Source organism: Anopheles stephensi, unplaced genomic scaffold (genome assembly GCF_013141755.1).
Source record: "Anopheles stephensi strain Indian unplaced genomic scaffold, UCI_ANSTEP_V1.0 ucontig2, whole genome shotgun sequence".
In the NCBI taxonomy this organism is placed as follows: Eukaryota; Metazoa; Arthropoda; class Insecta; order Diptera; family Culicidae; genus Anopheles; species Anopheles stephensi.
The window spans coordinates 31,668-103,756 of NW_023405124.1; the positions used below are offsets into that span (position 1 = coordinate 31,668).

The 72,089-nt window shown below is 43.3% G+C and overlaps 1 protein-coding gene and 1 long non-coding RNA gene across 2 annotated transcripts; both read right to left on the bottom strand.

Moving 5' to 3' along the window:
- Positions 1–22,856: 22,856 nt before the first annotated feature.
- Positions 22,857–27,722, bottom strand: LOC118515883 (protein G12-like). Its single transcript, XM_036062072.1, has 3 exons — positions 26,537–27,722; positions 23,534–23,706; positions 22,857–23,216 (listed from the first exon to the last, which is right to left on the bottom strand). The coding sequence occupies exons 1-3, from the start codon at positions 26,979–26,981 to the stop codon at positions 23,109–23,111; spliced, it is 726 nt and encodes a 241-aa protein (XP_035917965.1). The 5' UTR covers positions 26,982–27,722; the 3' UTR covers positions 22,857–23,108.
- A 9,015-nt stretch (positions 27,723–36,737) lies between these two features.
- On the bottom strand, positions 36,738–43,053 carry LOC118515885. Its single transcript, XR_004907496.1, has 2 exons — positions 42,920–43,053; positions 36,738–37,689 (listed from the first exon to the last, which is right to left on the bottom strand). It is a non-coding gene; the product is annotated as an uncharacterized LOC118515885 (long non-coding RNA).
- Between the last annotated feature and the right edge of the window lie 29,036 nt (positions 43,054–72,089).

Consider the following 72,089-nt stretch of genomic DNA (forward strand, 5'->3'; position numbering starts at 1 on the left):
TCACACACACACATACAAAATGGCCCAAACACATAGACAAAAAAAGGAAGCATTCCCCCCTGTAAACGAATGCTATCCCCCCCGGTTACGGTTTGGTCAGGGAAAAGTTGAGAAGCAGTTTACGCTAGACTGCGCCGGCGGCTGAAACGGGCTGCAACTGTATACGGAAGTCATAGTTCATTTAATTAATTGCTACTTTTGGTCATGATTTATGCACCTCTCGTTCTTGTGCCCTTCTCCTTCAGATTTTCCCCATTTTTCTCGCGAGGGTAAGATGTCCCCGCTGCCCATAACCGGATCCGGATGAATCCGATTCAATAACTGCCCGTTTGGGTTCATGATCCGTGGCGAAAGGCGGAAGTGCTTTTCTTGGGGTGGCTTTTGGAAAGGTTTTTCTTTCTGTTTTGTGTGCTCGACTTCGGAGGGCAAAAGGTCCTTCCTTAGATGGTCCTGTGTGTGAAAGTGCATGTTGTAATAGGCCGTTAAGAACAATCCGATGCTGCTGCTGCTGCAAGGGCGTGCAGTGTGCCGAAAGCCTTAATGAGTTTTCGCTTTGGCATTTATCCCAAGGTTTCGGAAGAATGTTCAAAAATATTCCTTTCGCCGCTTCCGGTGGTTTGGGGGTAGTGTTATGTTGACTGGAAATAATTTACCACATAATGGACACATTGTAGCAATGGGTAAGTGGGCTGCTGGACGTTTTCAATGGATCGTCTTAATTGGTGAGAATGATTTTGCGAAGCAAATTTTCCTCTCGAACGCGTTGAAATAAAAGGCCATGAATTTCGGGCCAATTGTTGGAGGGAGATAGTTGGAGTGGAGTGAAGCGAATCGCTTTCAGTAGTTGTATCACATGATTCATATAGCGATATGTTGTCGGTCAGCTTCAAGTTGAGTTCAAGTTCTTCAAGTTTTTGTTAAGTTGTAATGTTTCCAATACAGTCCTTAGCACAGCTATACGAACTGGTTTTGTATAATAAAAAAACTTGAATTTCTTTTAAAACCTGAATAAAAAAGAGTTTTGATGTAAATTAATTTATGATTTTTTTAAAAATACGAACATAGAATACAAAAAAGTCAACTCGATGGAGGCGCCTAGTCGCTCACACAAGTACCGTGTGGGCTGGGCATACTTTATGTTTACGGGCGCAAACTAAACACGCATAAGTAGCAAAATAAAAATCTTCTTCCTTCCACACCCCCTTTCACACCCACAAGTGTCCCCCCTAACATGTGTTCCGGAAGGTGTAAATAAGCTAACTTCAATGACAAATCTCGTACACCTTAGAACCAATTTTAGCACAGCGCTAGCACCATTCACTCTCACTCTCTCTCTCTCTCTCTCTCTTCGTACGCATACACCTGTCAGTTGTAAAGTTTTTCGGTATTGACACAGCGTACCAACCAAACGGCACCGTTACATAGGTGGATCACAAAACCACCAAAGTGGAAAACCTTGTAAAAAGTCGCTGCAAATTGCTACTTTGAGCGCGCCATTTTCGTTGTCAGCTCGGATCTGAGTGCAGTGCCGTCGCTCGGAATTGGGAAATTTCTTTCATCCAAAAAAAAAGAACACAATACGATAGGAGTGAGGAGCCTGTTTTATGCTTTATTTTTTGCATTCTTACCATCTACCGTGGGGTTTTTATTCGGTGAGCTTTTCACTTTACACTGTCACAGAAGGATATTTACTTCTTTACGCGCCGTGGTACCGTTGCCGGATGTCGGTCTCTTCACTGAGGTTGCATCAACCGCAAGCTATAAACTGTATTCGCCCGTCTGCCGTGTTCTCCTTAACCGGCAAGTTGGCGTTTTCTTTGGCTCTTACCGTAAGGTTCGAACGGCACTCACCATGACTACCGAAACATAAATTACTTCCCGGTGAAATTTTTTTTCGTGTTCGCGACGGATCATAATTCGCATTTATTACCGCTAGCCTAGCGGACCTGTTCGTCTTTTGCGGAATCGTCGAGGCTGATGTTACCACGGAGATGGTGACGAACAGCGTCACTTCATCCTTTCAAATCATACTTTAACATGTTTCAATGGAAACTTAATAAAATTAAATGTTGGCATACTTTTTCCATTCCTTCTTACGGACTTGTCCTCCGCGATGAAATTTCCACGTTGACGCTTCGTTTTGATTTTGGCCATGTTTTCCGGTGCATCAAAAAACTGTGCTCAAAAATTAATTTGAATATGTAAATATGATAGACCGTAACAGGGGGGGTGCGAAAATCTACAGCCATCGAAACTCCACTGGTTTATTTCCACTGCTCTGGCGGAATGTTAATGTCAAAGACGGCGTTAATAAAATACCTGCTCCATCCTCTGCGCCCTCTGTCGAAACTAACGCACGACTGCCATGATCCGTATGCATCTCCAGTCGCATCCGTTCCATCGCGGTGTGTGCCGCACTTAGGTTTGGCCTCGGAAAATGTAAAAGATTCAATTTCTTTCCGGTTCGTCGTTTGAGCGGCACTGTGCTTCCCGGCGAAATCCTCCATATCCCGGTCCTGAAAAAAGGAAGCGCCCCCCGGAAACGGAACAGAAACACGTTTCCTGCTTCTTATCTACATCCTACTCCGACACATGATCTCGTGTGCTGTTCATTTCCATTTCGTGTTTTTATTTATTTATTTTTCCGTGTGTGTGTGTGTAAGTGTGTGTACTTCCCTTTTTCTTCCCTGCCCAACCTCCTTCACCTTGCTTGGCCACCCAGTAGCAGAGCAAGCGGAAAAGCATTTTCTCGTTCCTGGGCGCGTTTTAATGCTAGTACTGCTTTTTTTCGTGTTGCTAAATGTCGAATTTTATGCTCATGTGTTTATTTATGTTTATGCTCATTGTGCCCCCGTTGGTTCGACGGTGTTTGAAAGGCGGGGGAACGGGTCCGGATTTCTTAAGGGCATTGTTTATTCGGGACAGCTGGAACATGTAGCCACAAGGAAGCAAGCCGGAGCGAGAGAGAGAGAGAGAGAGATAGAGAGAGAGAGATAGAGAGAGAGGGTGAGCCGAACAACTTCTTATTCCCATTGCTCCATTTCGGAATCAACCATGCTGATCGGTAGCAATGGAATCAGTTTTAGGGTTTTTGCAAATAGAGAAAATAGGGAAATGTACTGCTACCGCCACAACACACCCATCGGCTCACATTCGATATGCTTTGGTTTCGGAATTATGCTGCAAGCGTAAAGCCCATTCGGTGAAGGTAAAATATGTCTTCCACCGTGCGCCCAGTCGGAACCGATGGTGGTGGAGCGAGTGATGGAGGGCGGTTTGAAACGAATGGATGCATTTTGTGGTTGCGCTTAGCGAGCGCAATGTATGCTGAATATGTTTCGCATATTTTTCATGGTTTGTGGTAGGTATGGTTTTGATTGTTTTTTTGTCTACACTGTGTGTGGTTTTTTTCTGTTTGCGCGTTTTCAGTTTGTCGCTCGTCTTAGATTAGGAGCGCTAGAGGATGCAAACATTTAAATTTTTTAAATACATGTTTGGAGAAGAAAGAAGGAAATTAAAAACTAAAATAAATAGAAAATATAACATATTAAGTGGAAAGTAATAGAGCTTGAATCGGATTAAAATACAACGCATGTGTTAAAGCTTGTAGCAAATATTGTAAAGCCTTGATTGGATGTGTTTGTGATTATTATATTTGACCTTATTGCCCCTAAAGCAGTAGTTTGAAAATCGAATGAAACAGTGGCCTTATTTCTTGTCGTCCACCACTGTATATTACCCTCCAATAGCACGATTTACTCCCGAGTTTAAAACAAATAAAAAAAAACTGACCATAAAAGAAGTCAAGCGCCTGCAATAACTGAAATGAATAGTAAAGCGCTTTAAGGGTTTTGCATCCCGGATCTCTTGATCTTGAAAATTTGGGTTTTTTGTTTATTTTTAATTTTTCCATGAATATTTGGCTAATTTTGATTTCTGTTATTGATATAACTACTTGATTGGTTGATTTTTGTTTTGCTTTTATGTTTTACTCAATTTATTTTTAATCTTACTTGTTTGCTCGAGTATATCTTTCTGGAAATTTGGTTTCTACTTGATTAATGCTTCAAACATTAATTTGTCAAATTAATACAAAAAAGCTTAAAAATTATTCATCCTCTACGAAAACCATGCACAATTGAACATATCAGCTCGGTAAATAACAAATCTTCCCAGCTATAGTGACTTTCACTCGCTTCTCCTATTTGTGTGCGTTAACTGCCCAATTCACTTACCCTTGTTCGTATACACAAAGGAGGAAAAGCAGATAAACCCCACCACATACCCCACCACCCCAATCACATACGTAATGCTCACCCTTCGATTGCTCGAATCGGATCAATGGTAAGCATCGGAATCTACTTTCCCGTTCGTTATGCTTCTATGCAAATGTGAGTAGCCATTTCGGGCTAGCAGCAGCAGCAGCAGCAGCAGCAGCAACAGCAACAGCCCATAATAGACCTTTATGAAAGTTTGTACAGTGTAGCCGATGGAAGAAAATTGGCGCACAACTTCCACTAGCGACCAAGCACTGGCCGACTGTTTGACGCAAGGTGCGTTGATGTTTGTTGCTCTTTGCCGGGACCGTACGTGTTGCCGCCACTGGCAGAGGCCTATTTGATTAGAGATAAATGGATATTGCACGGTTTCAGCGTCTCGGTTTTGTCGGTGCTGATGGGTTGATACGATGATGCGATACCGCTTCGACGGAACCATTTGCACGACGGGTTCGATTTCCTAGATGCTTTCGCCGAAATCAATAGTGTGGCGGTAGTGGGTTAGTTGGTTTGAGCTGGATAAAACCCCGTTCGCACCTATGGGGTAGTACAGCGGGAAGAGGAAAACTCTCTCCCTACACGAGAAGAATAAAACACACACACATACAGAAAAGGAAGGAGAACGACAAAATACAAAAGCGGGAGAAGGAGATATAAAAACGTACACGTCGTTCCGGTGGGGTTGAAGGAGCCACTTTGCACTGCACGGTCCTGGCATCGGCCATATGTTTTGAATAATTCATGCCTTCCAAGTGATGTAATTCTTTCGCCTTTTTTGTTCACTAGCATCCTATTGCTTCTTCATCCGGGCCGTGCAGTTCCGCTCGACTATCTGTCGGGCTGTCCGATGGGATAGAGATCGGTTTTCGATGGGATCCTTTCCTGTTTTCTGCTTCCGATCTGGTCCCGCGACTCTCCCTCTACACGCTTGACCTGGTGCGAACGCGGGGTGCAGACGTTCGCGGTAGTTTGCACATCAGTGCGCTCTTTTAGCACTTTGGCCGAAGCACGGTAGTAAAGAAATGGAATTTGTATACGATAAAATGGCACGTTCGTGAGGGGACTGCATAAAGGAAAAAAATGTATTTGCGACTCGATTGGTGGTCGTCGAGTGTTTGAGAGTTTCCAAGCGGAGTAGTATTTATCGGTGATCTTAGCTGGGTTGATGCGGCGTTTGTGAGTGGTTTTTGTAAGCGTCTTCTATCGATGGAAAGCTAGGCAAAGTTTTTCATAGTATCCAAAAATAATTCTATATTGAAAAATTGAAGTAATCCTATGTTATTCTCATTATATTCTGCACAGTGACTGACTGTTGTTCATCACAGTATATTCTCTGCTCGGTGATAAAGGAAGCTTGTCACTAGATATTTCATTTCATAATCCGGTGGTCCAGTGGCCGAGGTGACAGCAGGACCAGCCTTCACGCGGCAGGATCGGGGTTGAAATCCCGTCCAAACCGCCTTCCCTTACGAAGGACTGAGTTCCTTACTACGGGTAAAATCAAGTCACAGAAAGCCAGAAATGGCAGGCCAAGACCTTCTGAGGTTGTTTTGCCAAGGAAGAAGATGATAATCTTAATCCTCCTATTGAGAGATCGTTACTAGCGTCTAAAATAAATGAAACAAATCTTTTTTAAGTTTAAAATGGTTTTAATGTTTACCTTCCCGGTCTATTACCCATAATTTCGGGATGTTTTTTATGAGACAAACAATGCATCATTTTTAAATTAATACACTTTGTCACGTTCAATAAACGAATCCGCTCCAATCACGGCCATCGTCCCTTCCTTCTACAGCTCAAGAACGCAACCTAACAGCAATAACTTACGATATCCTTAAACAGGATAAATAGCTCAACGAGTCCTCTGCTTGTGCTTGGGTGATAAAATTTTAATACCACTTCCCTAGCTCTGCAGCCAATCAGCAGAGCAGAGAAATCGAAAGCCGACGGATTTTCACTTTAATTTAATTTCCTTTATCACTGTGCTGCTTCCCCGCCGCACCCTTTTAGCGTACTAGTCCCCTCGAGGAAAAATGACAACGGCGCAAAGCTGATAGAATGGACACAAACACACACTCGGAAACTGGCAAACTGGCCATCAAATGGCAGGCCGGTTCTGGCCGGAGGCTTTGCGAAAAATCTTTTATTCCATCTATTATCGGCCATTTGATCTTAATTAAGAATTAAATGGGAATAAATTTATCTTTCACTTCCGGGGCTGAAGGCAAAACGCCGAAGCTCCACCAGCTAGTGGAAATACATTCGTTTAATTGTTTTTTGTTGCTTGTGTGTGCCCGCCGCGGGGAGAGGACCGCTAGTGGCCACCACAAGACTAGCCGTAAAAACAGTTTCCCGTGCCTTGCTGCTGTTTATTTTAGCATTTAGTTGGCGCACTGTTGCATTGGTTTCGCTTTCGATTCGGGAAGGAAAGGCCCAAAAACCCCTCGCCATGTGGCTTGCCCGGCTTGATAATTGGCCCGGCGGAAGGCGCGCGTGCCTTGACCGTATCAGGGAAATTAGAATTTATTTATGAACGTACCTCCTGCATATAAATCGCCCCATCGGGCTCACTGTTGCACGAGGTGAGGAGAGACAATTCTTGGGCCCCTCTACCTTGGGCTACTCGACAAGAGACGACCCTTAACGGCCGTGTGCTCATAAAAACGCATCGGAAGCTAATGCTGTGGCCTCATAAAATCTGTGGCTGTGGCCACATTTAGCATCAGTACCTCCCCACGACTTGAAGCGTAGTGATTGAGAAGCAACACTTACTTTTGCTGTCTGCTGGGAGATCTGCGGGGAATGTCTACCCAATGGGACCGAGTGGTGGAAGGGAGCGAACATTGTGGAGCACTGTTACTAATCGAAGTAACGGCAAAGTACCCGGGCTTCTCGTGCATAGTAAGCAGACTTTTGATTTCCATTGGGAAGCGAAATTAATTGAATATTTAATCGTGACGCGATGTAACCGTCCATCTCGGGGAAAGGTGTCCTGCACGCTGCAAGGGGTCACATTTCAATTAGTTAATGGGTTTTGGTGAAGATGGAGGGTTGGGAAGAGCTCGGAGATGGAATGTAGTATAATTCTACCGTTGGCCGGAAATATTCTCCGTGAGCCTTTCGTTGCAAGATCTTCACGTTTCTGGTCGGGTTGTAACTTTTCCACCACAAGACGTGATTGAAGCTGTCAGGCTGGTCAAAATCGTAAGGATAGTCAAGGATAGTGAGAGCGAGAGGGCTTGGGAATAGAATTACCTCACTCCCTGGAGGGAGAGGCAAAACTTGAGCAGCACTCATATGGGGTGAAATATTAATGATCAACTTTCGAAGGCGTTACCGTGCATTCCGGAAATGATTCCGTTCACGGGAAGCAATTTCCATCCGCAAAATATCAATCCGGCAGGATTTGTCCTGCCAGCCACGCACCGGTCTCTGGTGTCCAGAAGTTGGGGCACGAGACGAGTCTTGACGAAAGTTTCGCTTAATGGCAACACGGTGCGTGTTCGCGAACAATGGGCCTGGTTTTTAGCTGGCAGAGTTGCGGTCTCGTCGCGTTTGGGACCGGTCCTTGCGGTATTAAAACTAAGTCACTAATTCATCTCCGGGGGTCCATTTTCTTGACGGTGCTGTGATGTTGGTGGCCTCGTGTTATTGCGCATAACGTACCACAAGCGGTGCAAAGTTCTTCCAGACATAGAACCGGAACAATAACTTTCGGGAGTCAGCTTCTCGATAGCGAGTACCGGAGCTGGGTCGGCCACCGAGCACCGAGTCGGTTTTGGTGGGTTGTGTTTTGGGATGCGGTTAGTAGTAGTTGCCAGTCGACGGCTTCATCTCACCAGCCAGTATCAGTGAAGTTGTGGACATAAATTTCAACTCCAAATTCATTGCCACCCGTTGACAGATGGCTGGAGCACAGGCTGGATGCACCGTGGAAAGACACGATGCTAGACATTTTTGGAGACAGCCACTATCCGCTGCACGTTCCCAAGAGCAGCTGAGTTCCTTCAAGAGCCCGAAAACTAGCCTAGAGGCAGAGAGAAAACAATAACGTATGCTGCCAGACACGTAGCTTCACCAGGCCGGCGTTGAGCGAAATCTCTTAGAATTGATTCCTCTTTCGAGACACAAACACTCTGGTTCGCTGCGTCGGAACAAAAGAATAAATATAAAATGGTGACAAGAGGCAAACAACGGAGTCGTGAAAAACGCCGAACGACCATTAGTACTAATTAAGTCGAAGCATGTCGACATGTTTTTATCGCCTGTCTGCACTGTTCTAGGCATATCGGCGTATCGCCAGCAGCATTCGGTCGGGAGGGGTGACGGACCGGAACCGGCGCAAAGTCCATATAAACGTGGAACAAACAAACAAAAGCTTACCCGAAGAGCGGGAGGTTCGGAGGTTTTTAGATGCAACTCGAAGGGACAAGGGACGTCCAAAAGGGGGTAGTGATTAAAGGCAAAACGCAAACCTCCGAGCATAAACATCCGTCCCGAGCTTTTCTCGGCACACACACACACACACACACACACAGAGTACAACACAGTCAGTCCCGGGCGTGGTAGCCGGGCACACAAACTCTACAACATTCCACCACATGGCTTTAAGCTTGTTTCTGTTGTTTGGCATGTTTTCAAATTGCTGCCGCCGGTTATTTGCGCCCACGAGCGTGTGTGGCTGTGTCTGGCTGTGCGTGCGTATGATCCACTTCCTTTTTCCCGGCGGAACACTTTTTCCGTTCGAACAGAAACCATCCACAGCAACACACAACTAGTGAACGGGAACGATACAGGACGATAAAAATCTCATAACCACCCTCGGCACCCCCCAAAAACGCAGCACACGGTCGCCCGTACCGCCGGGCCGAACGATTGATCCTGGGTCGTTCGTTCGCATTCGGTGAACCAAACTGGTGAGCCGATTCGGTTTGTTTCGGGATGCAAAGCTGTGAGTGGGAAAATTTCACTGTTTGTATAGATTAGTATAACGAGAGTTTGTCGTCGCGATTTCAATTTCATCATATGCCATTTGCTAAAGCTGTGCCGCGCTCCGTATGGATTTCAGCTCGTGCGCTGCTAGTGCCGGCTGTCGGGTGCAGTGAGACGTCCGAGGATTGGCAGTGCAATAAACATGATGATAATTTTTCAATTTTCCGAGACGTACGCTCGTTTCGGAATGCGGAATGTGCGGAAGGATTCGAAATGTTGTCATTTAGCAGCTGTGCGAGTAATGGAGCTCTCGTCGGATGTCTTTATGGGAGCTGTTCTGCTGTGTACTGGTAATGGTAATAATATTTTTTATATTATTTTATTCCTATTTTTCATATTTGAATATTTTTCATATTTAATATTAATTACTCTTACATTTATACAAATTATATTTGCTAATTTAAAGCTTTGAGATAATTTATGTTGTTGTCGTCTCTGACTGTTAGTTTCTCTACTAAATAAGCTTCTTCTTATTCTTTTTGGCTTAAAGACCTCTTTGGACCAGCCAGCCATTTTGGGATTACTTGACCTATTGATTCTACGTAGTTGGAAAATCGGTCCCCTTTCACTACGGAGGGACGGTCTCGGATGTGTTTTGAACTTCGGTTCTGGCTTGCGAAGACCTGCGCGCTGTCGCTACATCCTTCCACATGCTAGCTCCGGCTTACAGTAAACGAATAAAAACTACCATCAAATGTGTCGCCGTTAAACGTACTCTCGCCATCTCCTTAGCCCGATGCGAAGGATTCATCAAGAAATGCACATCATGCACAGCGGTCGGCGCAGTCTACGAGCGTTCCCTATAATTGAATCTATCCACTATCTTCCCAAAAAATCGTCTCCGACAAACTTTGACCCCCCTACTATCGACTTCAAATTACACGCTGTGGGATATTGTTTTACCAATTGCCATCATGCTTACCGTGCTGGGCGAAGTGCTTTGTCGATGGATACAAATTGTCAAACGTTGTGAGAACTGTCCCGAAGATCGGTGGTTTCGGTTACGAAACGAACGGTCCAGCAGTTGGCTTTGCAACCTGAGAGATATCTCTTCGTTTTCGGCAGTCGTTACGTGCCTGGAAAGTGAAACAGAAATTTTAAGAACATTCGCGTGCGCGAGATTCACCTTCTCGGCTTGGAGTTGAGAGCAACGTCCTTCTTCCCTGGTCCTTTCTGCAGGCACAGGAGGTCACGCATATGTGCTGCAGTTTCTATTTGGGAGAATATCAAGTAAAATGGGTGCTATCAGTTGCAAAGCCCCACATCCGATTACGAGCTGGAAGGAAGGGCTTTTTTTTGTACCAATCCTTGAGAATAGAACGTTGCCTGTTCCAAGACACAGTGGAAAAACCTTAATTTTCACTTTCATTTTCTTCAATACGAAGTGAAAATCAAATAAAAACAATTTCCAACTACTAAAACATACAAGACAGACAGAGGGGAAAAAATTCCGAACTGGAGAAAGTCCCGCTTGCTTCGTGATCTCGCGGTGTATCAGTAGCCGGCAGACGTATAATTCAATTCCAAGCGTAAATCTTGCCTAGAATAGACGATACAAAGCGGGCCGATGTCTTCCCGCTCTTAGACACCGAAAATTCAATGTTGTCCTCGCGGCACGAAATTGACTGCCAAAAGTGACAATCACTCAAAGGCGACGTTGGGGCGTGTTTTTCGTTTCGCCGAGCAGATCCTGAGCCTCTACTGGTATCCTGATAAGCGGAGTATAGTGTTCGGGTGAAGAAAGCAGGATCTATTTCAGCATCAGGAGGGTGGTCTTAAGCTGTTTCTGTACGGGCGAGATGAATTTCGTGATCGGTGATACTTTACAGGAAAAAGGAAACACCGAGTTGTCGCCGGAATTCGACTTCCTCCACCTTTTCTTAGGGCTTTCTTGATAAACAAGTGACTCGTACCGGTACACGAGTGCGCCCACATCGACGACGACAGCCGGTTTGAACGGTTTCGATTGTTGAAGATTTGAACCTAAGGTAAGGAAATTAAATTTCCGCTGCAATGGAAACGACAGCAAGCGGTTGGTTGGGATCAGGCCTGTTACGGTTACGTCGGATGAACCTGAATTGAATATCCGAGACTGCTGAGCAGTCGATCTGTTGAAACCTAGCCCAGCCAACGATGATTTAAAGTAGTGCATTATTTGTCCAAAAAGAAAAACAAATAAATGCACATTTCATGCCGCAAAACAAGGACAGTGAAGGATAAAATATGTAATGCTGCAGAAATTAAACAAACTTCGCTCTCTTTCTGTCTGTGGTTTTGGAGAAGTCTTTTTTTTTGTCGCGCGTTTGTCGCCCATTTGTGGTTTTGCGATGCGTCCGTATGAAAACGTGCGCTCGTAAGATTTATTTCCCATTTTCAACCTCCACCACCCCTTTTCCCACTCACCCACAAGTGTTGCACATTATGCTGAGTAAACACCAATGCCAGACCCCGTCTCCTGTGCATGATGATACAGAAACATGTCGAAATGTAAATCCTTCTGCACGAGTTAAATCCTGTACCGCCTGTGTGCCCGTACGTACTGCATGGTGTGGGAGCATTTGTTGGCGACTGTTGTGGACTTTTCATCTGCACTGCTTGCCGACCAGGCTTCGGATCCGAGGGGCTCCCGGGGTTTTCGATGGGTGGGTTTTTCGGTGGGTGGGTTTTTCGAGATTCAAATATTTATTCCTGCTGTTTCTGCTGATAACGTTTCATAATTACAACGTGAATTTGGGTGCTGAAAGTGAGTGTCTGAGTGTGTGTGAGTGTGTGTGTGTATTACCGGAAAGTCGCAGTAAGGGGTTGATCTGCGGTGATGTAAAATTTACCGGCAACTACTACTACTACTATTTGGCAACTAGCACGCACGCATGGTATGGGTTGCACAGTGGGAAAGTGCTGAGCAAATAAGAGGACATTTTATTTTTATGTGTAAAAGCATGTATTTTCATAAATTATATTTTTATTTCCGTTGAAAAAAATGTGAATACTCTAATTATATTTGGTCTTTGAAACACAAAATAAGTAAAAATAAATTATTAGACTCTTTTAGACAAGTATTCGCATAGGAGTGAATTTAATTTTATTCAGTTGAAAAAACACTTTAAATTTTATCCAGTATGCTCACCGCTTGTCCCACCGTGCCGCGTTGCAACGCACCGAGCGTAGATGATAATCGGTTTTTAAAATCTCGTCAGCGGAGGTCGTTTTTCCACCCTTTCGTGCTGGGCGCTGTTTACATACGCACTGGCAACGCAGAGGGAAAAGGATTACCAAGTTTATGTTGATTCATTGTATTATCCGCACTCGATGTTGCATGTAATTTAACCGATCCGTCCCGTGTTCCCATCCCAGTTCAGCTCTGCGCTCATCAAGGCAGGCAAGTAACACACCGAAAACGTTACACATTCCACGCTGTTCTAATCGATGTGAAGTGCGCGAGGAAACATTTGCTTACAATAGTGACGATCCTTTTCCGGGCGGACCAGTGCAGCCAGAGAATGCTATGTCAGCCTCAGCCCGAATAGCTAGAGTGCAATTTGGAGTGCAAAAAGAGTTAGGTGTGCAGCGTTTTTGGTTGACTTTTACATTAATTTCCAATTTTTAACGACGGAAACTGGTATTTTAAAGTGGTCACTGGTACGACCTAGCAGCTACTCGCTGTAAAAGGGTGGCTGTAAAATATCAGTCCAGGGACGGGTTCGTGACTGTCTAGGTGTGGGTGAACAATTTAGAAGCTAATTTAAAAACTTTGATCGTTTATTTGCATGCAGTTGGTGATGGGTTTGGCGGAGAACAACTGGATGGGAGGGTGGTCCTTGCCTGATGTTACTGGTCCGGCTATTCATCGCTGTTCGTTCGAATCAGACCGGAGCGAGAATGCGAGGGTGTGTCTTCGTTTGGACAGGAAGGTTATTAAAAATTAAATTGAGGAAATTACGACCGACAACAGCACAGCGTTCGGTGTGGTCGTTTGCAACGTGGCAGCTCCAAGCGGCCGGTAGGGTGGAATGAATCACCGCCAGATACAGTCAACAGCACGGAGCGAAGGTGAACTGATGTCGTCGCGGCACGATGGTAAAAGGGCACGTGACAAGAATCCTTTGGACACTCAGCAGGGATTAACATCCGAACCGTTGTAATTAATTGTTTTCCCGCTTGCGCTGTTTGAGCCTGTGCGAGTAGGGGAAGATAGTTCGAAAGGATGAAACACCCCGAGCAAGCGGTGATTTGCATTTGCATACGAATTGCATCAACAAAACCCAAGGAATGGGACTTTTTCTTGAGAAATTACTTGGAATCGACTGAAAATGGCGTGCCCGTTGATCAGGTCCCTGAAGGATCTCGCTTGCTGCTTGCTTGCCACCTAGCTTCCCTAGCAACGCTGATCGAAAGGAACAGCTTAGATTAATTCGAGGAAGTCGTTTCGGGCTTCGGCCACCGACTGACTCGAAGCGTCAACGGGCTCGACAGTCGCAATTAATCAGTGCAGCGGCCGGTGTAGTGTACGGTTGATGTATTGGGATAATTTCCTGGGCGCCTGTCCAGCAAATGCACACAAGCCTGTCCAACTTCCGACAGGAGCATATTTGTGCGGGTGTTTAAGTGGCGAGGATCTGGAAATGGAGATGATTGTGTAGCTTCATTTCTCGCTTCCAACCGGAGGTGATAAAAATTTGTCAATGTGATGCCGTGCTGCTGTGTGCTGAGGATTAATGTGTGAGTTTGCTCATTACTGGTGGAAAACGGGAAGGGGGGATGGAGGTTAGGGATGATTTGAAAACTACAGGTATCCATTAATTGTGGCAATGTTTAATGGGGTGGTTGTTGCTTTAAAACATCGAAAGATTTATTTCGTTTGTACTATGGTGCTACTACGTACAAGTAAGACATGTGAGGGACCAGCATGTCTTGCAGAGATTGTCAAACAGTCTAGCATAAAATAAATTGATTTAAAGTAATTTTTTACTTATAAAACAAGAGTCTAAATGGTAAAAATAATAAGCAAATTTGACATAACATACGGCCAAAACAATGTAACCATTTTTAACCAAAGTAGTTTTAAAAATGTCGAGTAGCTCTTCTTACATTAGCTCTTGATAAATGTTTCGAAACTTATTTTGACTAATTAAATGAATTTGCATAATTTTTTTATACTTTTTTTATTTAAGGTAAAATATCTATCAAATGTTCATTGTGTTTGTTGATATAAGGTTAAGTGTATAAGGTGGTACAAAAGCCTCGAAAAATCTCTCAGGGCTGAAGAGTCACTGCTAAGCACCGAGTGGTGGTCTGGATGGGATTTGATCCCCGGGGCTTGGCGCTAGATTACCGGCACCGCTTTTGCCTCAGCCACCAGATTGCTCCTAATACTGTGTAATGACTACAGAAAAAATAATATAATGATTCTGCAAACATTATTACAACCTGGTTTTAAATCTGTCGGATTTTAGATTTATTACGCTAGGCAGACAAAATATCATAATGATTAATTAGAAAAAAATATGTTTATATATGAGTATAAAGGAAATTATGATGATGATTTAAGAGTCCTTATCTTCAAGTTCTTCCTTTTTTAAAGTGCGGTTTTCTTTGCGTTTAAACAGAAAGTTTGCCTACCATGGTCAGTCATCTCGAGAAGCAAGAACAATCGTCATAATCTCTTCCATTCATTGGCCGTTAAAAGAATGAAACATAAATCTTCCAATTGAAATAAACGAAACACGCGTTTTCGGTTGTTTGTTTTTCCTTTTGTTTTCTTTTGTTGTGCTCGGTGCGATTCGCAACAATAAACGGTATTCAATTATTGAATCTTCATCTTGGAAATATCCAATAACTGTTAACCTTTTCCGTTGATCGGATCGGCTGATTGTTAAATCCCCTGTTCCCAACCAGCTCGCGGGAGGAAGCGTACAGCAATCCTGCAGGCCACCAATATCATGAAAATGTCATCGAAACTGCACCCGCACTGCATGCCAGACACTCACCGAAAACATGAATATTCAAGGCACACACAGATAACCATTTTGTGAAGAGCAGCAAACAAAAACAGGAGCGCCGTAAAACATAAAAAAACAAGAAAAACAAATCCATTTTGACAGAAAAGAGGAGCGAAATGTGGCGAGTAAAAAAGAAAAACAAGAAAGAAATATATGTAAATAGTCGATGGCAAACTGGGTCCGACCGGGAAGGAAAAACATAAACAGTATTAAAATTCGAAACAACAGAGAAAATTGTGCCACCCGGTGGGTGGTGGAAAATGAAGCGCTTTTTTGCTGCTGTTTCGGCGTTGCCCGGTCCCAAATCCGCTTCCGGGATTCTGTACGGGCAACCTACGGGGTTCACCGTGATCGGGCAGGGCAATTTGTAATTAAAAACACTCGAGAGTTTAATAAATTTTCCCAACGGGCACTCACATGGGTGGCGTAGTGTCGGTGGTCGGTGGTGGAAATACTTGTATATGCATCGGTGGAAATGCATTTTCTCGTCCTTCAACAGACCGAACATTATCAACCTTTTAAAGCGAGCTGGATGTTTTTGTTTCGCTCATTGTATGCCGTGATTCTTTTCCTTTTTAAGTGCTGTGCTCAATGACACTGATGCTCAAAATAGACACGGTGATGACGATCACATGCTCTGATTACCATGATGTTATTGATCATGTTCTGTGTAGCGCTGTGTATAATGTTTTTCGTGCGCACAGAGGGTTTTTATTCATTTTGGTGAATTATAAGCATGCGTGAGATTTAATGTCTGTTTAACATGTCAATATTTTATTTGGTTGCGTCATGTTGCAATTTTTCTGGAAGGATGTGGATGAATATTTCAGGTTTTTCTCTCATTAAAATGAAGAAAAATTAAGTGAAATGATATGGTAAACAAATATAAATTAATTATCTATCATATAAATGATAGTTCTGGGAATATTTCTGAACGTTTTTGGGACAAATATTGAATCAATTTCTAGGAATTAAACCGATTTACTAAAAATGGAATTGAAAACACTTCTGTTTGAATCAAAAGACCGATAATACGTTGCATTGAATCATCGCTTCATCCACAGTTCGATACCTTTAACAGTGGCACCGATCCCAAAGGAATCTCCCATGTTACCCATAAGCCTCATCTACCAAAACCAACCCTCTGGAAGCTGTGGAATGCAAGAAAAAGTGGACTGCCGATGCAAAAAGCCACCGCAGCCAGCCACATCATCCCCCGGCTGAATGATGACACCTGTGGGAAATGTATTTATGTGTCTCCGTAGTGACGTTGTCGCATAAATTAAAATCGCTGTGTGCTCCTCCGCAAAAGCGCATCATCACCGAACCCGTGCTTCCTTCCGGCTGGCTGTCCATCGTACGGCTGCAGTGGCTGCCAGCACACGGACCATCATGGTTGGGAGCGTGAAATTGAATTCACAACATTTAGCATGGAAATGCAATCCGCCGCTGTGCTCGTGTGTGTGTGTGTGTGGGTACAGTTAAGCAACGGGGCCGGAGTCTGCTGAAGAATAACGAGCATCCATCGGGGGATGGATTTTCGATGACGGATGTAGTGACATTCGCTCCGATACGGAACGTTGCACCCATAAATGATGAGATCGTGTGCATCGCGTCGGTCGGCGGTTCGGTTGAATTCTTCCAGCGTGGTAGAGGAGAAGTTAAAGTAGGAAATGGTTTTTGGGCCGATGTGAGTATTGTTGTTGTTAAAAGTGGCGCTTAGGGTTGGTAGGAAAGGATTAGTTACTTCGTCAGAAAATGGTGCATTTAGATCACTTGGATGGGTTTTGAAAAGGGGGCCCCCGTTTCGATGAGAGATTAATGGAACATTTTAAGAGGGAAAAACATGGAAAATTTAACATTATATTTGAATAATGTAGAATTTGGTTTAACGTAAGGCTGACTACTTTACTACGGGTAGAATTAAGTCACAGAAAGCCAGAAATGGCAGGTCGAGACCTCTCGAGGTTGTAGTGCCAAGGAAAAAAAAAGAATTTGGTTGAGCAGTTAATTTTATGATCTTACTAAGAATAGAGTTACAGACACTGTAACGACGAACTCAGTGCTGTGGATCTAATTAGACTATCCGGAGTCCGGCATGTAAGCCTTGTCCTAAGAATGGCATCGGAAGACCTTGTCTTCAAAGGGTTTTCAGCGTTTTCTGAGCCTTCTGAACTCAGAAGGACTGATGGCATTAATGAGTCTGTAGTTATCAGTCAAGTAAACGGCACTAGACCAGTTGATATGTTAGTAATCAAAAAATACACAAAGGAAGTATTGGAGAGGTTCGAACTGTTCGCGCCTAAATGGGGTCAATATTCAACACAAAGAATATGTTGATGATTGCTTAGCGTCAAGATCAGATTTGAAGAGGTATTAGATTTAGGATTCTGCGTACGGGGAGGTGATCTCCATGGGTTTTGAACCCCGGTCCTGCCGTCCCGCGGCTCTATAACCTCGGTCGGTTTCCAAGATATAATACTAGACCATAACATTAAAATGAATTGACTCTCTTAAACAGATTACTGGCCATAGCAATTGAATATGCTTTAATTCAAGAAATGTAGGCTTTAGACCACTATGAACTCAAAAAAATAAGATACAAGCGTATCACGCCCCTTTTGCTCCGTTAAAAAAAATGGCCTCTACACAAGCGAAAAACGAGATCCGCTATAAAAAAAAAATTCAACGTTGAATCGCCGATGATAATTTCACTTCAAATAAAAAATTTTTGAAGGCCCTAAATACGACACATCCTCGCAAAACAAGCTCAAGAAACTCCAACAAAACCAATCCCTTCGTTAAAACGATCGGCAAGAACTGGGCAAAAATATGTTTTCCCTACTTGCTACCCAGGTTCCTTCCCTTCCCCTGGGGAGCTCAAATTACGAGCGAATGGTCCCGATTTCATCGAATATCATACCCCCCCCCCCCCCACCCGGACAAAACTCAATTCCTCCGTAATACTTCGATAACGAATTCCGGCAAGGCCAGGTTTCACTTTGATCGCACTTTGGAAACTGCCTCCGCTAATGCCACTTTCCTTTCCCAACCCACCAACGTTCGCTTCCAAGTTTGGCTAAAAGTTAGCGAAGGAGCAAAACATAAATTTGATATGCATTTTGGGGCAAGTTTGGTTGCCCGGTTCCTAACGTCTAAGCCAATTTTTATCTAGCGCCACGCTTTCCGTTTTCCCGGAGTGAAGGGATTTGTTCGGCCAACTCACCTGCCGGCAAGATGGGACAGGCAGTTTTTCAGCAGCTTGTTTTAGAGCGTTCGGGCAAAGTGGCCGTATGGCCAAAGTGGAAAAGAAATAAATAAAAAGGGGAAAAAAGGTAGGTGACCCAATTTACGACGCAAAGTAGCTCTGCTTAAGGAAAGGTTTCCCTGCGTGCTGGGACGCTCGCCCGGCCGTTGGTTGTACTGGTTGAAATCATTAGTTGAGGTAGCGTCTCATACGGGAAGCTGTTGGCGTATGCCGTGAGGAATGTGGGGCTGAGTGTGTGTTCCCTTTCCTCACATACTAAATCTTCTCCAGTTTCAAAAGGAAAAGCACACAAACTTCTTCCGCAGTATATCCTTCCGTCGTTAAGGGAAAAGATAGAAGATTCCGTTGCGTTGTTTTTTCTCTCCTATTTTCGGGATGAAAGTTATTTTAATTTCTTCTCCAGTGAGGTTGGTTCCACCTTCACGGCGCTCCGGTTTGGTAGCGTCCATTATAATTGAAATTTATAAGGGTACAACTGATAACAGGAAGGTTTCGGAGCGGGCGTTGAAATACGACGATGACCGTCACTGTTTGTCGTGATCCGGCGGTAGAAATGGCATAAACATACCGATAAAGTGAAATAAGGCCCGGCTGATTGCTATCGTTTGATGTATATTCTTTCATCGAGCAGGAAGAATTAGGCCGGATGACGATGTATTAACACACTTTCGGGATGATTAATATTCGCTCGATGACCTCGATGACAGGGAAGTGTACAGGGGAAAACATTTTCATCTCATCGTTTCGGGTCGATTTTTTTTTGTGTGAGTGAGCAAGAAGATGGGACATTAGGTTAAAGAGTTTCCCTCGATTAGAACAGTTTACAATGGGCTGTTGTGTTGCTGTTACAACATTAATGTGTCCAATTTTCTCTACCAGCAACGTATGGAAGTGATTGATTTTCATCATCGCAGAGTTTTTGTTCACATCTGGCACAATTCTCCTACACGAAAACTGTTCCATTTTCGAATTTGTATCACTTCCAATGTGTTTTGAATCCTTTTTTTTTGCTGTAGCCTGCCCAGTGCCTAGGAAAAAAACTATGGGCTAGTTTTTGTTCGACACGATGATATTTCAGTCGAAACCTCGACCCTAGTGTTTGGCGCTTCCACAACCGTAAAGTTTGCTTGATGGGAGTTAAATTGAGTAAATGATGTTTCCATCAAGTAGTACGTTTACCTACCTATATTATACTTATATTTTTCATGATTCTTCTTTGGTTAGAGAAGCAGCATTTTTGCACACTTTTTGCTGTCTCACTGTGTTGGGTTTGATGGAGAAAGAGTTCTGTCCGAATTATTGAAAGAAGCTGTTTTGTTTGTTGATTTTTAGCCTGATTTTTCCCATGTTTTTCTTCTTCTGTAGATAACTTTCAAATTCATTTTAAACACCTTGTATTTGCTGTCAATTTTAGTGTTTACTGTAGAGAACATTGGAAATATACAATTTTGAACAAATGAATGATTTTTTCTGATAGAAATAGATCTCTCTGTTTATTTAAAAAACAATCCGTATGGCAAGGCAATATAAGTTTCTTGCAACGTCATCAAATATCTACATCGCACTTTCGTCTTTTAAATGTTCTTCCAGGTCCAAAACTTCTCGCAGTGTCCTGTGCCTTCGAGCCGTTTAATTATACCACGAGTCACCATCAAGTTAATATTGTTGTTTGGCAAACACACTAGAATTCACATTAAATACCGTCCGGCGCTATCCCGATGTACGGTGCGATGCGCCGGCTTTTAGACCCAACCGTTGACGACAACATCCAGCAGGGGGCTACAGGATCACAGCGCCAGAATGATCTGTTTTTATCGCTGTAGCATAATTTTCATTAGGTAAAACCGGTTTGCCTGCAGTCAATGTTTAATTTACGGTGCCGAGCAGATGTGTCCACTGTTTCGGGCTGCTGCTGTTTGGGGCGAAAAATTGAATCGTACCCGAAACAGTCCGAAAAGTCGTTGGAAACAGTTCTTGTTTAATTTTCCGTTCACTATTGACAGTTGAATTTTGAAAGTTTATTAAATCCGAAGACAAACGCTAGCTGGGTGGCATTGGTTCTTGAGCATTATTCTGATTTCGAAGAAGAGATCACTTATGTTAAACATCTCTTCCTGGAAGTTTAACACTGCCTGTCTGTCAGATCATTTGTAAGGGAATAATAAATCGAATAAAGCACTCGCTGAGCTCACGTGGGAAAGTACTTCCCTCGTTTCTCGGTTTCTAGCGCGGTGAGGCTTTAAAGCTCATTTGGCTAAGGACTCCCCGGTGGAGCTCCCATGTGGGCGGACGGCAGAAAGTGCCGAGACCCGTACCGTTGACTCATATACCATTATATAGACTTAACAAGCTTGCTTGCCGGATTAACTCGGGAAGGGTAAACTAAGCTCACAGCTTGTGTCTCACGGGTCGGGTCCCAGCAGGAAAATCGCCCCTTTTCTATAATGAAAGGGTTGATAGAAAGCAAAAGAGAGGGGGCGATTATTCTCGGTTTGCAGCAAAGCACTTGAGAATAATGGAGATTCCCGTCCCCTGTCTAACGCCACCACCGGAGGTGAGGGGGGGAGGGATCGGGGAAAGCTTTTCCTGGTGGAAAACTGGCGATCTGGCTTTTTTTTGTGAGCTGTTGCTTCCTTTCTTACGCTTCTTCCAACTAATTCCTGCTGAAGATGCGTCCGTGCGAAACAAGTTTAGCGTGAAATATTACGTGGAAGAGCGCAAAGGGTTAATAGTATGAAGTTGGTAGTTTCCAGAGTTAGTTAGGTGAGGTTCTTTTTTTTCATCCTTCTTCGTTTGCACCCCTCACCGTGGCGAGATTTGTTTACTGTTCCGCACCTAGTGGGGAAGGAAGGAAAATCATCCGTGGGGTTGCACAAAAAGCAGTTTATATTTTTGCCACCTTGCCACGCGGAAACACGCGGGTATGTGTTTGCCGAACGTAAACAGTTTAACTGGGGCTGGCTGGAACTTAGTAGCGAGCGTGCCCGAAGCACACGCAAACAGAGGACATCTGCCAGCGTTCGCGTTAACACGCGCTTTTGATCAAGTTTTAACCGGATTTAGGGCGGGTTGAACAATGAGCGGCGGGCGAAGTTTGCTTACCGCGCGTGTCGTGTAAGGAAGACGAATGTTCTGTTTTTTATTTGCTGTTCCATGTACTTCGGGAACCCTTTTCGGTAGAATGATTTCGTTTTTGCTATAAAAGATCCTTTTTTCTGAGTAGGCTGTAAGATCTTTCATAAATCATTTCAGAAACTCAATAATGTGTGGTACTCGCAAACTTTTAAATTAAAATCGCAAATTACTTAACAAATCGGAGATGAATAAACTTCCTTTTGAAGTGTAAACAGTAATTATTTATCCGTGTGCTTAAAAGACATATCAGAGAGGCCCTTTGTATATTGTCTAAGAGATTCTCGGTCAGACTTGAAGGCTCTACGATTATACTATTAATATTTTTAATAAATAGTGTGGGCTTGGTTGCTTCTTTAATAAATCTCAAATTGTGTGAAATCTTGCAAGACTTAGTAGCAAGGGTAGATCATAGTGTAAGCAAACTAAGCACATACTTTAGGCCCCGAGCTCCTGACAACCCCTTCATATCGACAGAGGCTTACCTTCTGATAAGTAAGCTGTTCGATTCTGAGAGCCTGGATTATTAGGAGGCCTCGATTTCATGACTCCTGATAAAGAGTCTCGTCTATTATCGCCGCTTTGCCTTCGATTCCTTGAGACAGACCTCAGCAGACTTAATGTGGTAGGCTCCAAAAGGCTTGATCCACCAGTGCTTGATCTGCTCATTAATTTAAATAAATCTTGCCAAATTCTTATCAGATAAACTTTACAGCTTGATAACTCTTCAATGTATCGAAGCTTATCAAACAATGCAAAAGAAGAAAAAAAACTCAAATTTTGAGTGGAGATGACTTTGGGCTAATGTAAAACACCAGGAGTGACGGATGCATTAGGAATGTTCTATTAGCTTCGAATGAAGTCAACCACCCGTTGTGTGGAAGTCGAGTTCAGTTCAGCTGCACTACTCTGGTCGTTATATGTTATGAGAATGCCACCGGACAACTAGGCGACCATCGAATATTTCTAGCTCTTCTTCACGGACAAAAGGTAGTTGGTAAGGAAAAATTTAGATATTGTCGATGTTTGTCATCAGAAAAGTTAGGTCACATACTCGAGGAATAATAAACTTGTACCAGAAACGATCAGGAGTTGGGTTAAAAATAGCGAATCCACAAATCTTTCGGCGTGTAAATATTCTTCTTCACGCATGCTCTAGTGTTTCTTGTTCGGTAATTCACAGTAATATCATGTTAGCAATCGTTTACACACAATTTTATTTACCACACAACGTATCGATTCATAGAATACCCTTACCGAGGAACACATGTTTCAGTTTTTATTATGCTGAACACAACGCACACTGAAATATAAATGTGTATCGTGTCCAGGTTGCGTTCGTTAGCTGTATTTTTCCCTCCCCTTATTTATATCGAAACTAAAAAAAGAGAAGAAGAAGAAAGGATCCACCCCCAAGGGAAAGCCCCACACTGGGAAGAATTAGAAACTACTGAAACTGAAATACTTCTGCACGAGCTGTATCCATCCGGGAATATCGAATCCGTGCCGCTGCAGTCTCCAGAGAAGTATCCGCAGCTGCTGTGAAGACTGGCCAAGAAGCAAGAAAACAGAAAAAAGAAAAATGCCATCAAAATCTATCACAAATATGAAGGTATTTTTGTAACGGGGCACACCACAAAAAGGTAACAAAAGGGGTTCTATTTCAAGCATCGGAACTTCGAATCCCCTTTCGGTGTGCGTGTGCCTCCTGGGCTTGGTGCATTAGATGCTTGGCCCTAAATCCGGCACAGCGTCCGGCAAGGGAAGGAGTGCAGTGGGGGTGACAATTTCGTTGATTGAATGATCGTAAAAAGGGATGGAAAAGTAGCGGGGTGGGGATGGGTGAACGGTTCGCCAAAACCTACCTGCAGTGTGTTGAGTACGTTCTCAAACTCGCCGCTACCGATCTGCTCGAAGAAGAAGGAAAAGTCATTGCTCGTTTCCAGCTTGTCGAAGAAAAGCAGGATTATTTCGTCCTGCGGCAGCAGCGCCAATATGTCATCGACTAATCCATTCAATCCTCTGGTGGTGAGATTTACTGCAATCGACACAATTGGAGAGTGAAAAGGGGGGAAACATATGGGTGAAAATGGTAAACTAGGTTTGGTGTTTGGTTTTTTTCTCCTTCGTTTCTTTCGACTCGGGTCTTGTTGCCGAGTTTTCCAACCGATCCCTATTGTGGGCACAATGGCACACGCTGGAATCAACTTTTACTTCGATTGGGATTCGGTAAATGGTTCGATTCGGTTGGTTCGGCGCTACTCGAAACCGAACCGCCGTGCCGTTGTGTTCTGCCGCTTGTTAGCGGGAACACTGCTCGATGGCTAACAGTAATTGATTAATAATTTAATTTGCTACACTTGCAAAACCGCTTGCAATTGCCGACCGCCGGTGCATACGTTCGGTTGACCATTTTGTCATACGCTTCATGAAGTGGCGATGGAGGTTTCTGATTTGCTGGAGGGATTGCATTACGTCTTGCTGCCTGGCAAATCCTGGCCATTCAGCCGTTTGCAATGACCGAAAGCAAAAGCTTCATTAGCTTTTGCCTGGCAGGCTTTGACGGTCGGATGTGGGCGACCGAACGCCGAAAACGCAATCGTCACAACTTTCATCAGCGTCACCAAATACAATCAACCAAATTGTCATCAACCGGCAGCCAGGGGCGTGGTGGTGGTGGTGGTTTTCCCCGATCAACACGAGCCGGACGATCGTTGTGGTTTTATGTTTATGACAATCAAGCTCAGGTCCTGCAGCGCGTACAGCGTATTCTATGGGGGATATTCAGTACTTGTACAGTGTGCTTCACGACAACTGTATATGCATTTTACTAGTTACCTTCGAGATACTTATTTTAGCCTGTAATTTGACGATTTCCTATTAGGTTCTTCACATATCACTTAAAGAAAGCAGTCATAGAGACCTGCGTCAGAATTTTACTATTCAGCTACGGGTATTTTGAAGGCAAGGAAGCCAGAAAAAAGGAAGGCTAAGATCTCTAAAGCTTCTAGAGTCTGGTGATGAGTTCTGTGGAATGCACTCACGCTCCCACTCCGCATCCGGCAAATTTATCTCCGATTCCGAAGAAATTAAATCGTCGGTTCCACCTGGAACCGTTTGGAACCGTCAGAAAGGTTTGGAACGGTCAGAACTGTCCGGATCCGTCGGCACTGGCTCGATGGTTCGATTCGATGGTTCAAACGCTTCAAAAGGTTCCGTCAGATCGAATGGTTCCGACGGTTCTGACAGTTTCGGCGTTTCCGACAGTTCCAGCGGTTCCTTCGGTTCCAAACAATTCGTTTGTACCTACCTTCCAGAACCGCCCGGAACCATACCCATCACTTCGAAATTTTCTCCATCGCTTGTAGAGTCCCAGAAGTTACAAAACAGAAAACTTTTCCATCAATTCCACTCAAATGCTATTTCTGTGACACACACTGTGTTCCCATCCTTCACTGTTTTGTTGCCATGTTTCATATAATCGTAATTGTAGGGCACAAAACTCAAGAACGCGCCCGTAACGTATTATACTCCCACTCCAAAGTACAAGTACAGCCCTGACCAGAGCCGTTAGACACCAAACAGAGCTGCTGAAGCGTATTGTGGTTAGAGGCCGCCAGCGAAGAAAGCGGTGGCCTGTACTGAGACGAAGCTTTTCCCATTTGCAAGCCCATATGCAACAGCGACCCATTACATGCAGGTTGTGCCCGAAAGGTGATCACGGGGACACAATCATCGGCCCCAGTGTGCAAGTGCAGGATTAAATCGTAAATAATTTAATTGAATATTATTCCATTTCGACTCCGACGGGTCGGCTTTTCATAAAGCGAACCAGGTCGTCCGTCCGTCCTTCCTGGCGGAACCAACCTTTCCGGACGTTTGATTCGATTTCCGACGGTTGCCGCAGGAAGCCGACGAAATGCTAACGACGGAAGTGTCAAATGAAGACGCGCATTTACGTACGTTTGCTCCCTGATTGAATCGCCTTGCCGGCCCGGGTTTTGTGTGCAAACCGAACGCACACCGGGACAACGCATTCGCGAGCGCCCAGCGTCAACTCTCTGGTCCACACGAAACAAGATTATCGTCTTCGGGATGGGCGAACGGCGTCATTGCAATTGTACGTATGCACTTCCGGTGGGTGCGAGACTTTGAAGACGGCGTGAAATCAATTTAAATTGAAATCTGCTCCGCATCGGCCGTGTACCGGTTGCGTCTGCGGTTGCTTGCCCACCCGCTGCTGGGCAGGCAACGTAAAATGGCACTTTCATGGGTGATTGAATAATGAAGTTACTTCTGCTGACTGGCCCGTTGGGCAGTGCAGACGCTCTCCCAGTTCTCTTGCTCCCGATGTAAGCAAAGTACTGGGGCAAGTCTTCATACGTCTGGACATATGGTGGTTAACAGTAGTGTAGCAACTTCTTCATGAAGTTATCCGGCGCTATGTCCAGAAGGTGGACGGTTTATTTTCCCAGCCACTGGTGGGCTTTATCGTCCATAATCGCCAGGAAAGTTGCACAAAGCATTTTCGCTTTTTCAAAAGGCATCTAAATTACAAAGGCTTCTTTATCACACAATCCAACGCAATTCGAAGTTACATGATTGTTATCGGTTTTGCAATAAGATAATTGGAATTGGCGATGAATCTCAAACGAGGACATATTTGCCTTGCCCAAGTACTCGTACTATTGTAGGATAATGTTTAATCGGATGCATAATTGGAAAGCTTTCCCGGAATCGTTCAACCGAACGATTCGTTTAATCCTTCTGTGGAGGCTGGTAAGAAAATCAGCTCAATAGTTGCTGTCTGTGGTGTATGATTTCTGGTGAGATACTTGTTCCATTTCATACGGGGCAGCGCTACTCACACATCCTGACGCTTTCGTCCGGCTCGGCAAAGATGTCGTCCGCATCGAACCGCTTGTTCAGCTCGGTCCACACCTTCTCCACGCTGAACCCGATGCTGTCCAGATAGCGTCGGAAGCTGCGCACCTCTCCCAGATTCACAATGTCCAGCCGGATCTGTGTGTAGTCCTCGGTGGACACGTAGTCGAAGGCACTCTCCACCTCGACGTCGTAGTGATAGTAGTACTGCATTAAGCGCTGCACATCCTCGAACGGTACCAGATCGATAAAGTCCATCAGGTCCTGCTGCAGCTGGTGGCTCGGTTCCTCCTCGATGTGCCGGATGTGGTAGCCAAATATTTGGCCTAGTTCCGCCATCACCATCAATGCTATCAGTGGCCACACCGGCACCGTACTGGCCGGTACTACTGTCCTTCCGATCGTACGTTCACTCGCGACACAAACCATCGTTATTATCGTGCGGAAAGAGCTCTAGGCTTTGTAGTTTAAGGCAACGAACCGAGGAAAAAACCCGAACCCGAAAGACTCTAAAACAACAACTGGGCACTGTGAGGATTTGAGCGATTTAATAAACCACTTCCGTAAGGCACCGTGGTGGTGCCTGAGCACCGAAACAAACGCTAGCACGGGAACGCACCGGGGCTCGAAAAATAAGCTTTCGATTCTGAAGAAGATAATAGTGTCCTTCTCCCTTAACGTGGGAAGAACTTCTCACCCGAGAGTTATCCCTTTCCTTTTTTTTTTTCGTCGCTGAGTTGTGCCGGCTGTTTGCCAGGCCAGCATAAACACCAATTAAAAGCACCGCTTAGCACCGGGCACCCAACTTTCCACCGTCGGACGACGACGACGACTTATCGGACGTGGTGTCCCAACCGTGGGCCGAAATCAGCACATGAAATAGATTCATTTTCACGGTGCCACCAGCCGTGTTGTTTCGGCTAGAAACGGCCTCTATAATCACTAATCGAGATAACTTTGTTTGCGCTGGCTGAAGTGAAAATTGTGCCTTCGTTCCGATCCCCAGCTTCCCAGATCTTTGGCAGTTTTATTTGGCCTCTGTTTGATCACTTTCAATCTCCGGTCGGAGGAAAAACGATCGTCGACACGTCGCTTTCTTCTGGCTGGCACACACGGACACACTCGGACGGGTCGCGACTCGCGAGATGAAGCGTCGGAACGCAACTAAGCGATAAGCGTCCGGGGGTCTCATCGGCCATACCAAGCCATCGGGAGGATGGCTGGGGGTGTGCCGGGGTGCGTCAAGTGCGTTTCGTTGATTGGCTCTCTAAATTGAATCAACTGACCGTTTTGGGTGATTTGGGTAAATAAGCCGTTTGAAACTGCGACCTGCTGCGAACCTGCTGGCTGGCTCGCCGGCCAAGCGTTTGTGCCGTCGTTTGTTTGATTCGATTATCCAATTTACGATAAGAATCGGGCCGTCGTTTTTTCGCTTTACGCGAAGGTTGTCTTCCGTGGCTTGGGTGTCTTCGGTGATGGGTACGCTCTTTTTTTATGGTGCGCCATTTTGCTGAAGGCCGACCGGTAGTCCGGTGATAACGCGTTTTAGGTGCGTGTGTGTTTTTTTTTGTTCGTCCCTTTGTTTAGGAGCTCATTATGGCTCGTCTGAAAGCAGGCGGAAAATGTTGTTATGACTCATAAAGTGAATAGCTTTAAAAGCCGTTTTTATTTTAATTATAATATTGCTATAAATTTCGCACTAACGATATATTCCATTAATCGGCGAGTGCCCTCCAACGTTGAGCATTGACGATAATCGAACTAATGTTTAATCCGCCATTTGGTGTATCATTCAATTAAGGTAAGAGCGAGAAGTTGATGGCATCATTGTCTTTGCAAATCAGAAAATGTTTCAAAAGGTGTTTTAATTGAAAATAAATGCAAGTGGACAATCGAAAGAAGCTGAAGTCATTCATCGATAGATTTTAATATTATCTTTACCCGTTGCCTTAACTGTAGACCTGTAATAACAAGGTGTTAAAGAGTTATAGACCTACACATCTTTCAGATATCAAATTGTAGTTTGACATACCAGGATTCGTTTCAGACTGAATTGAACGCAAAGCTGGAAACATCCTGAGCAACTTGAGTCCTTGCATCGTTCACAGCATGTTGGTCAAAAGAAAGGCGAAACCAGTTGATACTTCTAGTAAGCTAGTATTCAGTAAACTTGCTAGAAAACTGAGGCTTTATTTACTTCAATCATTAAGCAACTATATCTGATACTATTGTCACTTACTCAGAGGATGGTTAGAGTCTGTGAGTTAATAACAAATTAATAAAACGGCAAAAGTCTTCTAAGATGCTTTAGACAACATCTCCTGACATGGATATCATAGAAGTAATCGAATAGTTTTAGGTCTATACTTCTTAATTTGAACGTGATTCTCCTGAGGTCCTAGATTCCCGCTTGGTTTGGAACATTACTGTTTGCATTTATTGTTACGTTTATATTATTTGTTTCCTTGATAAAACGGTCTCTTGAGTGCCTCAAACCCGTGAAAGAAGGATTGAAGCGATGAATCTAAACGTGTTGCTCTCCAGCCGATGTCACAAGCTAAGCACCAAATTCCAATAACTCTCCCTTCCTAATTAAAATTACGCTCATAAGCTAAAGGCTCGTTTCAAATAAAGGGTCAAATCTCATTAAATACGCTCACTCCGCTATTCGGCCTGTTGCTTGAGTGTCCCCCGTTCTAGGGATTTCTTTCCATTTTCCACTAATTAATTCTATCCCCCACTGCAAACCGTTACGAACCACCGCCAGATACTCGTGTGACAGTACCGCCCAACACGACAGTCAACTTTCAGGGACAAAACTGCCAGCTTCATCGTCCGACACCCAACGCCAAAGATATGGATATTGAAAGGAAATTGAATTTTCTCCCAATGCAACCGCAATAATCATAACGTCATAATTGAGTGTATCATCCAGCAGCCTGCGGGGCAAACGGATTTAAGGGTAAGGATTCGGCAAAAGATGGGCGCATGGGGCACTGGCACACACACACACAAAACAACTGAATGCGAAGCATTCTCAGGGCCATGTCCATTCCATTTGCAGCGAGATACATGCAAAATCCTGTTGTCATAAGTTTTGAGTTCGGGTGGGGGACCCACCCGAATAGCGTTGAAGTTATTTTAATCCTAAAATGCGTACTCGGGCGAAGGGAGCAATGTGGAAACAGGATCAGCTTATTTCCTTACCCAGTGTTTGGTGAGGCTGGATCGGTTAATGCTACGATTCTTTCCTCGCAAGCCGTCAGGCTCAGATGTTGGGCTGTTGGCGTTGAATCGTGTGGTCAAACCGGTGTTCGGTTGTGCCGTTATTCCGAACGAGCATAAAACCCATATGCAGCTGCCATAACCTTTAGCCCAGCGCTTGTAGCAGGTTCCGGGAGTGGTAATATGAGCCCGATTCGTTCGCCTTATGATTATCGCTATTAATAATTTCTAGCCTATAGAAGCGATGTTTTCGTGCCCGTACACATTCGGTTCTGTGTATGTGAGACTTGGTTTTTATTCGAAGAATTTCCCCATACTACGACGGGTGGCACATTTCCGGTACGGGGGTATAAGACAGCCCAGCTAGGGAAAAGTTCATTAAAAATCCCTTTTTAGACGATGATTTTGCCTGTTTTTCCCCGCTGCGGTTCACTTGTGTGCAGCTCGTGCTAATGGGCTGAGGCAGGAAAACGATGCGTCGGATGGCGGGAAACTTTGGAACTGTTGAAAATCGGGGGCCAGTCTTCTTCCGACAGGACAGAATCTCCGCCTCGGAACCGAAAGAAAGAAAGTCCGAACGATCACATGCAGACTTTTTCAAACTCCGTCCCTTACTTTCGCCGTAGTTCTCTTGGCCGAAGCAAGACCCTTAGACGGGAGTTCCCGGTTCTCGGCCCTTGCATTTGGCATTAGTGCTTGTGAGTCTTAGTTCTCGTTAGCATATCGCTTAGGCAACCACCCCCAAAAGCCTTAGGTGTGCGGTGGAGGCAAAAAGTTTAGCAAATGAAATTTTCCACCCCATGATGCCGAGAGGTGTATGTGTATCGGAAAATGGACGAAACAGGGAACCAAAAGTTACCGTGCGTCCTAGCTTCTTCATTATTATCTGTGTGTGTGTGTGGCTGCAAAATGGTTCCTTAACAATACGCTGCCTCACAACTGGGAAAGATCTGGAAGGCAGTAGCGAGCATGTCGAGCAGGATTTGTTTTCTTTCCATTTGCTGGCGCGCGTGTGTGTGTCGGCTGTATCGAAGGTACTTTTCTCCACTTTGGAAAGATCGAATTTTCGAAGATAAAATTTTGAAAATGATATTAGCCGAATGGGGTAAACCGGCTTTTGAGAGAGCCCAGGAAAATTGACGCATCATATGGCAGATAGGCATATTTGGCGGCGTAGTACGGATGTGATTAGGAGGGGCAGCCGGTGGGAAGTGGGCTTGTTGGCTTTCTTTACCAATCTGCGACAACCGACATGTTTTTCACTTTGGAACCTAATGGCACACATGGCAGTGTTGAAGTGTGTTGTTCTAGGTTTTATTTTTTTGTGTGTGGTAGAAAAGGGATGAAAATTAGTGGCAGAATTGGTTGAAAGTGATATCATGTGTTTGGTGTTAAAATTAATTGAACATGGTTGGGAATGGTGTTGGCGAAGGTTCTTGGTTCTACGTCTATAATCAAGTGAAGGAAGCTTGAAATGGCAGACTCAGAGATTTTTGAGGGTAAAATACTATAAGAAGAAGCAAGCAGAAGAAGAGGCACTTATCAAGTATATTTGATACAAATAAATGATTAAATGATTTTTTTCTTAATTTGTGGACCTTTTTTAAATAAATATTCATTATTTTACATCATTAAAATATTAGGAGCAGGACATGGCTTTGGTTTCTTTGTTTTGAATGTATGTACAATTCATGTAAAGGGTTTCACAGTAAGTGCGACAGTTGCCTCCAAAAAAAAGAGAATAAAATGAGAAAAATAAATCTTTACTGGTTTAGATGTGTGGAGAAAGCAGCTTACTTTTATATTTATTTAAATTATTAAAAACATCCGCCTTCGGCATCGATTAAGGGAAACAGATCGCTGTCCTAGAACAGATATTATTTATAAGACTCGTTCCACTATGTTGTTGCTGGAAACCTTACAATTGGTCACGTCTATGCCAATTAATTCTGATGTGCCTTAGAAAGTCCCAACATTCAACCATTCAAAAAGCAATGCGTTAAAACATAAATAAATAAAAAGATGTTCAAATTTTCTTATAATCAACAACTTTGCAAACCACACAAAAAAGAGTTTCTCTCGCTCTCTTTCCAATGTAAAAGTACATTTAAATCACAAATTGAATATTGCGCTTGTAGCACTGCGCTGAAAAAAAAGTGTCCGTACACGAGCCAAATTCCGGTTGAACTTTTCCAATTTGTATCATTTTTGAAAGGTACGCGCATAAAGCGCATGGAATCATATTTCTTCCATCATCGTATCATAAATTCCACGACCGATTCCGTCTCGCATCAGTCGTCCCCAACGTCCGGGGAACCCTTGCAAGCGTTCCGAAAAAAAAAGTTTTTTTCCCTATCTTGTACTGTTACTGGGTCCCCAAGAGATTGTTACGCACTCCCATAAGAAAAAAAATGTTGGTTACCTTTACGGTACTGACTTTCGGTTCCGATCTTTCGAAAAAGGTTAATGAAGATGCGGCGTTACCTTTGGCCGGAATTGGCAGGTTTTGGTTTTATTCTTTGTGATTTTTTTTCTCTCTCGTTCCTCCCATGCCGACTTATACATTTAGCGTATTTTTCTTGCCCCAAACGGGTAAGCCGTGAGGGTGGCTTTTATCGACGATTTCTTTATACCATTGGCAACATTTGTTGCTGTGTTTGTTTTTTTTTTTTGCGCCCGCGCGTGGAAAAAATTTCCAATGCAGACCCTGCTGAACGAATCGACGGCGCAACAAGCCGTAAAGTGCTCGAAGTGTTTGAACCGTTTTTGTACCGAGTGTGTGTTTTTTTTTCTTCTTGGTTTTGCCAATGTTTTCCATCATGTTGGTGGAAAAATTTCCATCAAGAAGAAGCTCGTCTTTGCCTTCGCTGGTGTGCGCTAAAAGTACGCGCCAAACGGCGTATGGAAAGTGATAGCAATAAGGAAATATGATTTTGTTTTACGCATTTTTTCGATTGTATTTCCACACTGCGGTTTTCCGCGTTTTTTGCCAAATAAAAGCACCACAAACCCTTGATAGACACACCCCTTCAAGGAGGTCGTTGGGTTTTACTAAAAGCAACCAAGGATAAGCGATGACGTTGGTGTGTCGGTGTAGCAATACATATGGCAATGGTGACTTGACGTTGACATTTTCCTCCGCGCTTTGATGTGGAAAAGCGGCATAAAAGCTAACTAATGAACATTGTGCGGATGTTGATGGGTGCATTTGTGGGCAAATTGGGGGTTGGGTTTGGCTTGATGGGTCGAATTACGCTGCGAATTAGATTGATAGTGGGGATGGGCAATATTGAAGCGAGTCTTAACGTTTGCTATGTGTAGCGAGGACAAGAGAACAGCTGAAGACGCACTTAGAGACGTGTGAGCAATATGTTTTGGTATTAACCAAAATGCATACTTCGTATATACTTTGTATTAAGCTTATCACGTGTTTGAGAAATTATTAAGATAGATCTGTTCAATAATGTATTGAACTCAGTTTCATCTCTTCTTCAGTGTTTTTGTGCTAGGATAATGGGCTATATAATTCCTCACATTTTCTTGGGAATTATGGATTTTGTTCTCAAGAGTGTCTTGTGACTCTATTCCAGCTGTCGGTTGTTGCTCTAGATTTCTTAACTTTAAATTTTGTGGCTCGGCTCACTTCAGAACTACTGGATCACTTATCGTCTGGATCTGTCTACCGAATGTCCCGGCCATGCTCTGAGTACAATCGATCTTGACAGTGTTGAAAGACTTAACGGGCTGGGCTGTCAGGTATGACAGTACTAGTATCTAATTCGCTGCACAATAGTTAGATCATAGAATAGCTTGTAGAGATATTCATTGTCCTGTCACTTATGCGAAATTCTTCATCTCCACGAGAAGTCAGCCACGAGGATGTTAATCGTTTTAGACACATTTGGTGTCTTACAGGTGCATTTGAGTATTTTTAATGCATTAAAGTTCCATACAGTTCCAGCTTTATCCATCTCCACAAAAGTTGCAAGTCCAGAAGTTTTCAGTTAAATTTTAAAAGACTTTAATATTGACCTATTGGTTATTTATTGTTCAATTATGGTTATTGCTAAGAGAATATACTTGGCTACTATAAAATATAGTCTGATCTGTTCACAAATCTGTCCATGGTTTACAATACAAAATAATATAATAATTTGTGCTCATTTCTGCTTATGAATATAGACCAATGGTTTAGTTTGAAAAGCTCTCGTCAACGCATGATGAATATATTCAGCCCAATTCAAAGCGCGTGGTTTAAATTAAACATAAACAAACTCTTTACTAAAATAAACCGTCGGCCAGATTTGATGAGCAAAAATGTACCCAAAAGCGTCATTTCAAAATCGGAGCAATGTTCTTCCGCACGCCACAACAACGCACGCCTTGTGATGCAAAGCAAGGGGTCTTAGTTTATTCTTGAGAGTTTATTGTTTAGCCTAATGCCATCGGACCCAACACTAATGCTTTCCAAGCGCTGACTATAAGCGCTTTCCCGCAGCACTCCGGCAAGGGTGGTACATAATTTGAATATTGTCGAGCAAATTGTTTTCCTTTTTGGTCCCCCGCATTCCAACCCAGCTTCCCATTGGGGGATGCTTATGCAGGCCGGCCATCATCGAACGCGTTCCACCGTTCCGTGATAACTTTATCGACAAGCGGCCAGACCGGAACCACAAAACCAGCCCCAACCGAACCAAGCGAAACATCCGAATGGAACCGAAAAAGATCAGCTCTCTTTCTTCTGGGACACTCTCCGGGTTTGGGTGTTGTTGTTTGTTTTGTCCGCTTCTTTGGGTCTGTTTTTTTTGTGGAAACCGTTTTCCGTTTTTCGCGTGGATAACGGGAACAATCAGCAAACTGAATCCTGGGCGTGCTGTGGGTGACTAGAAAATATAATTTCTGCCCGTACAATAACTGCTGTGTGACTGCCAACGGAGAAGAGTGGTATTTATCAGGCACGGTCGGCTGAAATAAGTGAGATAAAATGTTTTCGGTGCTTTGGGATTTATTTATTTTTCCCCCAAGAACACTGTGGTTGTGGGCCGAAGCTCGAAAAAGCGTTTGGGAAAATTCGTTTTTGAAGCTCCGCGTGACAGCACCATCGGAAGGAGTTGTTTATATTTTTAGGGCGAAATAATCATCTTAATTTTCGGATGGGAATCACAAAGCTTTCTTTCGGAAGCAGAAGTATGAAAAGAAATTTTCCAGGGAAAATACGCCACACACAGTAATAAAAAGTATTAATGGGCAAGGAATAAAATTAAAACTCTTCAGCATGAGCATGTTCAAAGGATCAATGTGTTTTTTGGGTGACCGATCGTATTTGATGTTTACCAAACGAGGGGTTAATATTCAAGCGGGCAAATGGAAAGCACACACACACACAGAGACGACCAGTTCAAAGTGGAAAGTGGATGCAGTTTTCCGCCTGACAGTGCATTCGTCAGTTACGGAATGGTATTTATTTCATGTTTATTATCAATAATAATTATTTCGCCATGATGGTGACGATGATAATGCTCGTCCTCTCTTGCTGATGATGATGATGGGGGTTGAGATGCGACGGATGCTTAATGGGAAAGGCTGGGTTGCAGATTTCCCCATGTTTGTTTTGGGTGGCAAGATTTATGATGATTCAACTGCCATTTTGCTGGCTGACCGGGCATGTTGTTGTGCTGTTTCCCCGTCGGGGGTTTTTTTGCACCGAGAACCAGTGTATTTGATTTAAATAAATAATTAAAATTTAGTGCGAATGAAGAGCACTTGGAGTCGGTGGAGCTTGGTGCAGTGGAGTGCAGCTTCCGCAGTGCTGAAAAGTGTCACCTATCATCGACCCACGCCGGACCGTACCAGCCTCGCCGATGTCGATTGGATGGATACATTCCAAAAAATCCCCCGACCAAACCGTGTAGCTACGGAGGGTGGCGTTGACACAAGGGTCAACCAGTGATGAAAATGAGCCAATGTGTACATAAATGTTAGCTTCAAGCGTATGATGAAAAACGAACTGCATTTTTTGTTTTTTGTTACCCTCTCGGTAGGCATTAAGTCCTGCGCGTGGCGGAGTCCGGAAAAGCGTGGTGGGAAAATGAACCAGTGTACCGTTTTCCCATTTACCCCCATTGATTATCGTAGCCCCTCGCTGGACAGTCCCGGCCGACTCCCCCAATCACCGCGGGAGTAAGTTTCCGCTTAAAATATGTGAATGTCATTAAAATGTCATCAACTGTCCTCGAAATTGCTGACCACCGCCTACCGGATCCGCCGGACACACCGGTAGTGTACCTGGAATTTTTCGCTCTCCTACCCCGGTTTCTATCCGCTTTTCTGCGTTCAGGTTTCTTTTGTGTGTCGGAGTCCCGGTGTTTTGTACGAGAATAAATTTAATGCGTGTTGTGCGTTTGCGGTGTGGACAGCAGCAGAAGCAGGATGACGCTCACCGCTCATCGGTGAATGGTAATTATTTCACGTAATATTGAAACACACACACTCAGCAGCAGCAACAACAAATGGAAGGAAAAGCAAGAAAGATAATTCATGCCAAAAGGGGGAAAAAGGGACAAAATTGAAACCAGAAACATTTACGCATCTCCAAAATGGTTCACTTTTGATTTGTAAACTGCAAAAACCATCGGCTGTTGGAATGCTGCGTGAGCTGATGTTTGGATGATGATGCTGATGATGATGGTTACGATGATAATGAATTTCGGTATTTCATCGTTTTGTAACTTTTCCCGCAAATATGAGGGTGAAAGGAGTATGGGGGGCAAAGCCGGGTCGGGAAATGATAAAGCGAGGGTGAAAGTAGTGATTCTGATTATTGCAGATTTATCAACGTAATGATGGTGGTGGTGCTGCTGCTGCCGGTTGGTGCATGAATGCGTGGTGCATCATTAAAATTGTTTGATAGATTTAATCTGCTGCAGTTAAATGAGAAAATGCGTCACGGAAGCGGAATGATTGCCAGGGGTTTGACCTTTTATTCTGCGTATAAAATGCTTTGGTTTAAAATGGAACATTATTTGAGGCACTTTTTTGTTGTTGGTCAGGACACAAGAGGTAAGCATCTTAAAATAATACGATCGCACCTGCTACCGGGCCTCCCCAATGCTTCCTTTAATTAAGGGAAATTGAGCAACAAATGTGCCACTGAGTCTTCATTAGAACTCCACAATCACCGTGAAAGATCTTGAACTACCATTTCTGACTTCATTGATTTGATAGTTTTCGTAGCTTCGTAGCTGCGTACAGGGCATCGTGATCATAATGAATAGATCTGTGAGATCGGCAGATCTTTTAATAGAATAATATTTTAAAGCAAATATGGTTTATTCGGAAGAAGCAAAAATGCAAATAATATTTTGTACGCCATCGTCTCAAGAATTTGACCTCTTCAAGGATATTTCCTCTGCTGTCATAATACACACGACACAGCACAATAAAAAGAAATGAGAAATGTGTGTTCCTCTTCGCTGATTCCTGGTGTTTGTAAATTTTCTCCACTCATTCATTCATTCCGTGAAAGTCATTCCGTTATACATCAACCTTGTAAACTGCATTACATTCCATCCCATCGCACTCCCTCTCCCACTCGCCGACTCGGCACAGACAAAACCTCGAAGGTTCAGTTTTATGATGCGCCCCGGATTCGTTGCACCAATCAGAAGCAGAAGAAGAAGCACCGTTCTTTGCTACCCCGAAACGTGTCACTGTTGAGTACGAAGTGGCTCACAGAAAGAACACTCAGCAATAAGTGGCAGTTGGGTTTTGGTGAAATTAGATGAAAGCTTGCTGCTACATTTCCGTTACGCATTCACCCGTTTTTTTATGACCGAACGCTACAACGAAATGCTTCTTCGCAGCCCGGTCGGCACCATTTTGTTGCGACAGGAGTATGGTAAAGGTGCTGCCGCTGAAAAATAAAACAAAAACAAAAAAATTGGGAAAGCAGTAAACTAAGCGCAACGGAGCGCAGTGAAAACGTTTGCAGATTCATGACCAAGTATGTGTGTGTGTGTGTGAGTGCTTGGGCCGTGTGAAAAGAGGAAAGTAATGAGGGCAAATTACATTCGCTAATTGTGTTATGTGCTTTTTGGGGCTCCGGCGCTAAAGTTCCCTTGAGACTATAGACATACGTGTGCGTGTGTGTGTGATGGGAATCATTTGTACACTAAAGATGGTACATGTAAGCCTAAAACCATACGCATATCACCATTCCAAAACCATTCCACCGTTCCATCTTTTCAGCCGAACCTTAACCCTAGCCCCACTCGAGATGGGAACTGGCGGCAGAAGACTTAACTGACTAAAAGTTTTCTCTAGCCTGTCTGTCCGGTTTGGTTTTCCCTGGTGCTCCCCTACGCCCCGTTCTGCCTGGTGTCTCGCTCTCGATTCGGAACGTGAAACCTCTCGTTGGCAAAACTACCTACCACTCAGCTGGGGTTAGCAGTAGCAGTAGTCGTCGTTTATGTGAAGCCATCTTTTGTGCTTCCGCTTTCGGAACCGGAAGAACATATCGCAAGACGTGTACGTGGCGCACAAACATAAGCATAAACCACCACAAACACCCTTTCCAACATACAAACCCTCAGCACCCTTCCCGGACAGCGTTGTTCTGGCTGTCAGTTTTAATTATTCAAATCTACCTCTATTTTCATACGGGATTAAATTTGAAGCAGTGGATCCGCAATCCTCCGACCACCCACCCATCAGCAGTGTTTTTCCACACGCATACGCTTTTTGACGTGCGTGTGTGGCCCTCCGTCTTGGCTGTCCCGCTTTGCAAAGTCGAAAGGGAAGCAAGCCGCAGCAGCAAGTCAAAAATCGAGCGACGCAAAAGTTTTGTGCCATTTCGAAATAAAAGCTTATGCAGCCGGGCACTTTTCGGTGTTGGGATTAATTATGAATTTGACAGGGAAGGAGCATTTTCACGGTGGTGGTGGAAAGTGCTCGCAACCACCCATCCGGTTGCATGTGCTTATTGTGATAAGTTGACACGTGCTAATCGAATTCGGTTTGCTGCTAGGCGGCACCGCAGTGTTGAGTGCAGTACGGTCGAAGTTGCATTCGGGTAGATATGTTTCCCGGTACGTTATGCATTTCTCGTGACATACCCGTCCGGGAGACATGAGCATGACAAGTTGCGCTAGGAAATGCTAAGCTACGCTAAGCTGAAGCAAAACTGCACATTGGTAATTACAACTTTCAATTGTACTGGTTTTTTGGGCAGGTTTTGTGACAGAAAGTCGCATAGAAAGCGAAGGGTTAATTTTTAATTAAAAGCTAGTTTTAGGATTAGAAAGCTCATTGCTAGGGAAGTGAACAGTAAAATCTGCTATCAAATGTATTTGCTTGTTTTGGTGCATTTTCTAGGGTCGAAGCACAGAAAAAAGAGAAATGTTTATTTTTTGTCGCCTAAATGACTGCAATACGTAATACGGCAATGTGGGTATCAGATTTGTATTGGTAGAAATGAAGTATTAGTTGCGTAGGATTGTTAAATACTTATAGGATTTTGTTGTCTGTAGAGTAATATCGAACAGCTCTAGCCAAAAAATAGTTTATAATGAAAAAATTATGATAAAATATAATGTAATCTTCATTTGTGACAGGAGATGTATGGCCAAATTATGTCATCATTTTATTCGTCATTGATTTAATAATGTTGTACTCAAGTTAGTGTACTCAAATTTCCTGCTTCAACTGTCCAAACCATATGAATTCAATTAATTTACACTTTAAACTCCTGATTCATCTGGGCTTCCCATTTGACGTGAAATAACATAATTTTCCTGCTGGCTGCACATGGCACCAACAATTTTTCCACCGGTGACCATCCGTGGAAAATGCCGTGCGTTAAGCAAAAGAAAGCCAAACCCTCCGGATAAGAAAACGATGCACAACCGTTACACTTATCATTTGGGATGAATAAAAGCAGGATAAAAATCCCTTCCAATACTAATACGCCACGGAAGCTAACAGACACAAGCACGAGCTACCGGAAAGCGAAGTGGTTTGAATAATTTTGCAATAAAAAGAAGCAGTTGTACTTCAGTGTGGTTTTCCTTTTGCTCCTCTTAGGTCGTGCGTTTGTACATGAGGGTTTTTTACTTGTAATTTTTCTTTCCTCACCCGAGTGTAGATTGTAAAGTAAGTGTGGTGTGGGGAACAACGAAACATACGTGCACCATCTGAACTGGTGTGCGTGCAGGTGGAGGGAAACCATAAAGTGAGCTAAATAATGGGCAATCATATGATGTACCTACCGTACGGCGGGGGATGCGTTTTCTTTTTTGGGTGGAAAAATAAAAGCATACAGGCCCGATAAACCACCGTCACCACAGGTGTTTGTGCAAAACTCTATCCGAGAGAGAGAGAAAAAAAAGTAACCGGCTTGCGCGAGCTTGAGATGATGGAGCGAATAATCATGGCCGGGCAATGATGGGAACGAATCGAACCACTTAAAGATGAGGTTGAGGAGTGGGCCGGGATCACCCGCGTCCCGTGGTCCTTCGCTTTTTTTCCGATTGGAACCGAAAGAAAATGTAGCATGAAATTATACGGTTCGTTTTACATTTTGCGTTGGATTATGGAGCAAATTTGTTTCCTTTCTGTGCGCGCGTGGAATCACTTTTCCGTGGGCTTTTCTTTTGTTTTTTTTTGCTTCTGGCCCTGCAAAACGAATGATATCAATTTCAATATTTTAACGGATGAGGTCCATTATTATGCGAAAGCATAAAACGGACGGGTGTGCGTGCGCGGAGAGCTAAGCACGATTCGAACGAACCTTCCAAAGGATTAGATTGCAAGGCGGTCCTTCTTTTCACGGAGAAAGGTGTTTTTTTCCTTTCTTTCGAATAGTAAAGGGCGAAGGGAAGAGATCACATGCAGAAAGTGATTGATTTTGCATTTCGCTGAGCGCACAAATGTATGTTCATTTACCGGAAACAATTTTATTGAGTTGAATAAAAAAATGATCGATATCGGCATCAGGATGCTTAATACACCCAATGAATGATCAACTTTGCTGCACGCTGTCAAAAAATGATGTATTGAAGTTTTTTTCCCATGAAAATTTGCATCATAACCTCAATGTTATGATTTAATTTGGATCTTAATCTATTACCCTTCAATATAGTTTAATGGTTAATGGAAGTAGTAGCATTAGTAAAATTTAGTTTGAAATGTTAGTAAAGTATTAAATAAATTTATTTAAATTCATCAAAGTTTCTTCAACGTTTTTATTTGAAGAAACAAACTTCCACTGAAACAACTTTTCGATATTTACTTTAACACAGACAATCCTTTCTCCTTTAACGTGGCTCCATTATTCCGACATATCAAGACGCTTATCTGGCGTCTGCTCCCACATACATACATGCAGGCACAATCGCCAGGATCACGATGCCGATGCCACTTTTCCACCCTTGCACTCCTTTCTTCCTACTCAAATGGTTTTGATTTGAAAACTGCGACTGTTTATCGGCTGTCTTCCGACTCGTCGAGCCGCATCCACACACGCCCGATAAGCGTTGGCCAGCATTTGCCATTTTCACTCATGATCGCCCAACCCACCCAATTGGCATTGGCAAACGCACGTTATCGCACGGAACGCGGAATCGCACGGTGCCCGACTGAGCCCATTGTTTTCCCCGGACCGGTGATGGGATCGATGCGTCCGATAACGTTTGCGATCTGGCACTGACAAGTTGGCACGGTAAGCAAATGTGAACCTTTTGACGCGTCAATTGGACGCCAAGGATGGGCTGTGAGGCTGGCTGGATTCATCCGTTAGGCGTAGCGTTGTTGTGACATAAAACGTACGTTATCGACAAACTGGCAGTACAGTGCGGGCTGCCCGTCAGATGGTAAATAGCGTGACTTTACCAATCGAATCGACGCATCCTGGAAAGCGTCTTTGATTAGCTGGGGATTGTTTTTTTCTTTCCTGCTGGCCATCAGCAATTGCATAGGTTTGAATGGAGAAAAAGGAATCGCTTTGGATGGTGCCATATGGGTTGGTGCAGCTGGAGCCAATCGATTATGAGCTCATCGGTTCGACCATTTGCGCCAATCTAATGGTATTTGTTTGCAGTTTAAGGCGCTTAGAATTGTTTTTTTCCCTGGCAGAAGGGTGAAACGATTATGTCCCAAGAAATGCATGGAAAAGCGTTCAATCGTTCAACCAAGCATTTAACTGAACGACACTTTAGAGCCGAAGGCTTAGGGTTTCTCTTAAATCCCACACATTGTTTAAGAAAAGTAGGAGATTTAAAATAAAAATCTGAATTATTCAAATAATATACTGAATATACTGAACTGAAATTTTAAATCAAAAACTAAACCATCTGGAGAAATATTTATACTAATCTAGAAATATGACTGCGTGATAGTAACGTGGGGGGGGGGGGGGGTCTTGGTGGTCTTGTTTTACTTATAAGTCCAACTATCCTTCATTTTCCGATCCTAAGGTTTTTTCATTTGCATTTTACAATCACGATGCCTATCAAGTGTACCCCAGAACCTCTGCCAGAAGGGCTTTTAATTAGTAAGAATGTTAACCTGGTCGGTCGCAATTTGAATTTCACCAGCGCAAGCAAATCGTCAATCTATTGACAGGATGTCCCGCACAGTCAATAAGGGTCGGGTAAACAAACACTTTTAGGTAGAATTTGTGGTTTCGAGCCCCCTGGCAATGCAAGTGCTCATTGTGCTGCTGAAGGAGACGGTAAGCAAACTGGAAATACCTGGTGCCTAGTGGCTGGTGGTGGCCCCGGTGAACTATAACCAAAATATGCTGGCGGTGGAAAATGGTTAAACAATCGATGTGGCAATCGGTTGTTTGCATTCCAAGCTTCTGGCAAAGCACATGTAGTACCGTCCGTGTACCATTGTTTGGATTCAACGTGCTCCAGGCTTCCAAAACCCCAGGTGAAAGAAAGCCTGGAATGTTCAATCATCTTCAGGTTGATGAAATATTTACATACACACACACACACACACACACACACACACACACACACACGTACGCACACCCCACAAGCTTCCCAAACCTGGAACAGCTTCCGAGGACCACACTTATTTGATTTAATACAAACACATAAAGCTCCCACTCGGATCCCTTATACGAGAAGAGTCCTCACCGAGAACGATACATTCGCCAGCAGATCCATGCGCACATGCAAACAACCAACCAGAGAGTGGTGAAGCGCAACCGAGGACAATAGTGCAATTGTGTTGGTAGGGCCCTGGACACTCAAGACGAATCATGGTACACTTCAACCTTCGACCTGACACGCGACGACGAAATGGTGCTAAACCTTTTGTCACCTTCGGCGTACCGGCAGGGCGCACACAAAAACCCTGGTTCCTAGGGGGGGGGGTGCCTCAGATCTCCTCAGAAATGTTGTTTTTGTTTGGACACTTGATGAGAGACTGTACTCGGGTCCCGCTTGTCGATGAATATTTGACAAGTGTGCCGTCCTTTCCCAGTTATGCGACAGCCCAAGATGTCCGTACCGTATCGTCTCAGACGACGGGTCCCCGGGTGGTACCCCAAGAGCGAATCCCGGTGCTTTGGAGCGCGTCAGAAACAATCACAAATCGGAAGGAACGGAACAGCTTCTGGGAGCTTCTTGGGGCTTACCTTTTCTGGTCGTTGTGTGCTGTGCTGTTGTGCTTTTCTAATCAGCAGCATTTTGTTTGCACAGTTCATTCGAATTCGATTTGGCTGTGGTTGGTCCCGTTCGGTGGACGTAGACGAAGGTACAAAAATCATGTGTCCCTCACATGGACAACAATCATGCGAAAGCGGGCTGATGTTTGTTCTCTGGCTGTGGTGACCGGTGACGTCCGGCACGAACAAAGCAAACGGATGGCCAAGTGCATTCCGGTTGGTTCTGTTGCCCTCTGTTTAATGGGCTAAACAATTATGATGATGCATCAGGGAAATATGTTTTATCAAATAAGATTGTTGGAAGGTAAACTTTGTGGCGGGATAACTCGTTAGGTTAGGTGACTGTGAAGCAAATGGAACAATTGTTTTGATTCTGTGCGGTGGACATATTTTTAATTAAATTCATCCCCCAACTAGTTGAATTTATTGATAGTTGAGAGGTTTGAAGCTTACAGAGGACTTGGTGAAATTTGTGAGGACATTTCAATAAATTGAATTAGTTTGAAGTCCCATTCACACACTTTGGAACAATTTTTCAGCATTTTATGTAGAAATACACAGTATTGACTCCAGATAGTTGTTACAACAAGTATAATAATGCGTTCTTCATGAGATATTCGGAGAATTCTGAAGTTAACAAATATTTCGTTTAGTTTTATCGCAGTTTTATCTTGTGACATTCTGGCACTCTAGTCCATTTTGAAAAAGTCTCAAAGCATATGTTCCCCAAAACACGTTATTGAATTATAAATTGATACCCCTGGTTGACTCGGGCAATATCTGTCAATAATTATTATCGTTCCCCTGGGATACCGGGATGCAGCATCGGGAAGATTGCACTCCCTTGCACTTGCACACAAAGCGGACCATACAACCGAACGCATCTGCATCTGCGGGATGCAATCTGCTTGACTTCTGCTCACACAAAACAAAATGCCACACCATTCCACCGTTTGTTCACGTCCTCCAACTTAAGCCTCCATCATGCTGGCCATAGTTTGTTGCTAGACCTCGTCCTGGTCGTCCCCATGCCGCCTGTCGAATGTGCCGGTTCGGTTGAATTTTCAGTGCCCGTTTTGCAGAAATTGGCCCCCTTCTAGCCGGGGCAGAAGATGCTGTGCTGAATTTCTGCTCCATCGCCGCTTGACATCATTATTATCTTCCTTCGAGCAGCCACAGCAGGCGGCCAAGCAGAACGCCATCTGGCTGGTCATCGAGAACACAAAAGTGGTGTGCCTTCTTGCTTCGGTGCCGTTGCGTCGTATTGTTCGGGATTGTTTTGGGCGAACCTGGACGTTTGCAAGGAACGTAACGCGCGAGCAATCTTTCACCGTAGACGTACCTCATTCGATGAAACCAAATTTCGGTACCCACACACACATAAACACACTCATCGAATATTTGCATTCGGTTGCATTTAGCAACCGGGCAGCAAACCGGGACTGATGCACGCATCATGCAGGGCCCAGATAGTCTGGGACGGTTCTTGTCATCAAAGAACCGACGGTGACGGTGTGCACTTTGGTGGCATTCGGTGCGTACACGCCAAGATATTGAAGGTAGAATCATCACCGAATTCAGCCCGGAGGATGCAACACGGAAGATATGATTGAAGGATGGCATCGTTACGCATCGATTCATCCCTTATGAGGGATAGGCCCGGCCGTACTTCGTTATCTATTGTGCACGGTTGACCTTTCGACGAATCTGTTAATTATCTTTGCCGGCAAGGAGCCTTATCGGCAGGTATTGAATGCCATCATGGCGGTTTTGGGAAATGTTTTACGCAAACTCTGGCTGTCGTCCGAATCTTCAAGAAGGGTTTTGTTCGTTACTACACTTTACTGAGGGTTAGTAATTTCTAGCTACCGTTTTTGAGTTCGTAGTTTGAAGTTGAGTTATTTTTCTATTTGGATTGTCTTTTGTTTATAATTGTGGATTCATAGTTTAACAAACTGAAGCTATAATGTGTATGTTATTTTTGTAGAAAATTTAATCCAATAAACACTATTTGATTGACTATCTTCAAATTTTCGTGGAAACTCATCCCACATCCCAAAGTCTGCATCTACTTTCAACCCTTACAACTGAAGAATCAAGTGCATTCAGTGCTTCTTTGTGCCTCCAGGCAACCATGCTGGCACCAGCTCACTTATGCCCAACACCATTGGCAAGCCACCGTTATCAACACCACCAAGAATCGTGTCCAGCACGTTCAACCCCAAAGAACCGAAGACCATTGTCCAGCAGGCCGGCCGTCCCCGGGTTTCGGGTGGACGATCTCTCAACGCACCAAACGTACTTGTCGCATTATTATCAGCGGAATTATGAATAAACTCGGATAAATGTCCCGCAGCGGATGCAAAACCGGGATCACGCATCCGCTCACCGGTTCGGTGGTGATGATGAACGGTGCTACGATGTGCCTCATTGTTTACACCCCGTTGCTCACCGGTTGGCGGGCAATCCTTAAACCCAGCGCACCACACAGGACACCGTACCTGCATTCGGGCATGTCTCACACGTAGCCTGGGTACAAGTGTGCAACATTTATGTGCCCGTTCGAGGGAAAGATTCTCGGTACATTGTGGTGCTAGGTGGCGTATATGCATTCACGAAACGATCCCTGGATCGGGCGTAATCAGGAGTGCATGTTTGTGTAGTTGTTTATCTCCCAGGTGTACTTCGGAAAGTGTGGTGTGCGGAACCTTCTGGACTGGTTGGTGCGAGAGTTTTAGCTGGTTTCTCGACACACATACAAAACCACCAAGCGCGGGCTAAACGTTCACGTGTAGCGAGAATGCACTTCCGCTTCGTGTGGATACTTTTATTTGCCTTTGGGATGGTACGGTTTCTTCGAAATGAGGAACCAATTTCAAACTCATGTCCATGTTACATTATTCCCCGTTCGGGAAGTGGAAAGACAATCTGGCTATCGAAGGTTGTAGAGCGAATGTTGGCTCATATTTGCTTAGCGGAATGGAAATGCTGTCTTGTTTCTTGGAGAGCGTTTGCGAGGTCCCAAGTAACCTATCACTGTCTGCTACTGATTATCATCAATCTAGGGTGGAAAAATATTTGTGTAAGCCAAGTTTTGTAAAATTGAGTGCAAAAACGTAAAAAAGGGATAAAAGGAGTGAAAATTGCTATTTTTTTTAAATCTTAATTTATGATTGTGCTTTTGGTTCCTTTTCGAAACAAAACAAAATTACAAACACAGATCGAACAAAAGAGATAAAAAGAATAATAAAGACAAAAAAAATAGAAAAAGGTTAGCAAAAAGAAGAAAGACAACGATTACAATATGAAAAATTAATAAAAAAAAAGTAGTAAATATAGTAGAAAAGCAGATAAAAGAAGACGGAAAATAGGAAGAAGGTATTGTGGTTTTAGAAGGAAAAAAAAGATGAGCAATAGTAAGTGACGATAGTTATAAATAGAAAATGAGTAGAAATTATAGGAAAAAGCAGGAAAAAAGCAAACAACAAACAAGAGTAAGCGAGAGTCAAGAAAGATATAATGAAAAAGAGAGGATGTGACTAATGAGAATGTTTTGGACGAAAGAACGTGAAGTTCGTTGCATATCCTTAAACATATTGGATAAAAGTATAAATTTATTGTCTTGTTTTTGTTTTAAAAGCGAATCACCCTTAAATTGTAGTCATGTTGAAATTACTGAACACCAGTAACTTCTATTAAAAAATGTCATTAAAACAAAATTTCCATCCACCCCGATCATGATCATGTTTTGCACCACCTTTTCATTAATTTATGCACTGTGAATTGATTTACAAATCCAGCACCAGTTAGTAAAACATTTGGTTTTACACTGACGAAAACAGTCTGATATTTCTTCCATCCCCATCGCCGATTCGCCAAGTCAAGAACTTCCGAGCCCAAATAACCCCCCCCCCCCCCCCCCCCATCCCACTTAACGCACACGATGCTTGTCGAGCCGGCTGAAGGCTGTGATTAGAAGTCATAATGATAAAAATTTATGCCACATTGTCGTACCCTCATGCCGTACACACAAAATACGCAACAAACAAGCTTCCCCGGTTCATGTTACAAAGTAAAAGATGTCCCTCGCCGTTGCTTCCGTACCGTGTTTGGCGTGTTGTTTTTCGGTGTCTCGCCAGCTACTACAGCTTAATGGGACGGGAAAGGGAAACCTTTCGGAGCTCCGGTGTGTCTCATTTAATGTACAATTTCCCAAGGGTGTTTTTACATTTCTGGCAATCGTAAATAGTTACGTGCATATGTTGCGTAGCAGTGCGTAACGCCGTGTGCGTCTTTAGCTTTTAACGGATTTGTTTGGGCTTTACGGGCGTGTTTGCGTTCGGTCTGGTGTGGGTGTGTCTTGTTTTAACTGGAAGTAATGGCGTTTCGGAAGTACGGTTTCTTTGGTTGTGCTGAGCACACTTTTAAAAAGTGGCATTATGCATTTTTATATCTTAATAATGAAAAGGAACCGTGCTTTAAATTCTTTTTTTAATACAAGGGAACTCGATTAGAATAAAAACCCGAGAGAAATCAATAGACATTAAATTATTTTCATATGCATAAATCACTTTAATACTTATTAATACAAATAGTTCAACAACAAAAAAAGGACATTAAAAGAGATTTCCCTTTCGTACGAATTGTGTTGTTTCACTTTCGCGTCAGTTTTAATTCGATTGCCCGCAACAAAAGAGTTAAACGAACCGAGTCGGCTCACGTTCGCCTGCAATTAGTCGAAAATATTAAAACACTCCACACCCATTTCAGCACCAACCCATCACCGGTGACGGGCATACGGGCAAAACGATAGTGCCGCGTCCATAAGAAACAGTGACTTAATTCAATTGCGTTGGCAGCGCTACAAAGTGACGATAAGATCGGCTAATTGTATCCAGCATGTACCCTCCGCCAAACTCCGGCGACAGGTCCGATTATGGTCCACCGCCCGCGAACCATCCGAACTGTCTGACATCCGGCCTTGCGCTGGAAAAACTTCAGCCTAAAGATGTAACAAGATTTTACCAGCACCATGCTCCTGAGGGACATCACCCATACTTCACCGGCTACCCGTCAAAGGATAATGCAACCGTGGTCGTCGTTCATGAGTGGTGCAAAATTATCATCCCCCTTTCTGGGTGGTGCGTACGATGAATGACAATGAGCGCTGCTCCCGAAATAAAAACGGTAGACAAATACCGTTCTTTTAAGCTTTACGCGGCCCGAACCGGCAAAGCAAGGAGTTGATGGAAAACGGTGGAAGAAGGGCGAAAGGAAAGGGGGGGTGGTTGTCGTAAAAGTGTGGCTTCATATTCCATTAGCCTCAATGATCGGGCTCAAGTGTGACATCAGCGGGAGAAAATGATTCCTTTTGTGATGATGGCCGTGGTGTTGGCTGTTTCCGTTTCGTGCCTAACTCACTCACCGTGAGCCTCACATCTTACGCATCCCCTGTCTGGGTTGCTGCTGCTAGAGTGTCCTGTCTTTTTCTGGACTCCCTTTCTGCTGCGGCCATAATCGTTTGGGCGGTGAAGACGTTTGTGAGTGCGAGTTTGAATTTGATACCCCGTTCTTTCTTTGGGCAGGCTCAATAATTGCCCAACACTTGAGCGTCAGCTTAAATTACGCTGCGTGGTGTTGTGATGCAAGGTAAAATATTCAACAGGATCTGCAGACCGTGTGTACGCGAGTGGATTTCTTTTATTACAATCGTACTGGTGAGCAGCAGAGAGTTGCATCAATAATAAAGCATTCGTTTGTGACTTAAAAGCAAAAGAGAGGGCCTGAGAGTTGCGGCGAAAGGACAAGTTGAAGTCAAATTTGTGTTATAAATTTATAGCTTATCAGATAAGAATCTGTGAATTAAAAAAAAAGACAGGCTTTGGGTGGAATTAAATAGACAACTGCCGAAGATGATTTAATGTGTAACATTTTGCGCAATTTTTAAATTATATTAGCATTTAAAAAAAATAGGCCAATCAGGACAATCAATTGTGGTTCATCAGCCACACCATGACGCTGATATAAATAATGATCGCCTTTTTGTTTTGCTTTTGCTGAGCTTTCCGATCCGATCAGTTGCTCCCCGTCCTTCCTGTTTGATTAGCTAAAAAAATCTATTGTTTGGCAAAGCCTTACCAGAGAATAAGGAGGAGAGGAAGTTTGTCTAGAAAATGAAGTCATTTGTTATTAAAAACAAAAATGTTCGAATACCGCTTTAAAGAGCTATGAAATTCCTCTTTTATCTCATACTCCTTTGCTTGGTGAACATTAATAAAATCTGTCACGCTGCTCTTCTAATGGATAAATGACACTATCAAGCAATGGCTCGCTCACAGCTACTGCTGTACATATTTAGTATCCTTGCTGGCAAAACAATGTATTCATCTCAGCAACAGCTCCCTCCAGCCACCTCCACCGAGCAGCTAGTGATATACGAGAGACAATGACCGTGGCATTGTACAATGACGGTCATAGGCTGACGGCCGTAACCTCAAACTCATGTCATGCGGTCAATGTTTGAGGTTATGTCGTTAAAGTGCCCCATAAAGCCACCCCCTTGTGACATCCCGAACGGGCGACCACCCGCAAAGAGGAAGTGGTAGCACAAGTTCTGCAAACAAATGTTCCCCCCCCCCCCCTTTGTTGGGTAGTGGGAAAGCGCAGTAACGACTCTAGTGCATCGAAAGGAAGGAAGGGTCACAAAAAATTCCCCCACGCGCACACACACATAGACTCCGGCTGCATTTGTGGCGTAATTTTCGTGAAATTACCTTTCCAGGCTGGCAAACAAAGATATTGTACGCCGTGCGCAAGAGAGAGAGAGAGAGAGAGAGAGAACGAGAGAACGAAAGAGGAAAAGCATCGGTGAAAAGTGCGACCACCTTTATCCACGGGTACCATATTGCAGTAATGGGTTAATTAAATTTGGTCCCAATCGCCGGAACCTCGGAACATATTGCTGTGGGATTCGCCGGCGTGGCTTGATTCATTGCGGCTTCGGACTTCGGCTCCGTGCACAAGAAGGCACACACGCACACAAGCGCTCTCTCAATCACCTTCCGACGATAAACGAGCGGGAAAAATTTCCATACTAATGCTAATAATATGTTAATTATAGTAATTGATGTTGTTAAACTTATCAAACGATTTCACCTGACGTGTGAGTGTGAGCAGCAGCGTGATACGGTGTGCGTCACACAATGAAAAGGGATCCATGTCCTGAATCCTGATTACATTCTCTCCCTACTTTTCCCCGTCCCCAGGCTATACAGCCTGGCTTGGGATTTATTTGTGTAAAACTTTTCCCGTTTTCCCCCAACTCTCCTGGTTTTCCCGGAAAGGTGATCCGATTTCCCGGAATAACCCTGGCAGCTATAAAATTCAGCTCACGACGATACCGCTCTCGATCGGTGATCGATTCGTTGTTTGTCCTTTTGCCGGGACACCGTACCAAGGCCACCGGTTAAACTTCTAGCTCATCGTACTCATTTTACCCGGTGCTTTCGGAACCATTTTCCCGAAAACCACCACGCACCTCCACGTTTTGTGGGCGACTCTCCGTCACGCTAACGTTCACGTACGGTTCCGGCGTCGGCACACTAGCTTAGCGGACCAAATTTCCACCCTTGTAAGTATGCAAATTAAGGGTTCGCTTCTGTCTCTATTTGTTCAACACAAACGTGCAAATATGTGCGTGCGTTTGTTCATCACTGTCATTGGGTCGTCCTTCTCCACGTAGCGAAACTACGCACCACGGGTGCACCAGGGGAAAAACCTCATCAACTTTCGGGCAACGGGCCTTCGAAAACCCCTGATGTCCTGATGGAGCCTGAGAATTGTTTTGAATTCCCGGGGATAACTTTTGCGATATGTATATATGGCGTACCGTACCGTGGGTCTTTCTCGTGGGCGAACGGTTTTTTGTTTTCGGGGGTTTTGGGGGGGATATTGTGAGATAGATGGGTTAAGTGTTTTTTCGGAAGGCGGTTCGACAACCGTACCTCGATCGGTACGGTGGTTCGCATTCCGATCCGATTCGACCTAGCGAACCGTTCTCGTATATGGGATCCGGGGTTTGGGATAAACATAAACAACGAAACATCATCAACGGCACACTAGTGCTGCTTGAATGAGTGGTTCGAGTGGATGCGAGGAAATTTGGAGGGTCGGGATACGGCAGGAAGGTCAATGCACGTTCGATGAAGCCGCTAATGATGGACTAATGAAGCTCGTGTTTCAACAGCTGCTCATTTCCGAAGTTTGTAGCCATCCTGACAGCAGGCTAGATTGTGGTACAATATCGTTTAGAGCGAAAGGTGTGTGTGTTGAATTTTCCTGTCTTGAATACAAAGTTTTGCAATCAATTCTGTTGAGTCTATCTTCTGCTTTGTATAATTTCTGTATTGAGCTTCATAAGTCTAAAATCACGGTTTAAGCCACAAACGGATATGTTTTCTTGGAATATTTACTATATTTCTGCAAAGTTTCTTCTCTTCTTCTTCCTCCTTGGCACTACAACCTCGAGAGGTTTCAGCTGGTCATTTCTGGCATTCTGTGACTTGGTTTTCACCCATAGCAAAGTAGTCAGCCCTGTTTACGGAGAGGCGGTCCGGATGGGATTTGAATCACGGTCCTGCCGTGTGAAGACCGGCGCCGATGTCGCCTCAGCCACTGGACCGCCCCGTCTTCAAAGTTTATTGTGAAGTATCTGTCTGTCAGGTGAAATTTCAATCTCAAGCCTATTTGCTTGCTGTTGTTTTCGTTTCAAAAACAATTCGTTTATCGATGGCCAGAGCTACGACAATGTGTTTCAAAAATAGATGAAGATTAAAAGAAAACCAATCAAAGCTGTACGCGACAGTACGCAAAGCCAGTTCGATTCGTTCCTGTCTTGCTTCTCAAAATAAACGATATTGGCTTGATCTTTCAAATAAAATTTCGCTTCGAATGAAATAGAAAATCAAACGAGGAAAAAAAAACCAACCACCAAATCGTCAATGTTTTGTTGCCAATTGTTCAAAGAAGGATATTGCACCGATTTTCCACCCTCGTAGCTGCTTCCTACCTTCGTTTTTTTCTGTTTGTTACGTAAGTATTATCAAATCAAAGACTAAAAGTCAATACTTCAAAGCGTCAGCGTCAGTCCACCGGGGACCGGGACCGACACAGATTCACTGTACATCCGGGTACGCCGGGAGAGCCAATTGAACTCCTGGTGAGCTTAAGGGTAAGGCGAAAAAAAAGCAGGACAAACCTCCAAACCCTCTTTTTTCCACACAACACTCGGTGGAACGGGGGAAGCAGCGCCAAAAAAAAGGACGGACGGTAAAATACATCACAATCCCTCTCCGGAAATCTGCCGTGATGAAGGTAAATATTTGTTTTCCACGCACAGGTTCGCTTTTAATCCGCCCAATCAACGTTTTAGCCGATCGCAAGTCGGCTGTCTAATGGATATCCGATTTTCCCAAAACAGTGATGGAGCTAAATACAGTCCCGTCCGCCAGCTCCGGGCCAGCTTCTGCAAGGCGAACGGTACGGCCGAGGAGGTTTGAAGATGAAAGTCCTTTCACCTTAAAACAATTACAAACAATCGATCAGAAAACGTTGCTCGGATCCAAGCATGTGAGCAGAAGGTTGCCTTCTTCCGGCGTAACAGTGTTGCGTTTTTTTGTTGTTGTTTTGTAGTCGTTTTACTTTTTCCGGTGCGGGTTTTTTTATCTCTCTCTTTAGGATCCCGGTTGATAAACCCGATCTGGCCCGGGGGCTGCCAGCAACAGAACAATCCACACACACACGCACACTCAGTACACAAGCCGAGTCAATCTGGTTAGGTTCATGGGGTGAACCCTTATCAGTTTACGCCACGTCAAGCTTGTTTGACAATTTTCGTTAAAGTTTAATCATGTCTGCCTCAGTTTTGGGGTTTATTGTCGTGCGTGCGTGCGTGTGTTTTTTGGTTGCTTTACCCCGCCGATTCTCCGCCTCTCCCCTCAAAAAGGATCCTTTCGTGTGTAGTATTTACCACGTGAAAGTGAAATTGGGATGTTGGGTGTTCGTGTGGCAAATGGCACCGATACCGAGCAACAGCAGCACAAACAAGGGTGAAAACCTAAAAATCTGGGGGAATACCGGTCCGTAACTCAGACCAGCCCTTGCTTTCTCTACCCTTTCTACACTTCGCCTGTTTTTGGGAGCAGAGTGTTATTAGCTTTATTCTTGAACAGTGAGCGTACGTATAGCTGTAATCGAAACATACAACCACCCATCTGGTTGTATCAAAACATGTCCCAAACGTTTGCAGAAACACCCGGATTGAAGAGGAAGCTGGAAAAGGTTTGGTAAAAATCTTGGTAATTTAAGTCTGAATTTTGTAGCTGTTGCGATTGTTGCATGATTTGACAGGACAAAGTAATGGAGAGAATAAATGTCGATATAGATAGACATGCAAGGGACACAATAACATTTTTACGTGATTTGACTGCAAAAAGCGTGGAATAAATTAAAATAAAATAAATTTGAATGTGTGTTAAAATAAAGAATTAAAAAAACTAAATTACAAAAGATTGTAAAAGATAAGATAACATCAAATGTAAAGTTCTAAGAAGAAGATAAGAAGATAAGAAGATAAGAAGATAAGAAGATAAGAAGATAAGAAGATAAGAAGATAAGAAGATAAGAAGATAAGAAGATAAGAAGATAAGAAGATAAGAAGATAAGAAGATAAGAAGATAAGAAGATAAGAAGATAAGAAGATAAGAAGATAAGAAGATAAGAAGATAAGAAGATAAGAAGATAAGAAGATAAGAAGATAAGAAGATAAGAAGATAAGAAGATAAGAAGATAAGAAGATAAGAAGATAAGAAGATAAGAAGATAAGAAGATAAGAAGATAAGAAGATAAGAAGATAAGAAGATAAGATAAGAAGATAAAGAAGATAAGAAGTAGAAGATAAGAAGATAAGAAGATAAGAAGATAAGAAGATAAGAGATAAGAAGATAAGAAGATAAGAAGATAAGAAGATAAGAGATAAGAAGATAAGAAGATAAGAAGATAAGAAGATAAGAAGATAAGAAGATAAGAAGATAAGAAGATAAGAAGATAAGAAGATAAGAGATAAGAAGATAAGAAGATAAGAAGATAAGAAGATAAGAAGATAAGAAGATAAGAAGATAAGAAGATAAGAGATAAGAAGATAAGAAGATAAGAAGATAAGAAATAAGAAGATAAGAAGATAAGAAGATAAGAAGATAAGAAGATAAGAAGATAAGAAGATAATAAGAAGATAGAAGATAAGAAGATAAGAAGATAAGAAGATAAGAAGATAAGAAGAAGATAAGAAGATAAGAAGATAAGAAGATAAGAAGATAAGAAGATAAGAAGATAAGAAGATAAGAAGATAAGAAGATAAGAAGATAAGAGATAAGAAGATAAGAAGATAAGAAGATAAGAAGATAAGAAGATAAGAAGATAAGAAGAAGATAAGAAGATAAGAAGATAAGAAGATAAGAAGATAAGAAGATAAGAAGATAAGAAGATAAGAAGATAAGAAGATAAGAAGATAAGAAGATAAGAAGATAAGAAGATAAGAAGATAAGAAGATAAGAAGATAAGAAGATAAGAAGATAAGAAGATAAGAAGATAAGAAGATAAGAAGATAAGAAGATAAGAAGATAAGAAGATAAGAAGATAAGAAGATAAGAAGATAAGAAGATAAGAAGATAAGAAGATAAGAAGATAAGAAGATAAGAATAATGTAATGATGTTCACTTGTCCTTAATATTATTTCTTGTTGATTTTTTTTTTCTTTTAAGAAAACAGTCAATGACATGAAGGAACATTTATAAAACTTACTTTATCGTAATTAACCATTCTAATTCTATGAATATAAAGTTTCCCTTTAATAACATAATCAAAAAACAACAAATCCCCTTACCATCACCATAACTCACCTTGAAATCAAGCCCCAGACAGTATCACAAGACGATAAAATCTATCAATAAGAACCCATGTACGTTGCTCACATCGGTTTGATGACATTTTCCAAACCTCCAGCAAATGCAAAAGCAATCCTCAACGCCACCAGCCTTCGCCGGCGGATGGGTCGATCTCACCGAACTCTATATGTGTGAAACGGAAATTAAAAACGTCCAATCGCGCAATTCGATCCACCCATGTGACACGCGCGAACGGATGCGAGAAAACATTCCCGTTGACAGCGGTTTTTTCGATTCGAGGTCCGTCCGTTCCGGCGGCCAAAACCCGGGTACACACGGGTACGGAAATAATCTAGCTGTCCATCCCGGTTCCCCTAAGGTTTTCGCTTCATTCCATATCCTTCCCCACAAACACACAGAGGAAAAAGGGCACACAGTACTCCACAGTTGAGCCGGGCTGTCGAGACGAGGTCGGTAACCAAACGATTCCCATTCGGTCAATCTTAGCACACCATCTCGAACTGACCCTAAATTGACCCCGCGGTAATGCCGACAGGACTCGAGAGATTGGAGATGAATGGTTTGGTGGTGGGAATTTATTTTTGCTCTTGTTCCCCGTTTTCGCTTTTCCCATCACTAAATTGAGTGTCCTTTGCCGGTGCTCTCTTTTGCTAAACATACCCACACAGACACATCCGGTTTTGGCTCGGTTGACCAAAAAAAAGCACCGTTGAAATCTGGGAAATTTTTATTTCAACACTGTCGAAACAAAGTAATTTATTTGCTTAGGGAGGATTTATAGCCACCGACGGGCACTCGGATGCCCGTGCCCGGTAAACCGGATACTGAGTTTTCCCATCTCTCAAGGCAAAATAAAGTCCCGCGGACAGGGAGAAAATATCTATCCCATACGAACGAACTAACCGGAACTGAGTTCCAAGTACAAGCCACTCAGGATTTGCAGCTAGCCGGGGGCTAACAAAAATTAAACCGAATATTCTCCGAACTGGGTCGTTGTTTTTTGTTTGTTGCTTCAAAAGCTAGCTCCAAACCGACCAGAAGCAAAAAAAAAGTATCTCCACTTGGCAGCCTCTCAGCGTGAAGTGATACAAAAAAGTGCAAGAAAAAGCGATTACCATAATGCATTTTTTCGATTTCACTTTCAGTGTCCGGTGAAGAGCAAAAAAAAGAAGAAAAACTCACGTACATGTATGTGAGGAAAATAAATACAGCAGGAAAAAGAAAATGGGTTGTTTAGGTCATCCAAAGTGTTTTATGAGCGTATAGGGTCAGTTTTTTTTTGCTTTGAGGCGTCCATCGTGCAGCTTTGGATGCTGCAGCTAGAATAAAAATCACCGACTAAATGGCAAAAGAAGGTCATCCAATTGGGAATTCATTTCCGGTAGAGTTGCTTCTCAATGTCCTGGTTCGCGTGTGGCGTTATCAAAACACTTTTAATACTTAAAAAATTAGATGAAAGCTGAAACACACCGTGTCCGATGGCATGTTAGTTCTACTCATCAGTACTCTGTACTTGCCAGGGAAAAGCAACTGCAATGGGGTAAGCCAAGTGTGTGTTCTTTTAAAATGAGTTTAATTTATGTCCTTGATGTCCTTAAAAATACGCAGGGCTAGAGCTATAATTCACGTCCATCGTGGTGTAAATAAATTCACACCGAGGACTCAATAAATAGGGAGGTCAGGCATGTGGTCGATTAAAGGATCTTTCGAATACTTTGAACCAACTAGATAAACAGAATTTTTTTCAATTGAAACGTGCTAGAGTCAAGATCTTGAGACCTAAAAGAAGAACATCAGCAAACTAGTAGCTGTGATAATAATTAAAACAACATATCTTACTATTGCATCTTATATCTATCTTCAGGTTTACTTTCATATAGTTCAAGTAAACCAAAAAAGGCGAACTCTAATGTCAGATGTCCTCAAGAATTTAACTGATGGTAATATATTCACGGGGAAGACTCTAAATTTAACTGTTTCGTTTTATGACCGTTTCTAGCATCTTTTCAACAAGATAGAGCTAGATTTAATCTACTTTTCCTCTGTCGAAGCTGAAGTTGACTTATGTCTGCCATTTTATAAAGTAATGTAAAGACACTATAGACTTCCAAGGCATTCCTTGGAACGGATGAGACGATAAGGTATTTCAATCATCTCCCAAAGGACACGTTATCCTAGAGAATGGACAAGCAATAAGTATTAAATAGTTTACCTTTCCGCTATTAAAGATTCTATAAATTTGCAACAATCATCTCGAACAGCTCAACTAATAAGAACAGCTCAGCTATGGTAAGGCTTCTTCTCGGCAGCATGCGTCTCTTCGGTGGAGCTAGGTCTCAAGCACAAAACGCTCCAAATTGATATTCGAAACGCACTTGTGTGTCGAGCTGGAAAATGACTCTTCCGAAGGATCTCTCACCGAAGGAACTCCTCGAGATCGTTTATTAATAAACGCGCAACATGCTTCCTGTTTGTCCACCGGCGTTCCTTACCATCTCGCCACTTAAGCCAATAGCGGCCACGCATCTATATGCCCGCCTGTTGGTTCTGGTGGTTTTCGAATTGTTGTTGTTGATTTCGATTGCTGATTGAGTTGATCAAAGCGAGCTGCAAACTCTCCCCGCTCAGCGCTCGATGGGAAACACATAAAGCAAAGCCATGTCCCGCTTACCAGCCAAACCCCACCGTCCCGTTTCTCATTAGACCTAGGGGATGACGACGACGACGATGACGGTGGAGACGAAATCTTTTGAAATGCAACTCTTGCAAAGCCAAACATCGATTTAATTTACCTTCCCGCCCGCCTTTAGGTGTCCAAATCCCGATGCTTTGACTGTTGGCATTAGGATGCAACACTACCCTTCGGCCGGTTTAGCGTACGGACCTTTCCACCACGCATCCCTCCACTTGCACCAGGTCAGAAAGCCAACAAAGTTATAATTAATATTCATTTCGTTTGATCCGTAGCGCCGATGTTGGCGGTTGGCATGCTGCAAGCCAGCCACCAGCAGCAGCAGCGGCGGTGGCGGCTTTCATCATCAACAATTCTTGGCCTGACCTAGGCGGAGTGCCGGCTTGGAAATGGAAACCACTCATGCTCAACGTTTTGGCGGAGCCAGATGGCGATGATCCGGCTTCTTCCGCTTCACTGTCCATTTGTGTGCGTGTGCGTGTGTGTGTGTGTGCGGCCATGCCATTTCTAGTGCGCTTTCGGAATGTGGAGAGCAGATTTCACCTTACTTGGGGTTGTAACATACGCCCGGTTTTGCAATAATCTGCCACAATGGTTTACCGCGGTGCTTATCATCTTAGTTTCTGGACGTATCTGGAGCGTTTTGAGCAGCAATTTCTGCAAGGAATAATTTATGTGACGTATGCGAGTCTTTGAGCTGAAATTTGGATGATCCAACAATGCAAATATGAGACAATTTGTAAATGGTTAGTACGTTTTGAGAATTGTAGAATATAAAATCTCTCCTGCTGAAAGACCGTCTAAATCGAGTAAAATTAAATTGAGTTCCATTTGCGCCCGGGGATTAACATACCTAATGACGCATTGATGCAGCTGCAGTTTTGGCGGCTTAGTGAGATGCAAAACAAGATAAAAGTTTTCCCTATCAGCTTCCTTTTGCCCATCTTTTATCCCCAATAGGACTAGCTACTAAATAAATTTGTAATCAATTATGCATCGATTGTTTCCGCCAATTCCCTGTCCAAAGCGGATGCACTCCGGGAAGGACCTCACTGGAAGGAAATTTACTCTCCATGTAGCACCGAAACTCTTCGATTCGAATGAGAGAAATAGAGAGAGAGAGAGAGAGAGCGATCAAATAAAAAGTGCACGACACAACAATACTGAATGCATTTAAATTGATTACCCGAGATGCAGGCGCAAAACCGGTAAGGCCAACCAAAGGTAAAACTTTTTCGCATAATTGTTCGCACACTCATTTCATTTGCAAAAGTGCATGGCGGGCAATCTGCGATGTTGTTCGGATTAATTTCCCTAATTCGTGTTTGCTATTTCGGCAACCGGCGGCTAGGTATCGTAATGGACCACTTTCGAACCCGAAATAACCGGTCGTAAATTAAAACACAAAGCGTTTCACGATGGGGCGCAAGTACGCGTCCTTGTCTAAATTACATTTCGTCATACTGGGAAGAGATTTGCACCGGTCGGATCGGACTTATCGGATTGGTCAATTCAATTTGCCAAGACATGCCCCGGGCTGTTGTGCGATGAACGCGTTCGGCGAAAGGAAATTTTAATGAAACCTGTCCAACTCACAAAGGTGACCCTTTTCAAAAACCCTTTCTTTAGTAAACGGTGCCGTTGTAAGTTTTTCCCCGCCTGTGAGGTGGAGCTAGATCATGGAGGGAGCTGGAAAGGGAACAGCTTTTCCCACCTGTCACTCACTATTGGGAATGGTTTTTGATGATGCTTCGGGTACGGTACTTAATGTAAGGATGTCTGGCTTCTGATTAGAATATTGGTATTGAAAGGGGTTTTTGGAAAGCAGGATCTTTGGATGTGCTGTACTAATGGGTTTACAAATTGGCTTATGTTTGAAGTATGCAGAGTAAAAAGCTGATGTTTTAATTTTAGATCTACTTAATTACTCCTTAAGTTTTGCTCTAAGTGTGCTTAATGGGACAAGATTTCTTGAGATACCATATCTATGAAACTTATGACGATTAAATATGTCAGTACAGTGAAGATCCATAACGTTGTCTTTGAAGCTCCTGAGCACCAGTCCTCACATGGCTGCACCGAGGATCAAATCCCATTCAGATCACCTGCCTGTACACAGGAGTTACTATGCAGATATGGGTATCAAATTAAGTCCCAGAAAGCCAGAGATGACCTGTCGAGGCTGTAGTGCCAAGTAAAGAAGAACCTCCATGATAAAGATCACATGCAAGGGGTTGGGCTTGTGCGTCTAGAGCTGAATAAGAAGGAGCTAAGGATCTCTCGCTCGTAGCCTTCCAAGCGTCGTTCAGGTATGTTTCGTGATTAGGATCCTATATTCTGTGATGCTTCAAGCATTCTTAAATCCAAAAGTAATTATGTTGTCTAAAACGACAACTGATCATGATGAAAATGATCATTTTTACATGAGAACCAGACACTGGTAAGCTTTTCGATTCCAGATATCTATCAAATAATGAAAAGCGTGAGTATGGTTTTTTTGTCCTTCTCTTTGCAATATGCTCAGACACAAAAAAAAAACGTACCAAAAGGCTGTGAAATATTTGTTTTAACCAAAACATGTTCGTAACGTTAACTTACAACAAGTTAATGTATTCGCCTTTTTTTATCTGCTGCCACTTTTATTTACTGCCATACGATTTGTTTGTACTTTTAGAGCTGTCAAATGCAGCCGTAACAAATGCAATGTCCATGTCCAAATGACCATGCTGATGCAAATAATGGCCGAGCAATCAGCACCCCGAGTGGCTAACTGAATGGGGTAAAAATAAATTATTTCCCGATTACTAACGCCCTGCACCATTGGCTGTTCACCAACCAGCACCTCCACTGGTACATTGGGAGCAACCTACCGTCCACCATTAATAGCCGCTAGAACTAGCTTTAATCGTTTGTATCACTTCAAAACCAGAAATGGAACAGGAAAAAAATCACTCCCATTCCATCATGCTTTCCAGCGAAACCATGCATAATTGCATTACTTTAGACCTTGCCGTAAACGACCGTTCAATAGACAAACTGTCAGTTTATTTGTCCATACCCAACTGAGGCTTGCTGGGTGGTGCGCACACAGCGCTGAATGGTTGAATAAAATGTAGGAATAATTTTCATTACAAACGTTGACCGATGATAACAACAAACACCGACAGTTAGTGAGTTTTCCAAACCTGAACTGTGCACGCTCAGGGCAGGGATGACAGTGTAAACGAAGCGTAACGCAACCGTTCTGTCATCAACACTAATTAGAACTCACTTTTGTTTCGACGTATACGTATTTTCATACAGCGGCGTTTTGAATTGATGGTTTGTTGGCTGAGCTCGTTTTGTTTTTTTTTGTTTGTGTTTGGTTCGATTCTACTTGCAACAAACTCGACTGAACCAATTAGCAGTAATCGATCGAATTAAATTGACCGTACCTAGCTATGCCTGAGCGCGTATGGGTGAAGTTTGGGTCCTGTTAATTCGCTCGTTACACGAATGACCTACTTGTGACCAATTAAAGGGTCGGAAAATGTCTATTTTTTGTAATATTCTCTTTGAATTGATTATGGCTCTTTGAAAACCACAGTTGAATATTTTTGTACCAACTTAAACTAAAAAACCAACTAACCTAAGCTAACCAACCTAAAAATAGTTTAAGATGGCTCCATTGACGAATCATTAAAGTTCCCTTTAAATGTTTCTTTTTAATTCTCTTTAATATTTTTTAATGATACATTTCTTTTCAACTTTTTTATTTTATTTATTAATTCTTACGGACTGATGCCGTATTGTACAACTTTTTTATTTAATTATGTATTTATTTACTTATACATTTTTAATTATTTTATTCATTGTCTTCGTGTGTCCAAGTTTAGGTTTCAATAATGTCTTAATATTTGTGTTGTACTCTTTTAACTTTTTATTGACCTAACGACTTCTTAAGTCATACCAGCCGTTTCTAGCTTTATGAACTCATTCATATCGCATAGAGTTGGATAGTCAGTCGTCACTATGAAGGAACAGCCCATGTGGGATATGAACCCCGAACTCAGTCGTGTGAAGACCGACGATACTGTCGCCTCGGCCACCGCACAGCCTCCGTACGTTGTGTTAAGAAATTTAAAAGGAAGCAAACAATTTCTAAGTATCATTTGAAACCTTTTGAGTTTAGAAATCAAATGGAAATTTGAGTTTATAAGATCAAAATCATAGTTTTTCCTAATTCTATAAGATCTTACCTCGAAGTGTTATTCAACTCAGCTATACTAGTGCCATCAGCTAAGAGGCAACTTGTGATGTAGTTCATCGAAAACGTTACTTACCATAAGCTTTTTAGTTTTGCTCTGTTCTTTTTTTCCATTTCCCAAGCCACTTTCATTAATCCTGCCAAAGTGGCAAATGATTTGAAGCATCTTTTCCAATTGTCCAGCCCAGCGAATTCATATGGCTCCGTTTAGTCGAACGAAAGAAAAACTTCCCTTTTGTTTCTACTGAATGAAACGCTCAAGCCATGGGCGATGCTTCCGAAAGCATAACCTATCTTCACGAGGATAACGATCGGATAGGCAAGGGAAAACCCCGTTTTCCCTATTGGTGCCCTCCCTTCCTCCGTTTGGTGTCCTTTATCGATAATTGAAGAAGTAGCGAACGTCGAATTTAGTACCGGGGGCCTTCGCGCTTCGACACCCGTTGGAAGTGGCTAGTCACACACACACACAAAAGGTGTGAGAGAAAATGGAAGAAAAATGGTTTTGGGTGAGAAATTGCTTCGCGCCCGTTATGGCAACAACCGGCACTGTATTTTGCAGCGCCAGTTTTCCAATCGCACAGCGGGTAATAAGTCAAACATACGCGTACGCCCGGTTATCCAATCCGGTGCGATACACCGCTCAGGGAAGCGACACGCGAAAAAAGGGTAGCGAGATGAAAATCAAATTGCGATATTGGCAATCGTGAATCATCGCAACATTTCATCCGACTTTGAGCCGACAAAAAAAAAACGAGACGAATCGTGCAGAGGATACCACACATTGAGCCTTTTTTCGCTTCCGGCTGCACGTTCGCATCGGGGAAAAAAACGTTTCAATTTTTCTCAAGTGCTTCACGCGCATCCGGCAAGTGTGGCCAGAAATGATGCAGCGTAATGATAGCACGAAAACGGACGCGCCTGGTCGAACGAGAGCTTCCGCATGAAGTATGGAACCACTTTAGATTGGTCCAGCACGGAGATCTGGGAGCTCCGGGAGATGGATCGCCACGCAAACTGGGATGAGCTAAATGATTTATTAGAATCATCCTTTTCAATTGGCTTTTAACGAAATTTCACCACACCAAGTCAATTGCACATGTTTGAGGTGTCTTGTATGTATGGCTTACCTCGCCTGGGTTAGAGCTAGAGATGGAGAGAAGGAATCGTTTTGCTACGTGAAAACCCTTGCTTTCATTCCACTGCTCTAATCGAGATCGTGATTGGGAACGTGAAGGTGTAATCAATCCCCGGAACAATATTTCTCCAAATCTCCATCTGCACATTCGAGGGGATAGTAATTTCCTTTCCCACCCGGAAAAGCATACATCTGATTGGGGAGTGATGCTGCAGGGAATTGTTTTTCCTGTGGTTTTTTTTTGTTGCTCTCTTTCGCTCCCGGACATGTTCGATTAATTTCGCCCGTTCACCTGCTTCATTAACTAAGTAAATAAGTGTCTTAGAAAGTGGTACAGTGCTTTGCTTTGCTTCAAGAACCAGGAATAATTCGGACAACCGAACCTGGTAGAAATATTATGTTCGTTCACTATGGCAACTATCGATTTGGCCCCCATCTTCAGAGCCAGCGGAACCGTAATTAGAAGGCAAAGAAATCGAACGGCTAAGATAACGAATGCTACAGAACAAAACGGGACCGACCGAATGAAAGCAAATCGAACAAGCGAAACTGACGGGGAAAGGAAACTCGTTAACCAAACTCAATCAATCACGAAATGAGCGTCGGCAGCAAAGTAAACTCAAGAGAGAAGGAAGCTTGCAAGAAAGAAAAAAACCTCACCACAACGCATAACGCTGCAGGGAATATGGCAATCACGCAATATTCGCCATTCCATGTTGCGAGCTTTGCGCGGTGCGAAAAGTCGTAATTCACACTTTTCCACCGCAGCTTCTTCAATGGAATTGGGTCAAGCTTTGATTAGATTAGTGCCATCGGAAACTGCCTTCGGAACTGATTCGGGAGTGTAGCCTGGCGGCTATTGGCACGACTTGATGAACTTGTTTCGAAATAATTATTACTAATGTTGGGCGGCTTCTTAGTTAATTAAACTGAACGCGTTTGCTTGGTCGGATAAAATAATTTCTGATTTACATGGGCAAAAATAACATGAAAGCTATAAAGAACACTAGTAACTTGTTTGCGCCTTACAGTTAGGCAATCCGCATGTGCCCTCATAATACGAACCTCGTGGGCAAATGCCCTCATTATAAGAAACAAAATTTTTGCTCAACAACCTCTATGTTTCATGTTTTTCATGCATTTTCTTTTAATAGTTGAGTGAGAATTATTTTTTCGGATCAATTTTCTACAAATCCCTCTTTAATAAAAAACGACAGCCAAAGATTAAATATAAGTTTGCCTCCATGTCTTTCACCCACATTCAATTACGGACAATCGCCAACCAAACAAAAAAAAATCCTCCAAAAACAATCATCCAAACTCTAAACCAAATGCAGCCGAAAAAATGTCTTCCCTCCCCAAAAGTGACACTTTTTCAGCACAAATTTCGATTGCATCTCTTAATAAAACTTCCCGTAATAGGAATGCAGACATCCGGGTAAAGTTTGTTAGCGACCGAGTCCCAGGCAAAGGACACGCTCACGCCCTGTACGGAAGCGCGACTCGATTGTACGGAAAACGAGAGCTTTCGCTTGGTCATCCTCGGTGAAAAACAGTGGGCTGAAAAAAAAACACTGAGCTTGCTTGCGAAGATTAAAAGCACACTTTTGCCGTAAGCCGCAAAGATCCGTGTCCATCACCGGATGGGGATGCCCGCAGTGTCCTTGCCTAGCCATTGAAGACAGCGACAAACAATATTCAGCAGCCCGTGGGCCAAGAGATAGAGAGTTTCAGTGGGTGGACTTCCCTCCTTTTTTTTTTGTTTTCGGCGGTTGATTTCAATTCCCGCCACAGATTTTCACGAGCAGCAGCGGCAAGGTATAAGTAGGATTGGTCGAGTTAGGATGTTCTGTGTGGTTCGTGGGCAAAATCGCGCAAAGAATTGCACCCCGTATTATTGAAGAAGACATAAATTTATATTAAAAAAGTTTGATCGTTGCGCTCGTTCGCGATTGTGCATAATTTTGTGCGCACGGATTTCTTTTTGTTGTACTCGTTCGTGGTTTTATACTCATCGGGAAGAAAAAATCACACAAACCCGCACACACACATCGAAGTGCCTTGTTGCAGCTGGTGATGCAGTTTTGAGGGCTGAAGGTGAGAACGGAAACAGGAAGCGTTGAGGCTGGACGGTACTGCTGCTACTGTCACTGGTTAACGAGAACGACGAGGCTTTTTATCATTTTATTAAATCTCTCTTCACTTTCGGGACGGTACCGTGGCGTGGTGGGTTGGGTGGGTGGAAGTTGTGCAGCGATGCATGAGTGTCGATAAATTAAAATGTTTGATCCGCGCTGAACTGATGAGGCGGTTTTTTTGTTCTACTCGAATGCTGCTGAAAAACATTTTTTGTTTCGTTGTTTTTGCTAGTGTCACTCAGTGCCTTTGTACCGGGTCCACATGACAATGTTCAATTGTCCATTAGGGGATGCGATTAAAATCTGATTATGGGAAACCCGGTTCGGCGAAAGTTGGCGGGAAATTGCATGGAATCGAGCGATTTTGAAGTGCACGTTTGATATTAAAGGGTGTTGGGCTGAAATGGTATAATAGTTGTTGGTAAAACTTGGTGAAAAGAGTTGAAAACTCATAAAGTTTTATTAAACTATTTCCATAACTTCTGAAGAATTCTAAATCTTTCTTTATATGAAAAATTAGTCAATACATTGTCGAATGAATAATTAAATTTAAAAATTAATAATTAATATTTTTAATCAGTTTAAATAATTAAATATTTTAAAAATTGCATTTATTTATTTGGCCTTAAAATAATGCTTACTGTAAGAAGTCACATACAGCTTATCGATGAATCCTCGCTCGATAAATAATAAAGCTTATTCAAACTTTGTTTACAGAGCATTGTATTTATTTCGAAAGAAATAATTAAACTGATTCCGAGTGCAAAAAAAAAACTGCCCAAACATACGAGACATATCCCGATTCGCTTCCAGCATGCTGTAAGCCTCACTGGCTTTATGAAACATCCCAGCCGTGCCTGTTAATATGAACATGGAGATTAAAACCATTTTAATTGCCATCCCATCTGACTGTACCGTGCTGGGGCGACTGCGGACGGGGTACTGCTGTTGCATTTAATTTTCAACAGCAGTAAACTGCTCTTCCATCTTCCAAGAGATACCATCTAGGAAGCATTACCATCCCACCAAACCTTCAGGTGCTCAAATCAACAACACACAACGAGGATTAGAAAGAACACACGGCACCGTACATAAATATGGGCCTGCGTGGCGTGTTTTGATGCCCGATTTCCATCATTAGAATGCAAGTCAGCCGTTGCCGACAGAAGGTTTTAAGAGTGAAGCAGCTGCGTGCGCGTGTGCGTGTAGGCAATCCCTTTTTCCGGGGGAAATAAGTGGAAATTGTAATCCTTCACGGCAATCGACGAATGTAGAAAATGGAACGTTTTTAATATATCATGCTAATCACAAAATAATAAATAATGTTTATGCCTGTTCTTTTCTACCATTCCTAGCCATTGCCAGACGCTTGACGTGCAGCAGACGCTTTGCTGACCATCGGTAGTTGAGATGAACATTGGCACTCGGGGTTTTCGGGTTGTCCCCCTTGCTCGGGTTTGGCTACAATCGCTTGCATTCCTGCTGGACGGTGGAAATATTTAATTTACGGGCACGCTTCGTTTGAGTGTTCGTCGTTTGGCTGAACCCCTTTGCGTTTGGGGAACATTTTTAAGGGTCAGCGACTAAAACAACTGGATCACGTGCATGTGTCGTGCGTTTTGCGTTTATGTACGTGAAGGTTTAGCAAATAGAAAGATTGCTATCGGTCAGTAAAGACTGCTGAAGGGTGTTGACCATTTGCTGACCATTACGGGAAAAAAGGGGAACAGTTGACGAAACTTTTAAAGTATGTTTGAGCCAAGTACCGAAGAAAAATGCTAGCTCGATATGTTTGAAAATATGAGATAGAGGTTGTAAAAATTGATACTCGAGTTTGAGTTTTAGTTCTGTAGAAATTTAGAAGATTTTTGACTACGATTTTCAAGTTATTCAAGGCAACAACAAAGAAATTCTATTTATTTAGCTTTAGCATGATTTATTCTACCTTTCTTTCCTACAACTCCTTTCACAAATACATCAAATGCACGTTACAGATCTCGAACGACAAAACTGCTCCTCCCCACATTCATTGCTTGATTTTTTAAACAAACATTAGCCCTCTTCAGAAAGCAAGCGGCCTCAGCCATCCCCCAGCAAACGTTCGTTTGCGAGAGATAAAATCTTTGGTTGCCGTCAACCGAACCATACAACCAGCGTCGGTGAAACATTTTGCGCATTCCAGAATATCAATAATTTACGTCATCAAACCTATGGTAACGGTATACCGGCATACTGGCCACCCCATAAAAACCGTATCCACCACGAACAGGGCCGACCGCCATTCACTCAATTACAATCCTATCATCATCCCCTTGCACCAGAAACGACACACGAAGAAGGCAACGGGTTGGAATCCATTTTTGGCCTCGCGTCGCAAACGTTACATCCGATAGCAAGAAAATAAGGGGATTTTTATTCATCGTTGCATTTTTAATTAAAAGTAAATATTATTTCAAAGACTAGACTCCCGTGGGCGGGCGGGCGTGCATGCCCTTCGCATGCCGGCAGCCCTCAAAGATTGTTCACGTTCTCGCGGTCACAATAATGATGGAGACGATGATGGGTCGGTTGAAGATGCTGCTGCAGGGCTGCGACCGGCTGGGCCGAGTACAACCGATCCATTCTTGGTCTGTTTGCGCAACAGATTTGCCGAACGATTTCGAAACCAAACGCGATTGGACTTCAATGCAACCCAGTGCGTTTGAGGTACTCCTGCTACCGGTCGGTCTAGGTAGCAACCCCAATCGCACTCGCCGAACACCGGAACGGAATGACTAATAATTCGTAGCCAATTTTTAATATTTAATCAACTCCCAGGGGAATTAAGCAACGCCACCGTCGTCGCTAACACCGATAGCTGCCACCACCACAGAGCGTGACAAAGGCACGCGCGACAGTACGGAGCGTCGTGCGGGTTTATTAATCACCTTCCATTTCTCCGCATTTAACGCAGCGCTGCTTCACTGTACAGTGTCCGGGATTGATTTTTCATCCGGAAACAATAATCCTCGCCGTAGCACACTGAACGGAGGGGGGGGGGGGGGGAGGACCAGTTTTGCACAAGGTACACCACTTCGCCACTGTTCTTGAGCAGAGCTAGCAAATCTTTGCACGCTGTGTGCCAATGGATGATGACTTGGAGATGTTTGGAGCTCATTTCGCAACGTGGTAAAACAGACATCAGACGTCAAGGAGTTGATGTGTCTCTCGACTCACGGGCTGCCAGTTCGTAATGCGTCCCGTGGGGATCGTCAGAAAGACACCACAACCGGGGTTCGAGGTTTGTAAAATGGTAAAACCCCGGTAATGAAAATTGTCCTCTCCACCAGCTTCTGTCTTGCTCACCAAGAAACGGAGACGAAGTTCTGCTGCTGCTGCTGCTGTTGCTGCTCCTAAATGAAGATGAAAGAGCGCACGCGAGTGGGTTTATTAAAAGATCTCGACAGCCCCGACGACCACTCGAAAGCGATGACGAAAATCTTAAGAATTTATATGCGACCGGCGCTGGCGAAGAAGTTCGGGCAGCCACAAAGGCGGAAGCTAGCTCTTTGAAGATGATGGGTTCACTGTCTATCAGCAAATTACCTTGCAGTTTAATGGGGAGCGGGAAGCTGTAGATGGTGTCGGTCTGTGTCTTGAGAAGGATACAAAGTGCATGCGGTAAGTTGGCGACCAAAGCCAAAAATGAGTTCCCGCTGGTTGGTTATCTGCACCGGGGATGATGTAACATTAGGGAACTTATTTGAAAAGGGTTTTTTTCTCGCTGGATGGATAAAGAAAGTCGGTCTTGTGACCGGTTAGTTTGAACGGGTATGGCTTTCTTTTTTTTTCGCATGGTGGCAGAACCTTCATAAGCCGATCTGTTTGAATCTTTAATTTAAGCCTTTTACTTAGCGAGTGGTATAACTTGATTAAAAATTCCTCAAAGAATTGAAAAGGTTTCCAGGATGGATTCTTCAAATGGGCTTAACAATTATTATTTCATTCCAAAAAAAGTCTTTTGATTTTGACAATCCTTTAATAAGATTTAGATAACTAAACATTAGAAAGGAGACATTTTTCTAACTTTGCTCAGTTGATTTTTCGCTAGTCTTCAGAAACAAAACAAAAAAAATTTCTAAAATTTTAATTTTTCCATTCATTTCCAGAGGAAAGCTGCTAAGTAAGAAGTGAATTGTTTTCGGAAAAAATCTTACTCTTCTCCTTCGTGGCTCAATCATGACCATGCTCAATCATCAATTTATGACCTCTTAGATCTTTATTATTACCTCTGGCCTATTAAATTGTCGTTCAAAATTCGAATGCTTTTTCACTTAGGAAACAATTCGTAAGAAAATCAATTTTGAAGAATATTTGTAAATTATGCTAAAACTTTTAATTAGCTGTTGTCTTTCTGGCATAATTTATGTAAGTACCCGAAAGGTAAGGCCATGTTATTAAGTAGTACAAGAAGATTGAGCTCTGCCTTCAATCATTTTTATCTGCTTGAATACTTGCAGCAACGTATCAGCTTAGCGAATATTTGAAAAATTGTTTCAGCCGAAGGAAAGCTAAGAAAAGAGTTTTTATTTTAAGTATGGCCTAGCGAGGAATCAAAACAAGATTATGTTAAGCTGATGTGGAAACGTTTCCGTAAAGGAAGCCAGATAAAATTCGACCCAATACTGAGTTTGAACATTCTATATTTAGTTGCTGAGGTTTGCGATTTTTTTAGAGGATTAAATTGTACTTTTCGATCGTTTAAGCTTAAGTAGAACCAATTCTACGCTTGAGACAAGTCTAACTTAAGGTCCACCAAGTACCCGTAACCCCATCTTGAGAGTTCACCCACATCAGAAGGCGCGAGCGAGTTGCGAAAACGGGTGATCCCTGTGGCATCCTTTTGAAAAGCGAGAATCGTAACAAATGGGAATCACAGAAAGCCTACCGATTTTCATCCCCGAAGTCCATCGGCCACGTTAAGCCTTTTCCGTACCAGATGAACCAGAAAATATAAAACGTTCTATAAAATCTGAAATAAAAAGCAAAAACGAAAACAAAAAACAACGGACCGAGCAAGCCAAAGTTCAAGCCTTTTGTTTACGGTCCATCACTTTTGCCTGTCCGAGATGCTTTTCGGTCCATTTGGTATGCTGTAGCGTGTTTGGAACTCGGTATTACTGAGAGCCACCCGGGAAGGAAAGGATTAGATGGTGGCTCCCTACACGTACGATGGCTTCCGCTGGCTCTCCCTCCTAAATCCGCCCCCCCCCTCTTCGGTGTACGGACAACATTAACGAAATGATGTTGTGGTCGTAACATAATACTTTATGCTTTTGGCTCGCTTTATTCTCTCCGTGTTCCTGTGCCTTTGCTGTTTTTTTTTTGCTTTACCGAGTGTTTTATTTTTTTTTAAGTTTTTCGGTCACATCTTTTCGAGCATCGGCTGGCATCGGTGGTGTGGGCCTTGCTTTTTAAGTTCGCTCTGGTAACGTCTCATTACCACGACCCACGGTGACCTACGGTGACATATCCGACATATCGGCCTTTGTATGATGTTGACACTTTTCTCTGCTGTCCCCTGTGGTTTGGCTGCTGGTTTTGGGATGGCAAAGACGCTTCCACAGGGCTGGCGACGTTAAGGGATGAAGACCTCTAGAGTGAGAGAGAGAGAGAGGTAGAAGCTTGGTGTGAAGCTATGGTTGGCCACTAACACATGTTCTGTCATGTGGCAGCGGGGATGGCTTACCGGAAGGCACACGATGGAAGGAAAACGGTCATGTATGTGAAGTACTTCAAAGAGCAACAGCTTGCAGTGTTGGTTCTTTATAGCGGTGCTACTGAAGTTGCAAAGAACCATAGTGATAGTAATATTGATATCGGCATTAGTAGGACCAGAGACCGAGAGGGAGAGTGAGAAGGCAGCATTGGCGAAAGCCTGAAAGCCTTTTGCCTTGTGTGAGATTTATAGTTTACGAGCGTTTTGGGGATGGAATGAAGGCACCTTCACAGCAACCCAAAATAAAACAGTCCAAAACACTAATGATGCCTCACGAAACTAACAATCTCTGGAGTGATTTTTTTTATCTTCCTCTGCTCGGTCGGTGTATGGCCAGCAATCTCTATCGTAAAATATTCTGAAAGAGGTCAGCTTCGGCGGGATTTCTGCTGTGTTTTTACAATACCCATCAACTTGTTTTTCGTGTTTGACAAGTTCTGCTCCCTCCAACATTGCAAACATGCGAACGAGCCTGAGACGAGGGGATCTGATTCCGGTTAAAATGGATTACGACCCCGATAAGTGAGGCGTTTTTGGCGAGAAAGATTAATCACACCTTTTAAACCTGACGCTCCTCTCCGACCACCGGCAAGCCTGCAGTGTGGTTTGTCCACACGGCTCCGTTGTTGGGCCTTTCCTTTGGTGGTTCTGTCTGTGTGTGTACTTCACGCCAGAAAGGGGACTGACGATACGGCAACAATCCGC

Excerpts from the sequence above, each read along its gene's own strand:
- LOC118515883 (XM_036062072.1), bottom strand. The coding sequence starts at position 26,981 with ATGGTTTGTGTCGCGAGTGAACGTACGATCGGAAGGACAGTAGTACCG. Across the intron at positions 23,707-26,536 it reads GGACGAAAGCGTCAGGATGT|TAAATCTCACCACCAGAGGA; the intron begins GTGAGTAGCGCT and ends TGTCGATTGCAG. Across the intron at positions 23,217-23,533 it reads ACGTACTCAACACACTGCAG|TCTTCACAGCAGCTGCGGAT; the intron begins GTAGGTTTTGGC and ends CTTCTTGGCCAG.